Source organism: Passer domesticus, chromosome 3, assembly GCF_036417665.1.
Source record: "Passer domesticus isolate bPasDom1 chromosome 3, bPasDom1.hap1, whole genome shotgun sequence".
In the NCBI taxonomy this organism is placed as follows: Eukaryota; Metazoa; Chordata; class Aves; order Passeriformes; family Passeridae; genus Passer; species Passer domesticus.
This window is the reverse complement of record NC_087476.1, coordinates 106,046,202-106,118,290: the sequence shown is the minus strand read 5'-3', so window position 1 is coordinate 106,118,290 and position 72,089 is coordinate 106,046,202. Positions and strand designations below refer to the sequence as shown.

The window sequence follows — 72,089 nt, the reverse complement described above, 5'->3', positions numbered from 1 at the left end:
TTATTTTCTCTTCCACTCTCCAGGGAACTCATCGTGCTTATCTTTATAAAGCCATCATTGAAGCTTATTTGGACTGGGAGCCAGAACAATAGCAATGTCACCGTCAGCTGTGTGACTTTTCAAAGATTCTCACATTTTCTATCTTCTTCCTTTGCTAAAGAAAAAATGACCTTGCACCTTATTTCCTTGTCTTCATTAAAGAAGGTGCAAAATTGCATTTCTCTCTTAGCCATTCAGAGAAAACTCTTTGAAAATCACAGACTAAACTGGTGTTTATTACTATATGATCTTCACATTTAGATGTTTTCCCAGCAGGGATTCAAATGCATCTGCCACTTCAACGTCTCAACAAGATCCTGTGAAATATTGCCTTTCCGAAAGGAAAAGAAAGACTCCATAGTATACAGGGCCAACCAGTGAAAACATTTCATCTGCACTTTGTCCTAGGGATAGTAATTTAAGTCTAATCTGCAAGCAACAACTTCAGAGTGCTACAAGCACGTCCCATGTCCACTAGCAGCATTTTCAGGGGGGAGAATCGCAGGTCTCTCAACTTCTTAGCCAACTTCTAAAAGGCACTTGTCCCACAGAGGAAGGTTTCTCTCGCCCTCTCTCTTCTGATGAATTTTCATCACAGGTGAGACTTAGAAAAACCTGCAGCCTGTATTTATATTTCCATGACCAGCTTCCTTCTAGCAATTTACTCTCAGCTCCTCACAGGACAATTAAAATATCAGATGGGCAATTAACAACCCTCCACCTGCACACCCACCCACCCTCAGTGTGTTACACTGTCTAACAGCATAAGAGAACATAACTAATGACACTCACAGTCCAGAAAAACAGAGGGAGATAGAAAACATTATGAGTTACCATGGAAGAAAGCACTTATTCTTCTATTGAGGAAATGAGCCATAAGAGGCACAGTTAAGGCTTGGGGTTTTGTACAACTACATGCTATTTCACTCCATATTCATTTTAATTCAACTGAATCCTTTCTTTAAAATATTATTTTTAATTTTTGGTCTTTAGGAGTAATTATTAAAATAGGCTGCTTTTTGCCTTTTTTAATAGACTATACAGACATCCAAATGTTCCATCATTCTCTAAACTTAAATTTCTGAAGTAGTCATAACTCCTGACCCTGCATGGGAGAAAATGTGCTTGAAATCAGAGTTTTATACACAGAGTTTATAACAAATGAGTCTACATTTCCTACCACCTACTATTGATGATCCAACTCAATATGGGCAAAACAGTGAATACATTTTCTCACATGGACTCAAAACCAAAACTCTTTGAATATAGATATACTTGTTTGTGGGGTTTTTTTTTGTTTTGTTTTTTTTTTTCTTCTTTACACTGTGTTCCATTTGATTCCTACCTTAGGAGCATTTAGTCTTCAAAATTGTTTTATCGCTGCATTGTGACGTGATGTGATAGATCACACTCCAATTCACACTCCCAGTTGTTCAAACAATTCCCGGTTTGCAGAGTAGTGCCCCCAGTATCTGGGTATAGCAGTCCTGGACAGAGAGTTTCCTGATGAATAGCACATCTTCTTCTGAAGCACTTTTCAGCTCACCCATCACAGTCACTCAGGTCTGATAACCATTTCCATGCCAGGGAGGAGAAAAGGACTTAACTGGCTACTTGCCATTGCTGACAGACTGATTTGTGCAGAAGCTTCCCTGCAGCTCAGTATGGCTCTATCAGTCTCTTGAGCTGTTAGAGCCTGTTCTTTCCTCCCTCTTCCTCCTGTGTGCTCCTCCCTCCTGGCCCCCCACTTTCAAGCCTTCTTTATCTTACTCTGTGAGTCCTCTGCCAGCTCTGTCTGGCAGCTTCTTGCACTCTGCTAACACCACTTTATAGCCTTTGCTCTTTGGCTGGTCATCAGGAACTGTCCCCTCAGGGAACAAGGTTTCCTCAGAGATTCTGCCTCCAGCTCGAGCTTTGCTGCTCAGTTCTTCCCATCCTCTGGGCAACCCCTCCAAAGGACAGATGTCACACAGATCATTATGGGTAATTGGGAAATGAAGTTTAAATTGTCATCAATCACGTAAAAAATAAAGAAATTGGCTACATTTGAAAGAGTAAACATAAATTATCATTGTCTTTTTTAATGTCTACGAAAGCAATTCTCAAACTCATCTTGTGATTTCACCAGCCATTTGATGCATTATTATCCTTTGTGGGATTATGTGGATACAGTCATTTCTTTGGGTGATTATTTTTAGTATTTCTACATAGGCAATTTTGAAAGGCTCCATAAGAATATAGCTTTTAAGACAGCATTTCTTTAGGAATGATTAAGCATAATCATGCAACTATAATCATGCATTGCAGAGAAAAGTTGAATACAGAATTGATACAGTCTCAGTTGTGGTTGCTATGTAATTTTTCTTTTCATACTAATATTGAATTTTATGCATAAAAAAGTAACTGATTTTTAAAGATTGAGAGAGAAAACCTTAACTCAGAATTTCCTGTAGATTCAGTGTCTGTTTATTTTTGGAAACTGCATTACATATTTTGACAAGTATGTTATTAAATATTATTTTTCCCTGGAAATTAACTATTGTTATAATCAGATAATACATTTTAATAACAACTATCCTCTTTATTATATATATATATATTTGTATATCTGTATATCATATCAGATATATAACAGCCTGGGAGGAAAAAGTGATGGTGACAGTTCATATACTGAATTAAAAGTTTATAGAAGGGTATTTTCACACAGAGGTTTTTTGTCTGTGTGAGGACTTTGAACCTGGATATTCATGTTGGAAATTACATAAGAGCTAAGAATAATTGTTCTCTGCCTCACCACTTCCTCCAGCATACATCAAGCCTGCTGATTCTAACTGGAAGAGCTTTATTAAAACTAGTGTAGTTGCATCAGTTTCTTTGCCAGGGAACCTCATTCTGAAATTGTTGTCTGTGGAAAAAGTTATAGCAAACTTTTCAAGTTAATTTTTCTATTTTTCAATACATAACAATTATTTGTAACTTCTAATATTATCTAAGTGTTTAACATCTTACATTTCTTATTCTTGTTTCATCCAAGAATTTTCCCTTAAACTTTCATCGTATTAGTTGCACAAGTGTGTGTGGAAACATGCATGGAAACACACCTACAACAGAAATTTTATGCTGAGATTTCCACCAGCTAAAAAGCATTTGAGCTGATACTGAGTATGTGTGTTAAACACATATACAGCATATCAGGGCAAAATGAATTTTAAAAAAAGATTTTAGAGAATTTTATAAAGCTCTGGGTGGGGCTAGACCCACTATTCCTAAGGAAGAAGTCAGCCCTGCACACACCAAAGAGTTTTGCCTTTCTGTGAAAGTACTTCAGTTTCTGTGAAGTACCAGAGTCCCTGCAAACACTAGTACGAACTAGCGCTGTCATCCACATTTTGCACAGAAAGTAGAAAAGTGCTTGTTATTGCCTTGTTTGTTGTCTTCCGTGCATAAAAATAAAATAATTTGTTTTTAAAATTATGAATGTAAATCTTGACACTAACCCAGCAAGGACCCTAAACATGTTTACAACATAATTGCAGATCTTACAAATGCAAGCTGTGTTGATATTGCAACTCTCTACCTAACTTGTACACCTAGGGATAAATCATTTGCCAACTATGCAAGAGGAATTGATGAGTCCATTGACAGCCCAAACCTTTACTGAAGACAGCTCACCAGTTTGTAGTAGGACCCATCACAAAGTCACACAGGAGAAAGTCACCCTCTTTCCTCCTTTACTCTCCCCCTTACCCAGTGTAGACAGTACCAGTGGGACTGCCTTTGTCACTGGTTTTAGAGGACCTATGGCTATTTACCTCTTCACAACAAACAACTGGAAAGTTTTGCCTCTCTATTGCTACACCCTGGATATGGGACATCCCTGACAGCAGAGAAATGCCCATGTGACCCTCTCAGGTCTTGTCTTCACAGAGGAACAGAGCTGCGTCCAGGGACCATAATGTGATCATGGCAGACCTTGAGTTTGACTGCGGGTTTAGTCAGCCCTCTGCAGTGCATCAGAATATTAAAACCTCAAACAGAAGAGGTACCTTTGCATTTCTGCTTCCTTCTCAACCTTGTTGCAAGCCAAGAAGAATAATAACTGAGAAACAGCCTCACTGATGCCAGAAGTCCCTGCTACACGTACAAACATTAGTGAAGACTGACACAAAGAGGGACTTTTTAATTTAATGTTGCAGACATCAAATTGCATTTTCAAACTTGAGAATTGCCAACCTGACTTGAGGCTTGACAGTTCTTAATAGCCAGGTTACAAATTAATACTTTTTATCTAGTTGAGTGCATAGCATTTTGATAAATTGTTCATTTACCTGTCAGCTTTATCAGCTATGCCCTCTTTCCTTTCCAAATCTGAGGAAACTCTGTCCATAAGTTGAGTAATGGGAAAAGCTATTTAAAAATCCCAGAAACCCCAATGCTTTTCACATATTTTATTATAAGTGTTTCTGAGCCTCTGAGTAAAAATAACATTGTATGTATATATAGTTTCCTCACTCTTTATTTTTGTCTTATTTTCTCATGTTACAACCGTTAATTTTGTTCAACACCTTTATCTTATAAGTATCTTTCACTGCTATCCCTTGACTCTTGTGGGGTATTTTAGTCCATCTCATATGTTCTAGAAAACCACCCTTATTGTGCCATCAATAGCACAAATAAAGGAGGTTTTCAGTGACACATGAGAGTCTTTCCCAAATAATACCCTATCTTCTGGACAAAAAGCCTGGAATCATTAGCAGTTTGAGGTTAGAAGGGCATGATCCTTTCCTTTCCTCCTTTTTTTTCCCCTGCAGCTAATATTGCCTCATTTTCAGTCTACTATAAGGACCAGATCATTTTCTGTAGAACGACTGCAGAGAAATTAATTTCCTACCTTGTACTAGTGTGGTTCATTATTTCTGTACAATACTCTAAATGTAGCACTCCACACTTACTTTTAGTGACTTAATTGATTTTTTTCTTTCTCAGACCATTTCTCCAATTTGTCATGATAAACTTGAGCTTTCATCCTGTACTCCACTGTGTTGCAGCTTCTCCCAAGCTTGTATCATCCATCCCATGTTTAATAAATTCAATCCATTCCATTATCCATCTTATTAATGAGATTACTGAATAGGAAACACCTTGGTGCCACCAGCACAGGGAGCATAATTTCAAACTGACAGTGAGCCTTTAATAATTACTTCCTTTCAGTACCATCCTTGTGAAGGATGCGGTGCCTGGTGCAACGTGGAACCTGGAGAAACATCTGCCCTCCATGAGCTGCAGAGCTTCCTGCCTTCCAGGGAGGGTAAGCTGCAAGCTGAGGTTTATTTTCCATCAGCAATTTAATGTACCTACTCTAGCACTAAAGCCAGCTTTGCCCAGGAATGTGTAGACTCTTAGCTAACCATAGGCTTGTGTATATGTGCTCCTGGTACAAAAGTTCCATCTTTCAGACCCAAGCCCACATGCATTCCCTGAGCTGAACAAACACAGCAGGTGCTAAGTATCACTGGGTTTGCATTTCAGTTCATAAATTTGAGGGAGATCTTTTCTCTTCCTGATGTGCTGCTTCACAGTGTTTCTCAAGTGTGGCTCACAATGGAGTAAGACAGCAGTCACAAGTGAGATGACTCACACTCATGAGCTATTTTCATCCAGCTTATATTGCTTTACTCATAATGTTTCCCCTCTGCATTTGGAAGTCTTTTTTCAGAGAAAATGAGGTCTCCTTGTATGAATCCACTGCTGCCAACCCCAGCTGGTAGCATATCTTCCTGACCTTCTCTGACCTTGTCTTTTCCTCAGTTTCTCCACTGTGAACACAAAATTCACCTAAAAATGTGAAACATTCCACAATCACTTATAGATGCAAATTACCCCCTATTGATTCCTACTTGTCTGTTTATGGTGATTTTTCCCCTAATGTCCTGGAGAAGAAAATCTGCTTCTTTTCATCTTCAGACCACTATGGCATGTAATTATCCAGTGAAAACACCCAGTACCTATGTGTGACATTGGAGTCAACATTTCATATCTTTCTGCCTCTCTGACACATTTTCCTTGCCTTTCATCTACTTAGCAGCAATAGAAAATAATTTAGCAAGTGCAAGGCAATGGGTAATCCCTCCATTTTGGGGAAGTTGACGACTTGGTTGAAGAATTCAGCAGCAGCAACTCTGCCAGAGGCAAAAGGGGATTTTTCTTCCTCACCTCCTAAACATTTCTGAAATGACATCCTGTGTAGGTGTGTGTCCATGAAAGGTTCCACAAACCTGCCCAAGTCAGACATTTGTCTCCATTAAGTCATATGTGAAGATAAGGGCATTCCTGTAGTCAACAAGACGGCACATTGTATTTTAAAATGAAGGATTCACAGGGGTGGCAGCTCATTTGCATGCAGCAATGTGAATCTCACGGAGGAGGTGTTGTAAATCACCAAAGAGCTACTTGACAGTGCCACTCTGTGAGTCTGGTTCAGAATTATTAATTAGAGCAAGCTCAGGGTGGTTTGTTTGCATATCAGTTGAGCTAAGCCATGTTGGAATCCCTGTAAATAATAAAACAGGCTGATTAGGCCTAGTCATTAATTAAGTGTCTTCACTGTGAATAAACAGTGAAATCTTTCAGTTTGCCAGGGACCCCTATGACACTGTGATAAATATGCAGTCACAAAAGCTTCTATAACATGGTTTGACATCTTCATCTATTAAATTGCAGCCTTCTCCCCAGTGACAATGGGTTCAAATCCCACAATGGAAGATACATCTGCCTAATTTTGTTTGCTAAAATATATTACTTTGGAGATTTTGGGTAACCAGGGTTGAGAACCTGATACAAAAAAAAAGGAAGGGGTAAAAAGACTTGTTAATACTGTAAACTGCAGTGTCAAGCTATCTGTATGTGTGACTTTTGATTGATGTAACAATGCAGAAGATGATATAAAATCTTGTTTTATTGTTACATGGATGTATAAGTCAGCTGTTATTTATTTGACTAAAATGGTATACTTTTAAAATTTAATTAACTCCCCTCAGAAGTTGGGGTTTGAATTGGGTTTCTGTTGCTAGTGTCTATCACTTCTCAGTGTGGAGTAAGACCAAAACTGAAATCATTTTTACAAAGTATACTCTTTTAAACTACAGACAATGTTAAAGGCAATTAAATCTTATGACCCTAGGCATGAATTGACCAGGTAGGTGATCAGATAGTAGATTTTGTGTCATTATGCAGTACTGCACAATTGGTGAGGATCCATATTGTGGGGATCTTTCATTTTTGAAAGGTTTGAATATTGTCAATGTTTGCAGCCAGGACATTGGACTAAAAGACAGATGAATGTGCTGAGAAGACAGTTCCATTTTGCTGTTCCATTCCACATGCTGTAGGTACTGGCTGAACATAATCTCCTGGAAAACAAGACAATCTTTATTGGTTCAGCAGAAGGGCAGAGACCCACCCCATGCCTGGAGAAGCTGATGACCTTTTTCCAAAGCATTTCTCCTCTGCCGCATTCTCCATGCTGCACGTTGCACAAGAGGTCTAGGACAGCTTCATTTAAAGAAAGGGATGCAGACATCATTTTGGTATTCTGGACATGAGGAAGAACTTCACTGTGAGGGTGACTGAGCACTGGAACCTGTTGCCCAGAGATGTCGTGGAGTCTCCTTGTCTGGAGATACTCAAAAGCTCTCTGGACACAATCCTGGGTAGTGTGCTCTAGGGGATCCTGCTTGAGCAGGGAGGTTGGAATAGATGACCTCCAGTAGTCCCTTCCAAACCTGAACCATTCTGTGACTGTGATTTTCTGATACTCCTAATTCCCAATATAAAGGTGCTAAGATAATTACAATGCTGAGCATGAACATTTGAATAGGTGGGAGACAGATGACTCAGTAAGATCAATCTATTGATCTCAAGATTTTCTAAGTATTTAAGTGCCATGCAACAATTAAAGGTGTTTCTGAGTGTACAGTAAATGGCTTTATTCTGACAAGCTCTTTTGTTTATTTTATACATAATAGAGAATGAGAATGTCATTGAACTTGGAAGATCTTTTAGGAAACAAGTGTTCAGCAGCCTGTTTGATCCTGACAGCCTTGTGCAGTATTAAACAATCAGCCAGGTGGCAGGAGATCACTGAATTCACTGCTGTGCAAAGTGCTAACTTCCTGAATCCTCAGGTTTACTTGCACAGGATCAAAGCTTATAGACCTAAAAAGGAAATTAATAGTGATATGAAAAGTTTGGAACATCTAGATTAACTCCCACTAAGTACAGACAAAGGAACTGAATCCACAGTTGTTCCTTGAGGAGGATAGCCATGACCATGAAGTTTGATTACTTATTCAGAGTCTCTCAGGAGTGCACGGAATTACCGTCTGAAGTTGTCACCTTCATGCTCCAGAGGCACCCTAACAGGTAGCCATTGGCAGCATTCCTCAGTGTGCAGAGATTCCAGCACAGCAGCATGGGAAATGCTTGTGATAACGTGTGCCAAGAGACCTGGCCTGTGCAGATTTGTAGCAATATTCAGTATGCTGATGTCACCCAGCTGGCGCAAGGGAAGGGATTAGCCAATGTCTAGACACACTTGAGGCTTTCAGGGGAGCTGCTATTTGCAAATGAGTGTGGAAGAGACTGAAGCAACCTTGGTGGGACAAACAGAGGCATGGACAAGTCTAGCTATATCCACTGCTCACTGAGATGGAGCGCAACTGCTGTTCGTGAGGCAGATGGATTTAGCTAAATTTAGGCTTATGTTGAGAGTGAACTTCTTCCCCTGGGCATTGCCAAAAAAATCTCTCTTAGTTTCTGCGTGAGGAGTAGACACAGGTTTTCTCTTTTCTGTTAAGACTTCCCTATTACTATCAGCATCTCTTTTGTCTGGAGGTGTTGCTATAATCCTGCCTGATAACTCGCTGCAGATTCTACAGCTGTTTTTATCCCTGGTTTCCACAGAGGCATCCTGTGCCCCCAGTTGCTATTAAATGATCCCTTTGGGGTGGAGATCCTTTGCTATGAAAGCAGGAAATCCTGAAGGAGTAAGCATCCTTGAGTCTGGCATTTTTTTCTCCTTCAAGGCCTTTGGGACTTCAGGAATTATAAGTTAATAAACCTTTGGCTATGACACAAACTATGTCCTTTTTTCCTGGATTTTGCAGAACAAATAGTCTGAGAAGTGGAGAAGATGGAGTTTATGTTATTGTCTCCTTATCTTGCCAACATGCTAGTCAGGTGAGATGAGCAGTCCTTTTGTTTGTGGCTAGAAATACGTGTTTCACCCAGAGCAGACAGTGACCCCAAAAAACCTTTTGCAGAGCTGGAGAAATATGTGATTTAGAAAGCTTCTTCTTCCCCCGATAGCTCAGCTAAGGCACGTCTCATGAAAGCTGATGGAAATCCTCCTAGGTGCTTCAGTAGTGTGGAATCAGGCCTATTAATTATTATACTTCACACTTCCTGGGAATACATACCAATGATGCACAATCATCAAAAAATATGCTACAGATGGCTGTGAGAGTTCATGATAACTTTATTTTGGTTGATGGAACAAAATGGCATTACAGAGAAATTTCAAAGTGTCTTGCACAATATCACAGCAATTAGCATGGGATCACTTCAGCTTGATCCTCCTTCACATGAAATGAAGACCTTCCACCATGTCTCTGAATTTAATATTCCCACATTACTCATACACTAAAGATGTAGACTTTGATTTCATATACAGCCAGGGCTTCCAAGAAAACAAGGAAGTCCCATACCTTACAGCTTTCTCTAGAAAAGGAGAGCAGCAAGTCATATTTCACTTCATGCAATAGACCACACATTTGGCACTCTAACAAAAGGAAAAAAATCACTGCACTGCTGAAAACTCCAAAATAGTGCAGCATTTCCTTTGTTCTCTAGATCAGCCTCTTCTCCTCTTCCAAGCTTAGTCTTTTTTAACAGAAAAGATCTCTAGCTGTGAGAATAGATTTCCTAACACAAAAGACACACAGTTTTGCTGAATTTACATCCAAGTACACAGAGGGTAAAAATCACCTGGTGAGCCAGGTTTTAATCTCTCAAGTAACACCGAGAGTCCTATTGACTTTGGTGCTCTTTAAATCAAACTCTGGAAAAAGGTGTACCATTCCATAGTTGCCTCAACAGGGAATAATGTTTCTGAAGCTTAAAAACCATTTATAGACCTCAAACTGCTGTAGAACACTACACAATAACATACTAATCTCACTAATGCATGCCCATCTAGTGTGGCTGGCACATCCTTTTAAATGTGTTTTGTCAAAGGTTCGGTATGGCCTAGGTTGAAGCAACAGAGGCACTTCTGTCAGTGTGTCCCTGACAGCTCTGCAAAGTTTGGGATAATTTTACCACCTCACCAGAGGTGTAATCCAGTACTGGAGTATGTTCAGAAGAATAGAAGAACTTGGATTTCTTCCTGGAAAAAAAGTCTAGGAGAGGTTCAGACCTGTGTGTTGAGAGTGGATCTTAAACTGTGGGCCAGGTGGTTTCCTAAGTCCTTGCTCTTGAGCAAGTGGCATAAATAAGAATATGAGGCATGAGGGCAAAACACGAGCACAGGGCATTTTAAGATGGGGACAGCTTGGATTTCCATCATCTGTACTTTACAGTGTGTGTGCAATTTCCTCAAGCCATCAGTGGCCACAGAGGCAGGGGCCAGTCTGGAGTGAGGAACCAGCATCCCCATTCCAGTATCCCTTCAGACAGAAATCCTAACTCCATAAAGAAACCTAATCCAGAAAGCAGCACTATGGCCTCAATCCCAGGGCTCAACCTCACTGAAGGAAACATTGTGTTCTTCAGTTTGGAATTATTTTTGGGACAGTGTTGACTTCTCAGTTAACTCTCTTCAAAAAGATTTTAGCAAATAGAAACCAAAACATGTGCATTCAAAATCAAGATATTTACATCAGTATAATTTTTCTGAATGAGAGATATTAAAAAATAGAGTAGGTTTTAATTTCTAATTTTGACTTGGATAAGGAATATTTCTCAGAATTCGCACCAACTTGGAAATTTTCTATTCACTTTTATTTTGATAAATTACTACTTCTGTTTTGTTCTGTTTTTTTTAATCTCCATGAAGGTTTAATCCAGGCCCCTACATGCAGACTAAGTTTTCGTAAAGCTGTGTATGACTGCATCCGCAAGTGTGTGTGTGTGTATGAGTGACTCTGTCTGTACCAACTGGCCTCAGAAACATTAAGAAGGTGCTACTACATACAGAAAAATACAAAAAAAACTTTCTCTGAAGCCACAGAGAGGGGGAGAAGAAATCCAGTTTTTAGTACACTTGCAAAAATATTTATGCCATAGTATAAATATTATAAAACAGTCTAGTATATCTCTAACATTTTGTAAAAAAGCTCATTGAATTAAACAAAGCTTATTTCTGACTAGTTAGCAGTAAAATAAGATGCGCATTCTGGGTGCTAGAAAAGGAAATCAAGCACATTTGGAAAATCTAGGAGCAAGAAACAAGCCATTATGATTTTTTTCTAAGCTTACTCAAGTCTCTAAGAGCTGGTGATTTTACTGAAATATGTATATTAGATGATGGTCTTATAAAGGAATGGAAATTGTGATTTTATGAAAAAGAGGACCAGCCTGATGAACCGCAGAAGCAGGTGGGCTGACTCTGGTGTGATATACCAGATCAGTGCCAGCAGCATGTCATAATTTAAAATGATAATTTCCCCCAAACACTGGTCCTCTTTTCAATTGTGCCTAAATATGTGTTTACCTTGACATAGTTTACTGTTTGCATCTCATCTCAGAAGCACAATTTACGAACTATGATCAACAGTGAAAAGCTTTCCTGAGTACTGAGAAATGCAATTTTGGTATATAAACTGTAAGTTTATATAGAAGAAGATAAATATTTACCAGAAGATAAATATTTACCCTACATATGTTCAAGAAGTGTTGAGACCTCTTACTTATTCAGGATGTTAAACCAAACATATACAGATCTGCAGGTTGGTTGTGGTTTTGTCTTTGTGGTTTGGGAAGGTGAATGGAGACATGAATGCCACTGAGACAGCTTATTACAAAAATGTGCCCAACAGAGCCAAACTCCTTCTTTACTGGCCACATTGACAAGATTTCAGGCATGTGAAATTCTGTCAGAAGAATACCTTCCACAGCATCCCATTCTGATGGGGATTTCACCATCAAGCTTGCAAGCATTATCAAGGTTGGCACAAATATCCCAACCCATGTCAAGAGAGAAGCCAGGTCTGTCAGTGGATGTGGAAGAGCCAAATTCTGGAGCAGATGAGGATGTTACAAGAAAAGCACAGAAGAAGCTCTCTGAAGCAGCAGACCAAAGTTCTTATCATTCATGTAGGTGGACTTTAGGAATGTTGTGAATTTGATAATCTGCCTAACTACAGAGACTTAAGGTGCCCTTTCCAAAGTGTTGTCCTGAACTACAGGCACATTCCAGAGACTGTATTTTCTGCTGTGCTATGAAAGACAGGCTTACTAGAACTTCCCAGATGGAAATGCATCTTGTACAAAATGAATATGAGGTGAATGACTGTGGTTCAGTGGAGAATCATCCTTTTATAGTCATTAAATTCAAAGGCAGTAATTATGCTCCTACTGCTACTAAGCTACTTGGGATACACCAGACTGATTCTAAGGAGAGGCACTATTCCATGGCTAAGGTGAAAACTGGTATCTGTGACTATAACATAGGTATTTTTTTAAAGGTAGTTTGGAGCATATGTGCATGACTTTACCAGAATGAAAATCACTGTCTATCTGAAGAACTGCTATGTTTATCAACCTTCTGGGCTGACAATTACTCATGTATTTTCATAATTTCCCTAGACGAATCTACTAGCTAAGGATGAGAATACTTTTTACTTTTCTTCTGAAATGGCTACTGGGTCTCCTGGAGCTGATATCCAGGTCATTCTGTTTTTCTCCCAGAGGCCCTTGCTGAGGCTGAGTTGACATCCTGGTTATGTATCAAATGAAATAATTAGCCCATGTACAGTTCTGGTCAACAGTTTGATGTATTGAAAGCAACCTTGGAATGCTTTTATTTCCTGACACAATAATGCCATATGATGGTAGAGAGAGGTTTATCTTTATAATGCAAAATCTTACTGGACTTTCCACAAATATTACAATAAATAAAAATTACAGGCAAGTTAAAATTAAATCCTAGCATTACCACAAAAATCACTCAGCATTAATGGTTTGTGTGAAAGCAGAAGACTGTTTCTAGGGTTTGGACATGATCCTGCAAGATGCTGTGGACAACTTCCAAGACACTAGACTCCTCCTGTCCACATTGAGGAAGATCAACACCTTGCACAATGGCATCTGTACATAGTAAACACTAACATAGCCAGCAACAGTAGAGCTTACAAACACAAGTGTTTTGAAAGGTAACAAAGCACAGCCATGAATCAGAAGCCATTTCTGTCACTGGTTTCTGAAAACCGAACAAGGGATTGAATGAGCTCCAAGTAGAAACTCTACGGTCAAAAAAAAAAACCAAAACAAACAAACAAAACAAAACAAAAAAAAAAAAACCCCAAACCAAAACAAAACAAAAAAAAACCCAAAAAAACTGCTTTCATTTTTGAGTTGGGTAGATTTGCTGTCCTGCTTGCATAAGACAAACCCTAAGGTAAGGGTGGAGAGGAGAGAAAGAGGATTCATGAGGGACTGTAAGTTAGAAAATCATCAGAGAAGTTGTGATCATATTTAGAAGACTGTCAAAAACTGCACAAGCTTCCCTGAGTACGCAACTTTGCACTTTATTTAATTTTACTAAATGCTTATCTTTCAATGAAGGGAGAGACTTAGTGACACAATTTATTTTCAAATTAATGGCAAATAAAGACTTTCTACTTTCTACTTCAGTGTAGTGAATTTGATTAAAGAACTCTAACCTCTTACTCATAAAAATCACTGCGACTGAGAAGTCAAAAAAGGAAAGGGATTTCTAAGAAGGGGCACAATTCTAAATATCATGCCATGGAAAAATTTTAAATAACTTAGACAGTCATCCAAAATGTTGTTTGTGCACTGTGTGAAGCAGATATACTTGTTTTACTGACTATTTTATGTCACTGTAATCAGCAATAAAACATAAAATTATGGCTCAGGAGCTGGAGAAAAAAAAAAGGTTTTCTATAATTTTTATCACCCTGATTTACATATTTACATAAATATTTGGAGTTTCTGCACAGAAAAGGTAGAAGTGGACTGGTAAAGCAAAAAAGAGTAGTGCTATTGATATATCTTGACTATCACACCTGTCTAACCTGCTATTAAGATCTGACCCATTCATCAACATTAGAAAAACAAATACATGAGAGGTTTCCACGGTAAGGCCCAAATGAAGCAAACTTCCTCCAAGATTTAATTTGAATTTAATGCCTTCCCCAGGAAGTAAACAAAATATCACAAAAAAAAAAAATTATGATTTAGAATAAATCAAAAAACGTATGATATGCCAAAGGACGGTTTAATCTTAACAGGCTCCTGCCTACATTTTTTGTGACATGTTGTAGAAAAGCTGAGCTCATCATGCTACCTTTTCAGTAACATCATGATGTAGAATTTTAACTGGAACAATCAATTTTGATTGCTGCTCCCCACTGCTTCATACTTGAGGGGGAAATGTGTTTTGGTGGTGCAAAGTACTTTTAACTGTTTCCTTCTGCTTTGCAGAGTGATCTGTATCTCTTCTCTTCTTGCATGCCAAAAAGGAGTTCATCCTGCTTTTATTGGTTCAGGTGTAAATCTGTACTTCACCAGAACAATCGAAAAAGTAGAATTTGGCCTGTCTTGGGAAGACAAATACATTTCTCTTCTAATGCCAGCGTTAGATATTCTTACTAGCTTGTCTTAATACTAGACTCTGATGCTATCTCTAAAGTGGAAAGAAAATGGGTTTTTTCTTTCCTCTGTGCACTATGCCACATTAATTTCCACAGTGCAATATTTTTCTTTCTTTTTTTTCTTTTTTTGTACTATGGAGGAGCATAATTCAAACCTACTCAGATTTCTGACTTTGCTGTAAATTAATCTTGCCAGTGCATGTCTGGCACTTGGAACTAAGCTATATCTTCCACTTCTTTGGTAGTTTGAATGACATCAAAATGCTAGTCATGCTGTGCACCGCTGTTTTATCTAGTTTATGATGATATAAAGAAGACCAGAAGAAAAGGTAAAATACTAAAAAGACACTCTGTGGTATTTTCGTAGCTTGTTGCTATCCTCCGCCAACTCAAAAATCCATCTAAAAGAGCTCTTAACTGTCATGGACTCTGAGGATGGGTGACAAGAAAATCTATTTGCCTTGGCTGAAATGACAGCCTAAAACTCTAGCCCTTTTAAAATATGAGCACTCTTATGGATATAATAGAACTGATTTTCCTCTCAGTTACCTGAGTATAAATCAGGATCACCTCCTTGAAATTGTACCAGCTTAAAGCAGAGTCAGAACTATATTCCATATGTTGATCTGGTGAAAAATATGTCTTCAGTAGTTACAGTTCCAAGTATTAAATATTGTAGGTTAGATAGAGAACAGAAAAAAGCTCCTGCAAAATCCAGTTTATCTTACTTTCAGGACTCTTGATCCATATGATCTTCAAAAATATACCCACTTCAGACTCAAAACAGTGCTAGTGGGGTCATGCCAGAAAACTGCTTTCGGTTTTAGTGTATTTTGAAGGCAAAACCTGGCTTGCACCTCTCTGCTAGCCCAAAGCAACATGGCAACTCAGGGAGCTTGTACCAGCACAGGAAAACCCTTTGTGAGCACACTAATGCTAACTCCAAAACACCCCCAACACGGACCTTGGAGAGACTGTGATAGACAGAGGAAAAGTCTGTGTGTTCCTGTGCCCCAGGGAAACTCAGGAGCCACCAAATCTTCCCTTCAGGAAGCCCAGGCTACCATCAGCATTTTTGCCTTAACAGTGTTTCTACAGTGAAGATGAAAAAGAGTTTCCAGGACACCAGCATAAGTAAACAAGGACTGGGAAAATTAAAGGATTGCTTAAAATTACCTTTGCACAGATGTAATATCTGAATTCTGCTGAGCATTTCTTTGTACTAATTTGGGACCTGTTCCAGGGAGGGTATTTTCAAGAATTTAATTGCAGCCCATTTAGTTTCAAGGCATTCACAATAAGTAAGAGGAAATATATGTTGTTAACAAAAAATCCAAAACATTTGTTGTGGGGCTGTGAGAAGAGAAAAGATAAAGATGTTAATGTCAACATTGGCATTTTTCTTTTTTTTAATGCTTCTCAATAAAGTTTTTCCTATGGTGAACTTTTTAGAGGAAAAGCAGATTTGCTGCTGAAGAATGAATTAAAATTGCCATTTATTTGTGCTCCCCTTTTCTACAGATACTAATAACTGTGAATGATGAGTCAAATGTCAGGCGTGATGCTTGGAGCTATGGCTCTGCATTAATCTTCAGCTTGGAAATTTTTTTCCCCTTCTTCCTTCAAATCTGTTTAATCTGAAGGGTTATCCCCCTCAGCTGCTCAAGTGCGAGATTGGTTACCCAGTTTCAACTTCTCTGTAATCCCTCTATTTAAAGGTGAGATAATCAGCTTTTGTCTGGTTGACTTGGATCTAAGACAATCTCCGGCCTAAAGACAAAGAAGAGCCTACATGAAGAGAATGCAGAGTCTCTGCTTGCCTGCAGAGAGAGGAGGTGGCCTTTTAAGCCCTTTCCAACATCGAAAATTCTCATGCCCTGCAAACCCCAGCAGTATTAACTTAGAGCACTACCCACAGACAAACGTTCCTGTTAGGAAGTGAATATTATTTGGATAGCAGGCTCAAGAACGTGCCAGAATATTTGGCATGGGTGATCATCCCAAGAGGGAGAGAATAAACTCTTTGTTCTTCAAGTGATGGCACACAGTGCTGCTTGGGAAGCTACCTCCCAATTTCTGTTGATTGTCACTTTCCTTTGATAATTGTGTACATAGTGGAAGAAAGACAGACCAACCTTCTTTCCTTTTTTTTTTTTCCTTCTTTCCTTTTGTCTCTCTACATCTCCCCCGCCACGCCTCTTCCTCCTGAATTTAAAGCTATGAAAAATCACTGGACAGAAAAGTGGCGAGAACAAAGTGGTTCATGCACACAGAGGTTGTGGAGCCATCCAGGCTACCCTACCAGCGTGTATCAAAATGTCTGAACAGTGGCTTGGAATTTCCCCGGGAAAATGTATTCCTATATCACTTCTGTTTGGATCTCCTGTCAGAAGAGGCCCACAGAATTGTGCAACAGATACAGAGTTTGAGCTTTTCCCCACTACTGAGTTCCTTCAGGAGCTACATTTCAGCCACAGGAGGGAAAAAAATAAAGGATATTGGAAAAAATCCCCACAAGGTGACGAGTGTCTTCAGAGACTGACTAAATGAACAGTTTTGCTATCTACAAACACGTTTCACTCTGCAGTTCTATTTCATGCTTTTGATATTTCAGGGTTTGAGGTCTATCTGGGAGTAAACAAACACTGCTGCATCAGAATTTCAGCAAGACAGCAATCCCCATTTTACGACTATGTTAGGGAAAGAGCCTAAAGGAAGAATGTTTCTGTCCAGTGTATTTCTCTAGGAAACTGATGGCATAAATGCTTAGGGAACAAATAACTTTGTTCAAGCCCCTGGAGTAGGGTTCCAGGTTCTGGCTGGGTCCAGTAGAAGCCACCATTCAATAAATACCCTTGCTCTTCACAACATGAAATAGGTCCATAACTCTGTATCTGTGAGAGGCTAAAGGAAAATGCATCTGGAATTGCCAGATAACTGATAAGTATTGCTAAACAGATGCTAATGAACTCACTGAACAAGGCAACATAGGTCGGATCTGATCCTGTGTGCAAACCTCTAGAGGCTCACCTGTAAGTGGACAGACAGTACTAGGAAGAAATTCAATAGACTTTCTGAAAAAGAGAGGCAGAAGAACAGGTACAATGTTTCCCCACCCTGACATAGGGACCTGCTGCAGATCAGATGTGGGAGCACAGAGCTGCTAGGGAGGCATATAAAAATGAGATTGCTTCCAAAGGGTGGGTCAGAGGGATGTGCCACACCCCCATCCATTGCAGTCTTATGATTTCACTATTACAGATTCAAACTTGGCATATGCAAAAGTTAAAGTTCCCATGGCAACAGTTACTTCTACCACAATTCATGCCTTGTATACTTATCATACACATTTAGCGTCAAAGAGGAATATATTACATGACACATTTATCAACGTAAAATAGAAAAGAAAATACTTCAGCTGTGGAATGTAGCCAAGTTAAAGATTGCTATAGAAACCTTGATTTTTGCACTACCTGACCTTTTCAATTTTAGCTGTAAAACTTTATGGTTACATTAAGAAAGATTTGTACTTATTATCTGTTCACCTCATCCCACAAATGGTAAGAGCATTGTCCGAGCAGAAGAAATGTTCTGTTCCCTTGATAAAAACTCAGTGCTTATTCTCACTTTCCACTGGTCAGCTGAGCATCATTTGTAGTCTTGCAGGGACAGAAATTAACAAATATACTAAGGGAAAAAGAATGCTGAAAAATTCAGCCATGTGATATCAGTTCAGGCAGCTGTTTGCTTTAGTCATTTTGTAGTTCCCTAATCTCTCAGAAAGATAAGCAGAATTGAAGTGATATGGTTTTAGTATCCTAGTCTTGCAGAAATTGTATGTGAAGGGAAGGTGTTGGCCTTTCACCATACATATAGGAATGGACTTAACAGCTCAACCCAAAATTCAGCTCTTCCACCATCATGTTATGAAGAGTAATTGATAGCAGGTATCTGTGGAAGACTATACAAACAAGAAAAAGATAGAAAGAGACTTCACAGAAGTTTCTTTCAGCCTAAAGCAAATTTGGGAACATCATGAAACAGATTTAGTTTGGGGATTTTTTTAATCTCTTCCTACTCTAAACCTGTCAACTGATTAATTTATTTTATGCAAAATGCATCAAAAATAATAATGGGCTGAATTTAGCCCTGAAAGAAAGAAGTGGGTATCGTTCTACCCATTTGAATGGAAGTACTTCAGAGACAATATTGTGCTATTTGACCTAATTTTTTCCTGGTATCCTTGCAAATGCAAGCAATTTCTCTGAATCAGTACAAAAAGAGGATAAGTAAAAGAAGAATCTGTTGGATGTTCCAGGCTTTCTGTCTCCATGCACTCGTGTCCTTGTTGACAGCTGCTCACCATCGCTGTATACCACTGTCAGATCAGATTGGCATTGCCTTGCACATTAAATCCACATTTCAATGGTGTAACCTGTCATTGCACTGTTCATGTGAATTGATGTGAACTGATTTGTTCTAACCAGAGCTTGGAGCAATTTGATGGCAGGGCCTGTTATTCCACAAAACATGAGGCAGTGCTAAACAGCACAAGCAGACAATCTAATTAAATTCCTCAATTCCACTAACTTCGCTGTCATGGTAAGAGTGGGGAAAGTAGATTTTTACAGCTCTTTTGACAGTGCTGTGCTGTGGTTTCTTCAGAGTTTTGTTAATTTAATGTCTGTGATTATTACTTTCCCATATGGGAGTTTTCCCCAGTGGATAACACAACACATATATGCAGTACCTGCCACATACCTGCCATACACCCTACAGCCTGCCCTGCTGCCCAAGATGTGCTGTACACATGAAGATATGGGAATGTATATGTATGCAAGCTATACCAAACCATACAAAGGTTTATTTACCTGTTCTATACTCATGGCTTCACTGAAAGTGAGATATAGGCATTTCTTAGACAAGAGACTTGCTGCTAGGCTGTAATGTTACTTGGAAATAAAAATTACACAACCACACTAACTACCAAGCCCCAAAACAGCCGTTATACAAGCAAAAGGCCTAGAAATATAACCCTGAGTATCATCAATGCCGTTTGTGAATAGATTCGTAGTTCAGAGTTACGATCATTGTATGCAACAGTTATAGTGCAGTTTATTTGAAAGATAAGTTTTGAAACAGCATCTCATTTAATGGGACCATAACATCTCTAAAGGAGAAACACTCCAGTTATTTAATATCAAAAAAAGAACATAGATGTGTACTTGCCAGTACAAAGGTTGTTTTTGCCCTAAGGTTCTCATGGGTTAAGAATTCAGAGTGTCTGAAAAGGCTCACTAATTAAAGCAGAAAAAAGAATTTTTACTCGTGGCTACTTAGTTTTGACAATCAATTATCTCCACATACCTCCAGTAAAAAATCACCTGGATTTCTCAGATAGCCAAATTTAACATATAAAGAGCTTCAATTCATACAAGAGAGTAATAAAACTGCTTAAGTGTAACAATTTGTGAAAATCTGATGTTTCAATTATAAAAAAGTTGTCTCATGCTGTAGTATCATATTTCTGACATCTTGGTCTATAGATTGGCAAATCGTTTCTTTACTCCCATCCTCAGTCAACAAGTATCTTTGCTGGTGGTGGGTCAATATTAGCATTTAATTTGCTTGACATACACAAGAGGAATATCTGCCAGCTCTGTCAAGTTTGAGGCATACACACCATATTCCCTGATGCCTGCCATTACTGCAGTTTCCAACCTAAGAAAGAAAGAAGGAATTTCTTCCTTTCTCTTCAAGCCTGCTCACGAACCCACAAAATCTCAATAACACAAGCCTGGCAATGGTCTCCTGGTCATAAAGGCCTATGCACCAACCTGTTCAGTCTATACTCAAATTAAACTGTATTCCTGATCAAAGAAAGGAGTTGAAAGCTGGAAAGTTGGAACATAGCTTGGGTTCATCCCCATTCCTGTATCAAATTTAATTCAGAACAGGATGGGTCCCAGCAGCGACCCTGTGGGATTCAACTGGGTCCCATTTCTCCACTTTACAAACATGGCAGTTTATCCTTAATCTTTGTTGTTTTTATTTTAGTCATGTATGAAACCATGTGAGGGGACCTCCTTTTTATCCCATGACTGTTTAATTCCTTTAAGGATCTTTGGTGATGTGAATCACTTTGTGAAAACCCAGGTCCACTGTATATCAGCAAGCCCTTCGTCTGATTCTCATTAACTCCCCCAAAGGATGATAATGGATTTGTGAGGCATGTTTGCTCTCTACAAAATGATGTGTTTACCAATTCTATTTTCTATGATCGCTACCAATTTGTCTGGTACAGAAATCAATTTTACTGGTCAGTAGTTTTTCTGTTCTGCTCCTTAAATGTTTTTTTCATTTTAATAGCATCACATTTGCGACTTTCTATTTTTCTCCTTTCAAGAGTGATTTCAGAAATTAGTAGTTTAGCAGTCTCATATTTTAGCTTCTTTAGAATGCTTGGTTTAATGCTACCTGGTCCTTGAGATTTGCTACTGCTCATTTTATTGAATTGCTCTTAAAATCTCCTCTGTTGACTGTTCGATTTCTGAGTGCTCTTCAGACTTGAACCTGTAAAGAATGGCTCAGGTGTGGAAACCTTCATGACCTCTTCTGAAGAGAACACTGATGCAAATAATTCATTTAGCTTTCTCACCACAGCGCTGCTTCCTGGAGTATCCTATTTGCACCTTAATCATCTCTCAGCCCATTGACTTTCCAAAAGGCTTCCTGTTTCTGAGAAACTTCTTATTAGTCACTTTTATGCCTGTAGGAAGTTGCTCTTCAAAATCTTTTTTTGGCTTGCCTCATTAGAGTTCTATGTTCAACAGGATGAGTTTAACTTGTCTTTTATTTTCCTTGTTTGGACAGGATTTCCACTTTTAAATGGAGGAGTATTTTACTTCTAATAGCCTTCTCTATTCTGTTGTTTTAACATGCTGCCTTTTAAGCATTTAATTATTTTCCCCAGCCCTTTTTACTATTTCTCTTCACTTTCACGTTATTCTCCATTTTCACAGCTTTAACATGATCATCATTAACTTTTTTTCATGTTTTTGGTACTGCTCAGATGATGTAAATACTTAAAGATTGGCACAGCACCCATTCCCTGACCTGAGAATTCTTTCTTTTTTTTCCTGCTTTTGGGCTTAGTTGCTAACTCTGTTTTGGGTTAGTTGCTCCAACAACTAGCTATTTATTGACTCTTGGATGTTTGTACCTCAAACTCCAGGGACATTTCTACTGCTGGAAGTGGATTAAAATTTGAAATTTTATGTGTTGGAATTTTTCTTGGAAATAAAAATTGCTATAATGTGTCTTTGACAAGCCAGTTGCAAAAAAAAAAAAAAAATTAAAAAATTTTAAAAAGTAAAAATATTTTATGTCGCTGTAAATCAGAACTTGTAAATCAGAATCTAAATAACTAGGACAAGACAAAAGGACGGTGGTGATTACCCAATATGTGGAAAATTGATAGCCCTCATATCCTTAATCATCTACAATTACCTATGATGAGCAACAAATGAAGTAGACTGAATCTTGAAGGTAAGTCAGTCACTCTTAATAAGCCAATGCACTTAATGAATTCCCCTGTTTATCTCCTAGGTCCAGAAAGGCTGTGAGGTTCATAATGAGCTCTGCAGCAGCAAAGTGCTTTATCACCTGAACTGGCCAAATTTCATCTGGCTTAGCTCATCTCCTGTTGCTTGGGGATAATGTCTGCAAATTGGTGCCCTGCCAGCAGGAAGGAGGTGGCCAGCACTGCTTCTGCCCAGAGGTCCTTGCACTTAGTGCAGAGGCTGGGACAGAAGCCACACAGCCTCTCTGCCCCAGCATGTGGCTGGCCACATCTGCCTCCACCATGCTGACTTCCCTCCTCATCCTGGGCTGGGAGGCTGAGCTTTGGATGCATCTCCATATTTGTCAGAGCAACAAATTCAGATGCAGGTAAATGCAAACATGCTCAAGGGCAGCTGCTCATCTCGAACCATCATAGCCAGACAAGTTCCCAACCCATAGAACTCCTGCCAGAAGCAGCTGGGGAAGGAAGTTTTCAAAAAATACTTGGGGACTGCTTCTCATTGTGCTGCCTTCAAAGGCCACCTTGAACTCTGCAAGTATCACATTAGCAGTATTCCCATTCACTTAGCCACCAAGGTGCCCTTAAAGGACCAGGTCTGACTTTCTGTAGCTCTGTCTGGTTCCAGAGAAAAGTGCTGCACTTTTCCAGAGTTGAGAGATCTGATTTCACAGATTTTTAAGACAAGAAGAAAACAGAATGCTCATCTGTCTTTGATGAAATACTATCCCTCTTAGCACCAGGCTCAGATATGACCCTGACATTGAAGCTTATTATGTTGAGTTTATTCAGCTTATTATTTATTTTCATATCTGCTTCTCTATCAATGAGAGAAATTCTCAAGTCAAAATTATTTTTTCATTTCATATTGCCTTACCAATATGTTTGGTTTGGGGTGACAGGAAAGGTAACTCGGATTCTTGTATTTATAAATATACATAGAGGTGAGAGGATTAAGCATTTAAGAGTATTGTTCGAAAGAAAATTTAGATCCCCTTTGCAAACACCATCATGGTGATAGAAAATCATTATTTTCCCTGTAATAATCTACTTTAAAACCATCCTTTTACATTACTTCCAGCTATCAGAATCAGCCAGCAAAGTATAGCCTGAATTCTGATAAAGAACAATTGCAGTAAATGGAGAAACAAGCATAAATTATATTACCAGTGAGCCCATGAAAGAATTGCAGAGATAAGGGAAGATGAGCTTTATGAATCATTTATTTTACCTTACATTCTACTGGTAATAAAATTAAAACTATTAATTATAAATAATCATGTTTATAAAGAACAAGCAATTTTTATGCCTTGTCCTTCCATCCTCATAGAAAGTTCCCATCAGCCAGGAGCAGCAGTTGACTTCATACAATTTCATCCACTGGACATATGACTAAAGTCAATTCCTAAATGACATACGACATTCAATTCTTAAAGTTCAGCCGTGTGTATCAGGAAAATCCCACCCTCTCTGCAAGCAGTCTCATTTGAGGCTATTGAACTGACTTCACAAACAAGGATCTGCACAATCACATTGTCAGTGGGTGAGCCACTGAGCAAGCTAGCATGGACAGCAGGAAAGCCACTGCACTCCCCAGAGCACAAGAGAGGCTGCAGTTCCTGCACTTGCATCCATGCTTCCATGGTTTGCTCTTCCCACTGACAGAAAACATCTGTCATCAGTGGTCTCCACTGCACAAATCTTGTGCAAGCATTTAGAAAAGGGAGGGTTGGTGCATCTCTGTTTCCATAGGCATGTTCATGGAGCCAAGAGCCATGATGTCAGCAGGCACAGATGTACTGGAACTGAGGAAACCAGCTTGGACAGTGGCAGCAGCACACTGTGACACTGGGAGTTCAGGATATATTGGACAGATCTGCCTAGAAATGGCAAATACATTCAAAGGTAGCTGTTATGCACTAAGGACCACATGCAGAGCATCCTTCTAGTGGCACCCCGAGGGCAGAGGTGTCTCTGCCCTTGCTGCAATGACACCTCTGATTTCAGTGTGGGTGGCTTCTGCTGCTAGACACATCAGTGTGTTGAGACTGTTTTGTGCTGCTCTGGGGACATGATGTAAAAGTAAATAAACATTTACCAGTCAGTTTAAATAGGTAGTATGGCCACAAATTATGTGAGTCAAATAAAATAACTTGTGTTTGAATGACTGACCTTTAATTTCTATAACTCAGAGATCATCTATTTGCTACAATGTTCAAATATCAGTTGCTGTTTATTTAAAGTTTGCAAAGTTTATTATCATCTCTGAATTTTAACCCCATGATACAAGGCTGATGAGTGGGAGCTTTAGAGTGATTTCTTTTTTCTGTTTTTCTTTCCAATTTTCCCAGGAGTCTGGTGTCTAAGAAGTGTTTTATGAAAGAAGAGCAAATTTCACCATTAAAATAATATAAAATATTAACATTAAATAAAAACATTTATAAGCTGTTTCATGGAACTTGTGGAAATTACTTATTTAAGCCACTGTGACTCTCAGCGACTAAAACTGCAGCTATTTTGCAGACCTGACATTCCTGCTGAGTAACAATTTACATCAACAAATTAATTTTATTTCAGAGTTGTTAACAAGCTTCTATTTTAATTTATGTGTTCATTTAAAAACTACTAAATAAAAGAGCATTCCTGAATAAATTCTAATCTTACTTTTGGGGATAAGTTGTCATTCAATAAATATTTATCATAAAAATACCACAAAAACTCCCACATTGTTTAAGGAAATAAAACCCAGACACTAGACTGATTATAGGCAGGCTATTGACAGCCATAACTAGGAGTGCTTTTGCATTTGTGTCACCTGCATCAGCAAAAGTGCTTTCAGTTATACCAGGTGGGCTGCTTTTGATTAGGTAGAGGCCCAGGTCTTTGCCCAGTGGAGCCTTTGAGCAGGATTGCAATGCCAGTGGTATTGACTTAATTCTAAAGTCAGTCACTTCATCCCCTTGGGAACTCCAGTAAAGCTCCCCCACAATGTAATGCTCTGTTCTCCTCCATACATTATAAACAGTTATTCAAGAGGTAGCACATCTTATTTTTCACGCCTTTTAGCTTTCCTAGATTTAGGTATTCACAGTATGAATGGACAAGCTTCTGCCAAGCTCAGGAGCCCAATAAGCACTATAAATATGAAGAACAGAGAAATACCAGAAATCTGCAGGTTTGGCTGCTGTGATTCACATGCACTTCCACACCTCAAAAGCAGAAGCATCTAAAAGGTGGGAGAGTAGATCTTCAGGGGAAAAAGAATATAAGTCTTGGTTTAGCTCTCCCTGTGAATACAAATTTCATCTGCATGCATATAAACAGTAGAAAATACTTTATTTTGAGAGCTAGTTTAACAACTGGAAGGATGCTCCTTCAAAGACTGAGCCATTACAAGGAGATACATGACCTTAAAATTTAGACAATTTAGAAAAAGTATCTTTCCATTTCATGAACAGCTGGTTGAATGCAGAGAAACATAGTAATTTTTCTTGGAGATGGATTTATAACTACTAATATTTTTATGCTAGCAATATCTTCAAGCAAATGTGATGTGTTTTATGATGTATCTTTGTTTTATATACACACTTCATTCTTGTTATTCCCTGAAAATGAAAATAAGAACCACAGCAAATAAGAACAAAAAATATGGAGTATAAAAACATTGGATTTATCTGAAATTCTAGCAATAATATGTCAGAAGATTAAAATTTAAAAAAAAAGTCTTAAAATGTAAACCTCTATTCAGCAAAGACACTGACTGAACATAATAAACTATGTGAAAGCAGAACACTGAATTTGCATCCAGTCATTAACTGCTGTACTTACATCTTTTGGGCAAATATAAAGCTCTCAAATACCACAAAAAATGGAAATGTGATGGCCTCACCATATAAAATAAAACCCCAGTGTAAGATAAAACATATTTCAATGACTGCAATTAATTGCAAAATAGAATAAATCACTCAAAAAATAATTTATCTGCTTTAAATATCATAAAAAACCCCATTAACATACCAACAGGAAGCTGGCAGCTTGACAACTTTATGACACTAAACAGGACTGCAATGGTGTGATTCTCACTTCATTTAAGACAATGACAAAGCTTTCATTAATTTCAGCTAGTGAGAACTGACGTGTCAATAATTTTTCATTTAATAAATTGTATTTTTCTTCTGCAATGCAAAAGAAATCAAAAACTCTAAAAAGTCTGAATATACTGACATTTGGGCTAGTTTACATATGCTTTACATACTTAAAGAAATGAGCAGAATAATTTATTATATCAGGCTGGCATTGTCAAATAACTCTTGCACTGCAGAATCCCCTTATGTTCATCTTTTCCTCTGATCAAGAAAGAGCATTAAAACCCTTCATGTTCTTCTTGGGTGGCTTGAGCCTGTAAAGCTAATATAAAAAGAGATATGACTTAGGAGAAGCCATTTTGTATTGTTAGTTTATCAAGTCCTATCTTTACAATGAGTGAAAAGCAATCTAAAATCGGGGCAGTGCCCATTTCTCATGCTCACATAATTTTTGTTTTGAAAATGTTGTGCAAACAAAATGTTGTGCACAACAAAAGTAGGATTTATGCTGAGAGCAACATCCAAATGAAGGAGAAGAAGTGGGCACCCCATGTCTGAACTGTTGGTGCTTTGTAGGTAGATAGTGGGGCAACCTCGTGCTCTGCACTTCAGCGACAGCGTTGGAAAGCCCAGGGCCACCTCCCATGGTGGGAGAGAACAAACAGCTCCATTCCTACTGGAGAACAGAGCCACAGCCAGCCTGAAAGACCAAAAGGCAGGGAGTGGTTAGTGGCTCTAAAACACAAGGAGTCCCACCTCTTGCCCAAAACCCTCTGCCCATTCACTGTGAGCTGGCACATTGGAATGAAGGCAGAGAGATTCCATTTTACTGCGCTGCCTCCAGAAAGAGGGGCTGGCTCACCGTGGGCTTCCTAGGGCTCCTCCTGCCACTCTGTGCATGGAGATGCTCACTGAAAAAAAGCAGACACAGCCTGCTTTTCCCTTCCCTCTCCTGCTTACCGCCATTTCCAAAACACACCATCACTGGCTCCTTGCCTAGTCCTGCACCATCCCCCTGTTCCAACTCAACCTCTTTGCAGCAGAGAGGGCTAGCAAGGATCTCCTGGGGGACAGCCAGTGAACAGAAGGGGAGGAGGAGATGCTATTTGGTGTATAGGAGTGAGGGAAGGGGCGCTTCATGAATTATTATTGTCTCCTGAAGTGAGTTTAATTTAGCCCCTAGGACCATAAGCTGCTTTTGAGCTACTGCTAGGCAGTGCTCTCTGCTTGTACGTGTCAAACACATGGCCCCTTCCCCACAAGGGCCCCAGGCAGAGGTTTGTGAGACAGTTGGAGCGAGCTAGTGTTGAGGAGCTGTGGTATGCCAGCAGATGGGCTGGGATGAACATCTTATGTCAGAGATTGCTCTCCAGAGGCTATTTCCAGCCTCTTCAGGCCTTTTGTGTTGCTGGAGGGCAATGGAGCAACAACATAACACAGAATTAGGCCTGCTGGTTCTGAATGAGGAAGGTGTTTCCAAGCATTTGTGAAGCAAGTGCAAGTCAGCTATCTCAGCATTGGAATGGTAATTGTCTTGCAATTTGACTAATTACCATGTGTGGCAATATAGGTGCGCTGTGACAGCATTTTTTAATGCATCCATTAGTGTGCAGCTCTGCCACGCAGCAACAAGGCTTCATCTGTTTCACAAACTTCTTAGAGTTTGTGAATAAAGTTAAGCACATCCCTCAGCTCCTTGCTGACTCAGGGAGAGATTAGTTACAGCATTAACTCAGCTCCACCAAGGTGCACCTTTATTCCTCGGAGAAAAATTGCAGGGCTGCCTCTTGCTTTTATGTATTGCAGTCCCTATATGTAGAAAGACTTCAATGTATCTTTCCTCTTCACTAAAACGATAATAAAATAAAGTGTAACTGTATTAAGTGGCAACAATGAGAAAAATACACATCTGGATGCTCAGAGATATGTAGACACCAAATTCCCATTGAAACTGTCTAGCTAAAAACCACTCCTTCACCCGGATAGTTTCTGCACAGTTTTTGCTTACATCAGTATACCACCACTGCAAGAAAATTTCACCCATGCTCAGCAGCTCATTAGAACTGTCTAAGCCTGTCAGACTTGACTGACTCGGCTGAAAAATGTTTAGGTATTTAAGCGCTCCCATTTTTCCGCGTTCTTAAACCTTTTCCCCGCTCGAGACAGCAGCCTTCCAGCAGAGCCAAGCCCTGCGCTTTCCCAGCCTCGCCCCAGCTAGGAAACGCTCGCTTCCTGAGGGGGAAGATCCCGCCCGGCTTCCAGCGGGCGTTTCCCGCCCGGGCGGGCCGGGCGCGCTCCCGCCGGGGGCCGCCAGGGGGCGCGGGCGGGCGCGGGGCCGCGGGGACGCGCCCGCTCCGTCAGGGGCCTCGGGCCGGCTGAGGGGCCCCGCTCGGCGCTGCTTCTGCAGCTAGTTACGCACTGGCAGACAGTTTCTGGCATTTATCGGTGCCCTGTGACACCGAAATTATCATAAGGTCAGGGAATTCATTGAACCCGAGCAGCATTTAAGCGCTGTTAGACTCATTTGTGGCTATTCAGACCAAACAAGTTTTTCAGAGGGAGGCTATTGGCTGCAGGTAAAAAATGAATGCAAAGAGCACAAAAAGAAAGCTAGGCTGTTTTAATAAGCTGTCTTGCTGCTGTAGCAGGGATGGGCAGGAGATAATTCCAAACAAGCAGCTTGCTGTGCCAGCTAAAGGAGTCCCTGGGAAGCTGATAGGAGATAATCAACAAGGAGACACCCGTGCTTTTTTTTTTTTTTTTTTTTAATTTTTTTTGCTGGCTTTCCTCTCTTTTCACCTACTGTGTGTATCTTACTGATCTCGGAGCACTAGGCTGCGACAGCGACCTTTTTAATTTCGGTATCTGGAGGGAAGCATGACACCGAGTTGTTAATAACCTCACCTGTCTGTGCTAACACAACCACAGCCTCTTTCACTATCCCAGCAGCAGCAGGAAATCAGCAAGGAAAAAAAAAAAAAACCCAACAGACTCATGTAGAGCCGAGAAACATAAATCAGCTACTCCTGGAAGGTGATGTTGAAGCCCGGGATGTAAGAGGATCCTCTCTAGGTTGCGGGAGGAGTGACCCGGTGCTGGGAGACAGCCAGGATTACCCCTTCTGCCCTGCCGCCGGGGCACAGCCGGGAGGCGGAGGAGGGACTCGCTCCAAGGGAACAGGCAGTGGAGGATGAGATCCCTTTCCTCTCAGTCAAGGGACATGCACAGCTGTCAGTGCGAAGGTGGAGATAGGTAAATGACAGACTGGGTTCGCTCTCTTCCCAGAGCAACAGCAGCTGAGTCAAAACAAGCACAGCCAGAAACATGAAACCCTGAAACCCCGCCCCCACACACTCGCTCACATATATACACACATCATAATTCATGCTACATCAAAGCAGTGATTACCACAGCTTCCTGGCTGTCTACTTCTGTTTATTTATGGTGCATTACACATTTTAATGCTATTCTCATACAGTGGCTCAGCTGCCACTGTTCTGCATTTGGGTGGGGAAAAAAAACAAACCAACAAATGGCTGTAACATACAGTATGTTGTCCCCTGGGAACAAAGGATAAACAAATGCTCAGCATCTTCCAGGGAGAAGTGATTCGGAGTTATTAATAGCATGACTCCCCCTCCCCATTTCAGTCTTGCTCATGGCTACACACTTCAGCAAGGAACGGGAGGAGTGACAGTCGGGAGGGGAGAAGGGCTGGAGATGTTTCTGAAGTGACCTGTTAAGCCCAGCTGGCTCCAGGAGAGTCCTTACATCATCCTCCATCTCTGTAATCATGTCTAGCTCTGGGCTGCTGCAAAGTAGTGGATGGAAGGGGGAGGGCAAAGGTTTGACATCGGCCTGAGGAGAACCACCAAACTCATGTCTTGCTTGAAGCTTGGTTCGAGCTAATGGTAAGAGATCACCTACTAAAAACACTGCCTGCCACAAGGTCGCAGCTCATTCCCTCTTCTCCCCATCCTCATAAGGTAAGAACATGGGGACTTGACTTTATTAATTTATTTAAGGAAATGACAGTCAGCTCGGACTAAGTTGAATGTACAAGATTTATTTCTCCTTGCTGTCAACCTTACTATCATTTCCCCTTGAAGCCTGAGTTCTCATTACCATTACTCTCCTTGCAAAATGCAAGTCATTTTGTTTATGCCATGGGAAAAATATATAATCTCTTTAAGTGCATTGACAGTATCAACATAAAACAAATAATACTGAACAGGCAGCAAAAACAGAAGCCATTGTGCTAACAGTCCCTGCTGTGAGAGACACACAGACCGCTGCTGTGCACCTCCTGCTGTACCCTAGTGTGTAGGAGTGACACTTCTAAAAGGCTCTTTTTACATCCCTTAATAATCCAGCCATCCTTGTGAGCTCACTGCGGGCACCATGCTATCAGCAGAGCATTTGCTGTAATAAACTGCTCTTTTATACACCCAGTGATAGTGTCCATGAAACATGCTGCAAATACATCCAGGATCCCAAAGCCCTCACTGCATAGGGTAAGGCAAGTGAAGCTGTGCCCTTAGTGCCAATTTACCTTGGCCCTTAACTACGAAAAAGAAAGAAATGCTATCTTTCCCATACTCTGTTCACAAACGTTTTTCTAAAGGGGACCTCAGCTCAGAACAAAGGGTCTGACAGTTCCTGAGGGGTCTCTGTCCAGCAAAAATAACACAAATAAAAAACTGTTCTTGATGGAAGAAAGCTGCAGGCAGTGCTGCATGGAGTCACACCTCAACCAGACAGCCAAGGCTGAAGGGCCCCATGCCTTATTATGAACTTCTTGTCACCCAGTCCTTCCTGCCACCCTGTTTGCAGAAATTGTTGCAACAAGAAAGGATAGCCTGAAAGGGCTAAACCTTCCATCATTTTTTTAAGCTACTACAGTATGTTCCTAATTTCACAGAGTTGCTGAACTTCATTAGTCTGTAAGTATCTATATGGCTACTTTCATACATATATATACAGAAACACACACAATGGCAAGGACAGATTACATTACAAATTTTGACCTCATGCAGAGATATAAAAGGAACCTCTACTCATGCTGGTAAGACTCTAGATTTACAGGGTAAGGAGTGACAAAGTGTGACAAAGTGTCTGGAGTGACAAAGTGTCTGGATGGGATAACCTACACAGAGTTAAGTTTCCTAGACGTGTCCCCTGCTCTATCTATACACTTCTGCCTTTCCAAGTCCCCTTCCTCCAAAGATATGAAAGATAAGAAAAGTCCTCATGCAGAATTTTGTGTGACAACACTAAGCAGGGGAACTACAACAGAGCTCAAATGCCAGGGGGCCTGAAGGGAAAGTCACTGTGGGGACTGGGGAGGAGGACACTGATGGCCACCTCTTGCCCAGTTTGGACTATACCTGAAGAGGGGATGTAAAATAGATGGTGACCCCTGTGTGGAACAACCCCCAGAAGAGGCACTTGAGCACATCTGAGCCTCCCAAATGCCCTCAAGGGGGGCTCTGGAGTGTGGGCAGAACAGGGTTTGCACTGGTCCTTGCCAGGACTGAGTTTCGTGGGCCAGTTAATCCCAGACGGCATGTGCTAGCTGAGGTGGGATGGTAACACAATCCACATGGAGGGAGTTCATACAGGGAAAAAATGTTGCTGCTCTGCCATAGCATTTGCAATGGGTATTTTTAGCCCCCAGGCTCATTGCACATGGGCAGCAGCCACAGCACTGAGGAGCCTGTGGCAAGAGCTCCAAGGAAGCTGGGGCGACCAGGTCAGTAACGCAGGCCTTCAGCAACAAAATTAAAGTTCTTAGGGCTGTGCTTCACTTGAAGAAGGCAAGAGCTGAAATATTTGGTGGCCACAGGTAGTGCCTCTGGGATCAGAAATTTAGTTGTAGTCTAATTTTTTTTAATGTTCAATTTACTATCTGCAGCTATAGCTCTCACATCAACAAAAGATGTGGGGCTGGGCAAGCTGTTGTGTTTTTTCAGATGACCCACTCCCACTCACCACAGAAATTGGAAGCATCTTAGGCAGCTCTTTTGCTATGTTGCCATGTCCTGCTGATGCTGCTGCAAATCAAAAAATGTTTCTTTCTTTCCTCAGCTTAAAGCTGAGGTGTATAAGAGATGATTTTATTTTTTTTTTGTTCTGTTGAAAAGTCAGGAAAATGCCATTCTGATTACAGTGAATTATTTTGAGTTTCTTGATGGGGTAATTCAGACTAAACTATTCAACCCAAAATTAAATGTATGCTTCATTCTCCAGGTGTTTAGTTCTCTTGTTTAACTTTGTTTCCTTCTCATTTAGGTCACTTTTGAAATGAAAAATGCCATTTTGACACAAAAGGTCCAAAAGTTTCATTTGGTAAATGTCAAAACAAAGCAATTTCATGGGCTATTTTTTTTAAGCACTATTCCATTAAAGACTGCTGAAACAAGAAGTTTCAAACTTTTTAAGATTGTTCCTTGTCATGACATTTTTTGGGGGTTTTTTTGACAGGAACTCCATTTCAGGGGAATTACGTTTCCTAAGTACATTTCTAATCCTAAATAGATTGTAAAACAAAAGGAAAGTAGAAGAACAAAATTAGAACATCAGCCCACTTTCACTCAGCTATGCTATGGTCTTTTCTTGCCACATGAAAGGACCCCCTGAGAGCAAGCAATAGGGATTAGCTGTCCTTGACAGATACTGTTCTTTTTTGAAGAGAGGCGAGTTCTCAAGAAGAAGTGAACATGCAAGGGCTGAATTGGTGAGGCTGGTCATATTACTTTGTAGGATGATCCTGAAATCAGCAGGAAAGTGCTGCATCGAGAAATGTTTCTGTCCTTTATCCCCATGACCAATTGCACAGGCTTTGCAGGCTGCCAATAGCTGTGTAGGCAATGGCACTCCTGTCACAGGGAAGGTGTCTCCATTTTCACAGAGATTTGTTTGCTGTATCAAGACCCTGCAGCACGATACCAGCTACCTCTCAAATCCAGACTTGCAGCACTTTACCTTAAGGAGTGAAGTAATCTGGAGTCCTGACATGACAATCCATATTCTGTACTCTGTACATAAAATGTTTTGTTGTTTAGAGCCAGAGAAAATAGGTGTGTGTACATGATCCTGTAGCTAAGGCCTTTTAGTGATTTCCAGTGAGGAAAATTTATGATTAAAGATAATCATAAATGGCTGCCTGCTATTGGGTCCTCTCTCCTTCCTGTCCCATTCTGTCCCCCCCGACACACATCCCAGCAGTGATTAAATCAATGGGAATTAATCACACCTCATGAAAGAGAAGTGAGCCTGTAGTTTCCCCTTTCTGTCTGACAGAATGATACAATCAACTTCAGAAATCATTTGTTATTTCACTTATGACAAGCTTTTGGCCAAGTAAGCCACTGTTACATGCAAGCAAATCAGAAATTATTCCCTCGACTTCATCTTTCAGCTTCAAAGGTGCAGGATATGCATTCCCTGAATGTGGCATATCACAAACTAATCCCGGGAAAAGTCACAGCGATTTCATCTTAGACCATTATGGATTTCTTGCTGGCCTGAAAACCTGAGTAAGGACCTGTGTTTTTCACAATTCAGGAAATTTCACAGCTTCAAGGAAAGGGATAAAAATGAAAATCCAGAGTGGCAAGAAGACGCTTGCAAATTCTTTAGCAATACAAAAATTACCACCGATCAAAAAAAAAAATCTCCAATCCACCCTCCCTCTATCCACGGTGTCCCTTCATGAGGCGCTTATTCTTCATTTCAAGAAAATCTTTTTGGGGAAGCAGGATAGGCTCCGGGCAGCCGTAGTTCCGCCGCTCCTCCCTCTGTGCCCTTTCGGACGCACTTGTCACCAGCCGGGACACTGAAGGCACACGGGCATCGCCGCAGGGCGAGTGTTTGGCTTTGCATTTACTCCCTAAAGCACTCCTGCAGCAGTCATCTCATCCATGCATCTCATTATGGGGTGATTAATTAATGAATGAATTACGGCACGGTGCTGCTAGCTACCGCTCTGCGTCGAGTGGGGTGAGCAAGCAGCTTGGGGGGCTCCCGAGGGATGCAGGGGAGATGCTCCAATTCAGCCAGCATGCAGCTCTCCCTCTTACAGCTACCCCGACTGCAGCAATGTCCTGCAGCCTGAAAACTTCTCTAGAACTTACTGGCAAGAAGATGAGGAGAGAGAAAAAAAGAAAAAGAAAAAGAAAAAAAAAGAAAAAGAAAAAGAAAAAGAAAAAGAAAAAGAAAAAGAAAAAGAAAAAGAAAAAGAAAAAGAAAAAGAAAAAGAAAAAGAAAAAGAAAAAGAAAAACCCCAAAAGCAAATGCAAAAACTGATAACAAAGATGAGTTTATTTGGAATCCAATAAATAAGTGTAAGTGAAAAAATAAAACCTTTATTTAAGAAAATTAATAAAGATTTTATTAATGGAAAAGACTGGAGTCCGTTCTTCCCCTGATGACTATCAAACAAAATTAACTACGCTATTCTTCTCCCTTTAATGTGGTTGGTAGGGGTTACTTTAAAGGTTAATTTTTTGCCCCTTTACAAATGGATTTCAGATGGTTTACACAGAATAATCACAACTGGTATTTTACCATGTGATAGGCTCCTCACAGAAGCTGCCCAGAGAAATGTCCTTCCTCTCCTCCAAGGGACAGAAGGAAGTGTGAATCATCTGTCTACAAATCATTAGTGCTCAGACTACCCAGTCAGAGTCACATTCTGCTGCCAATGTACTGCATAGTCTTAAGTAAGTCATTTATTATTGAAAAATTTGTATAAAATTGCCCCTGGGATGTGGGTGTCTCCTCTAAATCAGGTGTGGATGCAATGAGTTACCTTCAAAACTTTCTTTAATAGAAGAGAAGTAGTCAAATGCTAATCCAAAAGATGCGTAGGGAGGGAGAGCAGGGGAGAGAGACTATAGGAGGGTAGAGAGGTGCAAAGGGAAGGCTCATCTTGTCCTTCTCTCTCATAGAATCATGGCACAGTTTAGCTTGTATGGGGCTTGGAGGTCTCCAGTCCAAACCCCACTCAACCGTGGGTAAGTTTAAACTTAAAGCAGGTTGCTGAGGCCTGTCCAGTTGAGTTTTGGCTGTCCCAGAATGGAAAGTGCGCAGCCTTGGTGAGCACTTGCTTCAGTGCTGAACCACTCTCATATTGCTCTTTTTCCCCCCAGACTCAGTCAGTATTTCTTACTGTGGCTTGATGCAAATGCAGCTATCACCTTTCTCTGAAACAACAGCAGTCACACAGCAAGGCAGCAAAGCTCCATGCTCCAATACTGTCTTTCCTGAACCACCTCCCTAAATAACATAAGCCCTGGGAAGCCCAGTGTGCTGAAGCATCATGTTTATCCAGGACTGGATGGTTATGTGTGACAGGGAAGTCTGGTCCTTCAGAGGGGCCGGGGATGCAGAATAATCCTCTCAGATCAGTTCCAAGAGAGCACCCAAAGGCTTATCTCCAACAAGGAACCTGAGGCAGGCAGACCCTACCCCGCAGTGCCACCTGCTTCCTCAGCCCTTTTGAGAATCCACTGGGCTCCTCGGCTGAAAGTCTCTTGGGAAAAAAACAGCATGACTTCATTCTCAAGAGGCTTGAACATTCTGCCTGGCTGTGGCCTTTACCAGCCTCAACTCTTTATAAAAAGTTACTGTTTACATACTGCAGTTAATTCCCTTTGCTCAGTTTCACAGCAAATACAGCTTCTTGAATACTTGTTATACCAACTCTGTGGATGCTGGATTTGCACGTAAGGGAAAAACACATGGATGGATGGTAGGTAAATTAAAAATGAGAGCTACTCAGCAGCTGCTCGGGACATATGTAGGCATTTCTGTGTGGTGTCTGTTTTTGCTGGCAAAACAGGAAACTGTAAACATACTAAAGGTTAAGAAAATGCACATGGACAGGGCATGATATTTTGAAGAGTAGCTTGACCTAAACCTGTGATTAAACAAAAAGGAAGCAGCACTTGAAAACCAAGTAAAGCATCACTAAGATATTCAGGGACTTGGAGGGAGAAATCTGCTTTCACTTTTCTGGGCATTTTGCCTGTCAAATTATGAGCTTATTTGTGGTGCTAAATGCTTTGCTTGTGTCTCAGAAAAGTACAGGAACTGCTGGCGCTTTTTTTTTCCAGTGGAAGAGAGAAGTCGTTAATGATCCCAAAGGTTAAGGAATTGGCACAGTCAGAAGCCAGCACTCCTTTATTTATTCGTCAGCTGGGCTCTGTGTGGGCTCCCAGCATGCAGAATTCCCCACTTGACTGCTCGCCTTCCCCAGAGGCTTCTCTGTGTTTGCCTGTGCGCGCACACCGGCGTCACCCTGCGTATAAAGGAAGATTAGTTTGCAGTCAGAAATACTCGGCCAAAACTGTAATATGGTTCAGCCACAAGCAGGTGTTCCAAACCAAACATGTTTATTTGTTTGTTTGTTTGAGGTAAACCAAACCCTGAATTGCACTATATGGCTTCAGAGATGTTCAGTTTAAGCACAGGCTCTATGTTTATATGCCTGTATCAGCTAGATCTGTATAGAGGTGGTGTGGTCAGTGCCACAGACCACCCAACCCATGTTCCCCAATATGCCAGCAACAAATCCCAAGGGAGAGGCTCAGGAGTGAGAGATGACTGCCCACAGTTGTCCCTACAGAGGACCTTGGGTCTCAGGGTCAGAGTTTATAGCACAAGAGATTCAGCTTCAAACAAGGCTGTATGAAACTCAAAACTGAAGACATCCCTATTTAGCATTTTACTTCTGTGAAGCCACAGGATGCCCCAGGACACTTGGAAAACCTCTTTCCAGATCATGAGGACCAGCCCTGATCCTCCTTAAAAATCAAAGAGGAGTCCACTCCCTCTCTTCTTGTGTTACCCCTCTTTTGGCATGTGCAATGCCTGGAGCAGGTGGGAAGGCTCAGAAGCACAGCTACTTCTCCCCTTCTGCCCTGTTTTTAACCTGCTGCTTCTGTTGAAGGGGCTCTCTCTGAAGTGTGAATCTCTACTGTGTGTGCAGTAACCCTGTGGAGGAGCTTAACCTCCATCCTTCCATGCAAAATGGAGAAGACCTGCTGGACCAGGTCAACCACTGGTCTCCACTTTTCAGAGATTTTGTTAGAGGAGAGGTGAGTGCATCAGCTTAGAAAATTCTATCTATTGAGAGCAGAAGGTATTACCTGCTTAGGCAATTGCTTAGGCAATTAGGTGTAATGATTTTTCCTCTGCAGTGGTAACCAGAGAAATCAAGAATCAACTCTGCCTTATTTTCCATTCAAACTTCTCTCCAAGGAAGCACATGAGGGGAAAAATGGAGGAAATTATAGTAAACTTCATCCTAAGCATTGTAAGCCTTGCCCCTATACTTGTCTTGCCCCTTTCCATTTCTGTTTAATTTAAAATATTCATCCTTCAAATAAAAAATAAAAAAGGGGATATGGAGCAAACTCATTAAAAATACAGGTGAAATTTCAGTGCTTGTTTGTGGAACCAAATATAGAAAATGAAAAGGTGTCTGGCAGAGAAAGAAATGCATTTATTGAGGTCTTGTGCTGTAGCAGTGCACGAAGGCCTTTAATGAGAGCATGTCCCAGTATGCTAAGTAGTCCTTATCTACAGGGGAAGTTACATTCTGTGACACCTTCTGAAATCTAAAGACACAGGGACAAAGCACAGTAGGTTCTCTTTTACCAGCAGGAAAAGTAATGCACCAAGAAGAGATCAGACCTCATACCTCAAAGCTGAGAGTGGAACAACTTTAAAAATCTTGCTTAGTCTGGCTTACCCCCATGCTGCAGAGCTAGGAGCCCAGTGCCCATTACATGCCAGCACCTAATTAGATGCCAGCTCGCACATCCTCTTGCATATATCACCCGTACACTATATACCGGGACACGGAGTTTGCTCTCTGAAAAGCCTCTAGCATTCAGTTTGTGCTAGATAAGTGATAATAGCATTAATGGACTAAAATATTAACATAAAAGACTAACTGTTGTAATTTCTTCTTTGTATGATTCCAGCTAACAGCATCTTCTTTTCTCACAGGGAGACTGCTTTGAAAGGATCAAGAGCAGTTCTGCAAAAGTGGGAGGAAAGGACATTTATATAACAATAAGCCTTTCCCCTCTTAATTTTTTCAGTTGGCTGCACAGTCTTCTCCCATCTTTTGCTGACATCTCTTAATAAAAACATTAAAAGAGTAAGCATAGGCAGTTCCATTTCCAGTGATAGGGTGGGTATAAGGCCAATGAGAAACTTCATTTCATAAAACCTCTCTGCTGCAATCTGCCCTACCTCAGCGTTTATCAGCTTCTCTGCTTTATTGTCTAGTTAAAATGGAAATAGCCTCCCTTCAGCTCTTAGTTATCAAGCCATGTGGATGACAATGTCAACTGACACTGGTTTTCATAAGCTAAAAAAGCTGCCCTGGGGCAAGCAGCAGTGAGACCAATTAGATTTAGTGATTAATATTTCCTGCTTCAGAAATGATAAAGACACACATGCAGTTGAAATTAAACTTCACTGGTGAAGATGAATTGAGAAAATAGCTGGACAAACATCAGGTTTCTGAATGAAGGACCAGTGGCTCAATTCTTAAGTGGTATTTTCCATCAAGTTTTCTGGTTGTGTCATACAGAGCATTAAAAACTAGAAAACAGAGTTGCCAAATCTATTCCCTGAGCCATTGAAAAAAACCCAAGAAAACAAGAGGCAGGTCTGCTCTTAGTGCTTGCACAGTAATTGTTTGCATCACTTCCCGCCAAAAATTCTTCCTCTCTCCTTTCAGCTTGGATGTGTTCTTTAGGATTCCTGCCGCGTTCCCAGTGTGGCTCTGAGAAATATTGCACTCTCTTATCCTGTATTTTTATTCCTGTCACCCACCAGCAGCTTTCATTTCGCTTTGCTTGCCTGGCCACCTGAAGGAAATGCTCACAGTCTTTGAAACGAGGCTCACAGTGTTTGACTGTGAAGGTGTTACATCAGTGCTAAACCAGTGCACCATCAAAATAGAGCAATCCAGCTAATGAACAGGCAAGCTCCACATGCTGGGTTCATGCTGGTGACTTTGGTATGCTAATGCTGGATATAACAGAGACTTTCACCAGCTTTACTGTCTCTTGTGCAGTTTTATTTTAGAATATTTACTCCCTAAAGATGTATAAAGAGGAAAGGCCTTTCCTCCTGCCTCAACTTTCCTTGTAAGAGGGGTTCTAGCTAAGAACTGTCACAGAGTGAAACATTCCTTTATTCGTGTATAAAACTCTCTTATAGTTTTCCTGACACTTGCTTTTCCTTGGTCCTTGTATAAGTGAGGAGGAATGTTGTGGCTCTCAGTGTCAAGTACTATTGACACTAAGTCAAGGGTGCCCTGCCATTTCTGGCTCAGAGTCCATTTCTTTTAAGCCAGATGTAGAAAAGCCTGAGGAACCATTGAAGTCTGATGGAACAACAGTGCCAGAAAAGTTAGTCTGTTCATACAGCTCAGCTTCTGGGGCTCCATGCTGTCCCCAAGCCACAGATGGGTGGAGAGCTACTGGATCTTGTCACGCAGGAGCGTCATGGCAAGTCAAAGCAGCAAAGTCAAAGCAGCAACCACTCTTCTCCCAGGACAGAGGCTGTCAGAAGAGCAGAGCTCTGAGTGAGCTGTTAGCTGTTTGTTCTCCACAGAGTTTTGGATTCCAAGGTAACTCTGAGCAGTTCTACAGGGCTGTAGAACATCATTACCAGGAGCTAAGATGGTCCTTCACAGGATGCTGCCACTTTCTGAGTCAGAACTGTCTAATACAACAGAAAGCCAGGTCCAGCAGGAGCAGCCTGGAAACAAAGAAGCCTTTGAAGTGGGAGCGAGCAAGAGCAAGTGAGACACAGTCCAGGTGGCAGAAGAGGATAAAGAATCCTGCAAAATAATGAAAACTCTGAGAGTGAGAGAAAGGTCTGTCAGAACAGAAGGAAAGAGAGACCAGGCTCAGAAATAGGAAAAAAACAAGTCACTAAAAGCAGGTGACAAAGTGTGAGGAGGCAAAAGGGGCTGAGTAGGGCACTGAAAGAGACTGATTTATGGAACTTGAAAGCACAAGTAAAACATGAAAGCCCAGAGACATTCCATCCCAGGTAACTCCACAGCTGAAGTTTTGAGGTTTTATGACACAGGGTGTAAAGTATTTGACCTGGTTATCAAGAAATGTTTTTAAAAATTCTCAGTCACTATCTTTTTCCAGAAGTCATCCCTATCAGTTTGAAATACAGGAGTGCTGTATATTTTTCAGGGTTTGTTTTGGCTTTTTCCTGGTATTCTATAACACCCAAATTTCATTGTGTTTCTTCAATACTGCACTTTTTGGTGGGCAGATAGCCCGGGAAGTGAGAGAATGAAATCATATTGCATCTAGTTGAGTTATGTAACTGCTTGAAGTATTTACATTGCTCTGAAAGGGGGGAGATGATTAGAGAGGGATTGCATCATACAGACACATCTGACAAATTAATATATTAAGGGACAAATTTTAAGTCTAGATCATAGGTCGCGACTTTCAAGAGTGCTTGGTATGCATGTGGACATGTAAAAAAATGAGCAGATTTTTTCATGCTTCAAAACTTATCTCCAGAATGAGATGAAATGTTCATTTGTGAATAGTAAAGGTTTATGGTGAATCCTGAAGGTCACTGTAAATTAGAAAGCTGGACTCCTTTTCTCTCCATCATGTGCTCTCAGTCCCTCTAATTTATACTCCCTCCCTGCAAAGGATTAGCAAATAGATTAATTTTATTTAAATGGGTTGTCAAAATGCAACACAGTTAGCTTCAGGTCACATGTTTCATCTCAAGAGCAGAAGCAGTCCATGCTGAGAGAAAGCTACACTACCAGTAGATCAGAGCTTTCAGTCAGGACTATGGGGATAGCTTTGATGACTTTACAGTTAGTTCAGTATTAATAAAAGTCTCTGTAAAACATCTCTCCTGCATTCCCACTCTCCCCTCTGCCTGCTACCTGTGGGCTCTGTCAATTCTGATATCTGACTGCTCTCACACTTCATCTGGATTAGGGGAAAAGAGAGTTTTTTGGGAGGGATGCATGTATGCACGCCTATGTGCATGCACACACAGCTCATGGCCCCTGAGCCTCCACCCACCAAAAGCAGCTTTTCATTCTCAGCAAGACAAACCCACAGAGGAGCTCAGAAGTCATTGCTGTTAGACAGTAAAAGGGCCAGTTCAAATCTGTCACTCCATCAGAGCATGGTCTTCCCCCCTGGTAAAGGTCACTTGGAGAAAAGATATGAAAGTGATTCAATACTTGAACTTAACCAAAAAGCCAAGCAACTTATTTACTATGCAGTGACCCTGCAGTGACCTCATCCACAACAGTTGCAGCTCCCACTGGCATCAGCTGGTGTCATGAGTACAGATGAAGACAAAATATTGCTGTGGTAGGAGAATACATCAGGAACATTTCTGTGGCGGTTTAGTTTTACAAAACCTGTACACATCTTTCAATCACTTTTTATAAACATTAATAAAGTATTGTGTGGGACCTTGAAATGTGTGCTTTTATTTCCATCCTGGCGTTTCTAATGCTATTTCTCAAGGCATAGCAAGTCAGGCCCAGACACTAAAGACATGGAAGAGTTGTTCAAGCTGTGCTGTCTTTTACCTTGAACAGGAATGGCCACAGTGATGCTCTGAAATAAATTCCACTCTGTGGGACCATTTGCTTAAAAGTGAGGAATAAGCAATTTTTCTTTTCCTTTTCAAAACACTGGAGGCCAAAGGGACAATTTAGAGCTCCTCTTACACTTGATTTTTTCAGTTATTAAGAAAGCATCTAGTTCAGAAGGTAAAGAAAAAAACTGATGATCCACATCTCTCAAAGACACACTGTCGTTATCAGCATTGCAGAACCACTGCATGAATCACTGTTTTGTGTCACTGCTTATACACAGCTGTGCTGTCACTGTGAAGAATTTTTCTGCACATCGACATCCAAATCTGGATTAAAAGGGAAACCCAAACAAATTCATCTATTTCCTTCATGATTCACTCACTTGTCACCATCATGCCTGCAGTGCAGGGATAGAGAAGAAAGAGAGAAAAAATAAAGCCAACAACCCCAAATTATGGAAAGCTGAGGTTGTTTCACAGCTAGAAAACAATCATGACATCTTGCTGGACTCTGGGGTTTGTAAAGCGAATTTTTAAAAATTATGATCCCTGGTTTTGCCCAAACAAAGTTTATATTTCCAGTATAAAATGACCAAACTGCCTGCCTGATGTAAAAAGCTATTTTCCTTCTTTTCCCTCCTTTCCCTCCCACCCCACATCATTTGACAGCACTTGCCTCCGGTGCCTCAACAGTAGCTATGACTGTGTCTTAATGAAAAAAGATGTATAAAATATTACCATAACCTCAGAGGCATGAGTAAAGCCCTTATTAGAATTCAGGACCTACAGCTGGAAGGGGGGCTCGGGCCGGCAGATAAAGTTAACTATTGTTAGCTCACAAGTGGCTCAGACTTCCTGGCAACTGCAGTGAATTACTCAGCCCTTTATGCAGGGTTTCAGAAACAGTTCACTGTTTCACAACAAAAAAGGCATTCAGGCCGGGAAAGATGGTCTCCCAGGGCTCTAGAAAGCTAGCTTTAAGCCAGTGAATGGACACTGGAGCCTCCTAAGTGAATGACCACTGTGGGAAAGGGTGGTGATGTCAGCCTGAATGCATTTCCAATGGTTTTGTCCCACTTTTCATTGCTTTTGCACTCTCCCTCACTCTTTTTCTCTGCCTCAAGCTGTCCCCTTCCTGTTCTTTTCAGGCCATTATATTAAAACTTTAGAGCTCACATGCACACGGAGGGGAGGACCCGCTGCAGCATTGCTGCCATGGCAATGCTTCTCCGCACTTTTGTTTCACATTAAAAAAAAAAAAATATTGGGGAGTATGGGCAGTGGGAGTAGCTGAAAAGGAGAAGAAAAAGGGAGAGGTGGAGGGACAGGAGAAGGGTGAGTGTCAGCATCGGGCAGCTCAGAGCTGGGGCTATGAGACTGGGGTGAGGGGAGAAAACTGGGAGCACAAGGAGGGGAATGGATGAAAGTAGCAGGGATTTGGGGTCCTTTGAAAAACAAATTTGTAATCCTTCACACTGCACATGTTTGAAAGGATCGGCACTTTTGAAGGCCTAGAGAAGAATTGGAATAATGTTCTTAGCTAAGCCCTCGGAAAGAACAGAGACGTGCTTTGGAAAACATACCCAATTACATAAGTTTATCAAAAGCTTTGAAAGGCTCCTCTGTCTATGACCAAAAGGGGAGAAAAATAGTGGAGAAGAGAAAGAGGGAGAAGGCTCCTAAGTGCATTTACCCATGGTAGCGGGAGAGCAGCAGCTAAGCTGACATACTTCAAACCGATGTGGCCCACCATCCCAGACCTCCCCGTTGTCAACAGCATGCAAGATTCCAGCAGCAAGCCCTGGAAAGTGCCTTTGCAAAAACCAGATGGACTTGTAAGTAACAAGGGAATAGGGAGCGAGGCACTCGATATGCACTCGCTCCTTGTAAATAAAACCACGAGTCCCCTGGCCAGCAAACCCACCTGGTTTGCTTCCTGCTTTCCATGAAATACTTGCTATTCATACGGATAAATGTATGCAGGCTTGGCTAAGCCTGTCCTGAGGCAAAATTATAGGATAACAGCATTGCGCAGAGATTGAGCATTAAGCTTAGCCCACACTAAGTTCTCAGTGTGCCAGGGCTTTTTGCTTTTAATGTGTCTAAGAATGCAGCTGTACGTGCTGCACACACAAGTGTGTGTTAGCAGCAATCCCCTCGTGGAGGCTTTCCTTCCCTCTGCCTGAGCTGCTACCCTGTTGCACCGAGATTATTTTGCTGATGCATAATTGGCACAAATTCCCAATCCTCCTGCAATAATAGTAGCAGAGACCAAGACAGTTTGATTTCCCATAAACAGGTGAGAAGAGACTTCCGGCTTTGCCTAAGCTGTCTTTTTATCGGTCCTTTCTGTTACCCACCCTCAGCCAGGCAACATTCCTGTGCAGACAGAGGTAAAAGCACAGCACAGGCAATGTGCTGCAGTTTTACCATAGGGTAAATTCACTAAGATCAGCCTTGTACCCGCCATGAGGCTCACTTCAATAAGTTTTCATCTGGTAAAACTTACGAACCTTGTCTACACTGTGTTTTCTTTGTGTAATAATTCTTGTGTATGGTAAAAGACACAGCTTTTTATGCTTAAAAAGGAAAGCTCTGTGGCTTTCTCATACTAAACACAGGCTCCCTGTCTCAAGTCAGGATTCAGCAGGGAGGTACTTTCACCACATTAGCTGTCGTGTGGATAAAACCAAGTCAAACCTTTATGCCATAGCTTAACAGGGTGAACACAAACCCTACCTTTTTCAAAACTACCAACACGTGCAGAACCACCTGCAGTTAGTCTCAAAATATGAAACTCCCTTTATGACAAGATCAGGAGAATCTGCACACCAGAGCTCCTGAGGTTCTTCTGGAAGTTCCTGTCATGAAGATGATCCACTAGGAATATTTCTAACCAATCCTATGAGATAAAGTGAGGGACATTTATTGCCCTGAGCCAGTATTTCCTCCTCCTTCTTTTGCTTAAAAAGACTCCAATACCATATCTCGTTCTGCTTCCATTTAGCAGGGGACCTTGAGTCTCAGATCTTGTCCATGTGGTAAAACCCAAAGACCAAGGAAAGCTTAGGAGGCTGTGATTTCCTGGGTGGTTTAGGCCAGTCTGTGGTTAAACCCCTGCCAAAAGGGCACTCAGCCCTGCACACAGTTGTGCCTTTGCTTGTGGAGGGTAAGCTTGTGATTCCTGATGGCAAGACAGTCTCTGGTGAACCTCCCCTGATTATGAAATCCTCCCTTTCCTTCCTGGGCAGGTGCAGGCTGGTGGGAATAACATAAATACGAACATTTCAGTTCATTATAAACCAACTCACTGGCTTCAATAAACTTGCACAGTGCAACAGGAAGGTTCTTTTATACAGATCTCAGCCAAAATTAAAACCAGCAGGACTTATAATTGATACAGTTGTTTCAGTATCATCAATCAGGTGGACATGCCCACTGAGAACTTATGTGGTCTCTGTGTCTCCACAGCTGCAGGGACTTAGGTGGTATTTCTTTGACCCTGGTGCCATTTACCTAAATTGTTAATCCACTAAAGATAAATAGGTGTTAAGAAAAGCATCACTGGAATTTTGAACTGCCTGCCTGAGGTGTTTTCTCTCCTCAGCTTCCCTCCACTTGAATCTTCTGACTTTTCCATTTCATTACTTTGCTTCTGGACTACAACAGGTTTCAATGAACAATTTAAAAAAGATTTGTCAATGTAAAGAGTTGAAAAATTAAATTACTTTTTAGGGCTATTTTATATACTAAGGAAGAAAAAAAAATTAGAAAAACCTAAAGGGCATAGCTATTTTTCTTGGTCATCTCTAATTTCCTACTTTGGCTCTAAGTATAACAGGCCAGGTGCTTCCAGGCCCTCTGGAGCCCCTAAAATCCTGGTCCAAGGCCCTCCTCTGCCAGCCAGTCCTGGCTGAGGTGAGCCAAGCCCACACAGGAAGCAATGCTCTTTCTCGGGTAGAAACACCTCTGAGGTGAAGCCATCCAGGACAGATCACCTAGAAAAACACTGTTTCTACAAACCCCTGCAGAAAAAATATTTTGCTCTGTTTAGAAGGCCTTTCTCTGTTCAAACAGCCTTGGGTTCTCCACATAACTGCTGTGATGGTGATGATATTCCCACATAACAATTCCCTACCATGGCACTTGGGAAAACCTCTACTCTCTGAGGTGTCATCTGCCACAGATGCACTACTCTGCCTCAAAGGCTCCAGAGATATTAATTCCCTTTTGGAGGTAAATGTGTGACTAAGTAGAGGTTAATGCTTTTTAAATTTGAGTTACAACAAATTTTTTCACAGAACTTTACTGCTATATAAAGTTTTTAATTTTATATTTTTACTTTTCAGTCTCAGTTTTAGATTAAAAAAACACATGGAACTGTATCAAAAGCCTGCAGGACAGAAGGTCTCATCTGCTACCAGCTCTGTTTGAAGGTTGTCTGTAAGTTGGACTGTCTTGTCTGACACCAGGCTTTTGGTAAGCAACCAGCGTGACCGTTTTCTTTCACTTATCACAGAAAAGTTCATACCATTATGGAGTTCCAGTCATTTAAGACATTGGTCTAAGAAAGACAGAATGTCTCAGCTGAATTTTAAACAGCTCAATGAAATAGCCCCAAAGTTTGAGTTGGATAAAAGTCATAGGAAATAAACAGTTATAAAGGCAGAAGGCCAAAACAAGATTTAAAAGGCTTTTGAACTCTATCCAGACAACGTCAGGGGAAATTAAATGATTTTCTGAGAATTAGATCCTGGCAGGTATATTTTAAAGTAGTATCTCCTGAAACCTTCCTTCTATGCTTCAATCTCTCACAGCCTTGCTGTGAATATGGTTAATGAGGTTTTGAAAATACAATCTTTAGGATTATAATCTACTATCTTTCCTTCTGGCACATTCCTGTCCTCTTGTATCTAAGTCCTTCGCAGACACTGTTTATTCTGTCTTCCTCCCTTCCTTTATGCTCTGGGAGTTGAGGAAGCAGGCTTTCCTAATTTTCCACCAGGAGCTATTAAAACCTCCTTCTGGCAAAGATTAAGTCTCTGTCTGTTGTCTGCAGCTACCTTCACTTACAGAAGCCTTTTCTCCGTCTCCCCTTCCTGGTTTTGGCTGTGGTGGAAAAGTTTGACTCCCCTCTAAGTCTTTCCTCCTTCCCTTTCTCATTCTTTGTTCTCTACACCACACTCTAGCTGATACTTCTTTTCACCTCAACTTTTCTTGCCATCTCTTATCTCTCCAATTCCCCGCCATCAGCCTTCCTCTAATCTTAACTCTGGATTCTCCTGGTTCTTTACATCTCAATCTTTCATCTGAGACGTCAGCCACAGTATCAGTGAGCTTTCTTGATCTTCAGCTTCATGTGTTGTTCCCTCTTGTTTTTAACACATTTGTAGCTCCTTCATAACTCCTCTTGCCCATGGAAAGGACCATCCACTTTACTTCCTCTTAGCCAGCTCTCAGCCAAGCACTGATGCTTCCCCTGCTCTTACAGCCCATCTACCTGCCACAGATGCTTCACTTCATGACACAAACTCTTATAAGACCTTTCTGCAGCTTACTCCTCAGCAGCTTAGTCTCCTCCTACTCCTTTTTCATAGTAAGTCTTAGGGAAACAAAAAAAAAAAAAAAAGAAAAAATAATCTTGGCTCTGCTCCTCCACTCCCTGCTTTCTCATTACCCTCTTCTTTTCCTCTTCAGCTTTATTGAATATGCTTCTTGCAGTAAACATCAGAAGTCCTTTCCTCCACTTCCACTGTAGACTCTGTCCAATACCTCTATAGCAGAAAAGGACCTTAGTAATTGTCAAATATTTCACCCTTCTGGCTCACTCAGATGACTTCAACATACCTCAAATCCTATTCTCCCTTGGCTTTTATATCTCTTATCTCCTCAGTCTTCCACTTTTTTCTCTAGAAACTTCTTTTTTTATAAACTTCAAATCTCTGATACTATTCCTCAGATCACCTTCTTTCCTGCTTCTTCCAAGTGTACTTGGGTAATCCCAGCTACATCAATTTTTACGGTATTTTATGTTGTTTCTCAAAACAATCTGAGACGAAGATTTTTACTGTTATCGCCATTGGTGCTGCTTGTTGGTGCTTTAATGTAAATTAAACTCTTCCAACAATCCAAATTCAGATTGATTTTCTGTGGTAATGCAAGAATTGTATCATTGAACTAAACCAGAAGTAGTGTTTCTCTTGATTTCTCATTCTTCTTCTAATCACTGTCCACACAGACAATACTCTGCATGCACAGAGTCTTTTATTAATTCCAGAATCTATGTTTATGGCTCTTTTCTTTCTATTGGTCTATTTTTCTACCCTGTATATGTCTTGGTCTCCGGAAATACCTCATTCCTTCTACAAATATCTCATTACCAAGTTAAGGTCTTGCTCCTCCTTGATCTTTCCATGGCACCAGGAGTACTTCTGAAATGCTTGGCAGTTAATAGCTGATCATTGATTTAAGTGGGAAGTGAGAAACCTGAATATTTTATCGGATCTGGGCCATGGTCCCCCCTTAGGGAGCTTTTATCCACATAAACTCAGAGTATCTGTGTAGAATGCAAAGGTATGTCTCTGCTTGAGAGATCTACAATACAAGTACTGACAGACAACGTCCAGTTCCATGTTATATGAAGAGACAAGGAGAAGTCAAGTCAATTCTGTTCTCTCAAGAGTTTTACTTCATCTTGGGAGTAGAGCAAACACCAGACTTCCTGACTTGCCCCAGGGTGACACAGAGCAATGCAGTCCCTCTGGTTCTGGAAAACCCCTAACCAGCTGGCACTGTCACTCCACGGAACAGTCTCCCATGGCTCCTACTTTGGAGCCTACCTGTGCATACCTGTGCCCAGAACAGGGTATGCAGAATAAAGCAGCCAAGGACCTATTCCTCAGGCACACTGGAACTGGGTGTTATGATTTCATATTAGAAACCTATTAGAAACCTTAAATTCATCTGAAAACACAGCATCACCAGCATTACAAAATACTATTTGCATGCTGGATGAGAGGCTGGGAGATGATGACATTTCACTCTGCAGTTGCTGAGAGTGCCCTGACTACCATGTTGTAGCCTAGCTTTGACTGGGTGGGTGTGAAAGCACTGCCCATCACTGCTCAAAACCAAATTGTGTCACTGTGCAAAAAGTAATTGAAGGGAAGGAGGGGAGTGGTTCATGGTTTGTTTTTCTCCTATGGGTAGTACTAAATTGAGGAATCCTGACCTGAGATAGGAACAATTTACTGGAAACAGCAACGAGGTAAGAAAATTAACAGTAACAACAACCTACTAGTCACAGAAATGTATAAAGAGAGGGTGATTTACATACAAAATGCTCAACAAACCTGGGATGATGGGAAAAAAAATGGTGGACAGACCCTTTGCCCACCATGCTGTCTCTTGACCATAAAGGAATGCCCGTTTTTTCCTGAAAGCAAAAGGATCCCTTTCCCCTCAGCTCCTGGCAATGACATAAGATGATATGGAATAATATTAGAATCTTGGCCACACCCACACAGCTCCAGGCTCTGCCTCCACATAACCACGAAAAATTAACCTTGGCCAAAACCAGACACTCTTTTGTTTAATCTTTTCTGTCTGACTCTTATTCTGTTGGTTTTATCACTGCCTTATTGTACAATAAAAGCATTTTATATTTTGATTGGTAACAACATTCAACATTATTTATTTGTTATATTTATTTGGGGTTTTTTTATGAAAGCTGTAAAAAGTTTAAACATTAAAGAAAATCAGGCCATGTTTCACTGCTGAGAGTGGATTTTTGCAATGGTAAATGCATTAGAAGCATCTAGAGAAAGCAACTCTAGGTATTGGAGTTTCATTATTTGTATGTAATTTGGTGATGATCTGTAAACACCAAGAGCTGAGGTTTCAAATATGTGTGGCTTCAGTTACACATTTCAGGATTTAGGTGACTTTCTCAGTTATCTGAGAGTATCTCAGAGTATCAGAATTGTAAATGAAACCAGTTAGACCTTTTGATAGTGATCACTTCTGAAACCATTGCATCATTTAGACTTCAAATGTCATGTCGCACTCTTAATTTAAAAAAAAAAATAATAAAACCAACAAAACTTACTCCTGTGACAGAACCATATTAATTTTCAGAGAACCTTCCTAGGGAAAGATTCAGAGGTCATAAACATGGTTCCAGAAGGGATGGATGAGATCCCAAATTCCCTTTACATTATTCCATCCTTATATTTAAAAAATGCAGATCTTTTTCCTCATCTCAGAAAGTGGGGTTACCCATCTCTTTCTCTCCATGTCCTTTGGACTCCTGCAAAAATCAAAGAAAAGGAACAGGAGAAGCAGAGACTGGAAAGAATCTATCCTGAGAGGGGGACAGAAGGGTAGGAGGTAAGACCGGGCAGCTGTGACTTGTTTACTCTCTGGCATATTAATCAGCTGCAAACTCAAAAAGACACATAGAAATGAAACATCCTGAGAAAAACACTATCAATAGATTACCTCAGAAAGTAAATTTAGAACTGTTTTCAATCAGCAGGACCATGAACTATCAGATATATGGGATCTTCTTGGGTACTGCAGAGAAAGCAAAGCATCCACATTCTGCACAGCAATGCACACTACCAACCACATTTGACTGACAAACCCTCTCAGTAGAGTGAGAATATCATGTCACTTACATGCTCATAGCAACCTTTTCAAACAGAGCAATATAAATAATTGTGGTGATGAATAGATGGATAGACAGATGAATACCTCGTGTCCTTTAGAATTAATTACAAATTTGGATAAAGAAGGAATTGCCTGTACATGTGAGTTCATAGACAGCCTGTGGGGTGGAGAAAACTTTTCCTTGTTGCTTGCTGAAACCCCCCACCAAACCAATTAACCAAATAAACAGAAAACCCCCACTTTTTAATTATTCCTTAAGGAACACATAAAACCAGCTTCTGATTAGAGGCAAGCCAAATGCAGTTAAGCAAGGTGTATAATATGAAGAAAAAAAATGTACTTCTCTTTATACTAACATAATTATCATTGCCTATTAACCAGGACAGCAATATATTCAGGAAAAAACAAGGCAGAATCTTTTATACAACAAACAACAACTTGTGAAAATGAGCCACAGGTGAGACAGAAGAAAACAAAATCCAAACTGTGATTATAATATTTAATACTCAAATTTACATCTTACAATGTTGGAAAAACCATTACAGTTATTGGTGTGAAAAGTCCAAGGAAGACAATGACAGCAAAATAACACGTGATCCTCGTGAGTCCCATGCTGAGGTTTGAAATTTAGTGCTTCAGAGCACACACTTTCTTGAGACCCAAGGAATCTATGCACTGGAAATGGAGTTTTATGTGATGAAAGACAAGTGGACCACAAGTAGTAGTTTATGAAGAAGTGCAAGGAGCAGAAATGCATTTTGTGGACATCTGATGAAAGCCTCCACTTTAAATCCTTCAGACTCAATGGGGCAGAGAAAGTCCCTTGGCTGGTGAGAGCAAAGAACTGGTGCTGCTGAGGGAGTGAAGTAGCCATTCATCACCGTGGCACGGGAGAAGTTGTTTGAAGGATGAGAAAAGCCCTCCCAAGCACCCCAAGCCCTGGCAGTAATTAATGTGAGGCATTTGACCCACTGTTAGCTTCTAACAGAGGCACAGTTGTACAGCCAAACATTCACAGTCTTAGTCATGTTTAAACAGCTTCCAGTAAAGATGACACAGGTCTGTTAGAGGAATTTGCACATTCCCTTGGGAATTGATGGGTTTCTTTTGAGTCTTTATCCTCAACCTTGGCTACCAACTTCATCTTTACAGTTCTTATCCCTTATTTCCCCTGAGAATCTAATAAATGGAATATTGTCACCAGAGATATGATTTTTGCTACTAAAGGAAATACGGCTTAGTGAGGGTTGACTGGCTTATGCTGCGAATTTCCTAAATGGTTGATTTGAATATGTATATTTAAAAAGTTGGCCATGTACCTTAGTTTGGGGTAGAAAGGAAACACTGTTCTCCAATTTTTTCCTGTAAAAAAAAAAGAAATTAATGTCATACAAAATTTATCACCAATCCCAAAGAGCTGATGTATCACATTCTCTTTCCTTTAGCAATTCTTTGTGTAACCCTTTGTATATGATCCAGGGATGCTGGGAGAATAAAATTGTTCTTCGTCACACAGGAACCAATCCTGTTAAGTCAGGCATTCTCTTTGGCTCTGAGGCTGCATGATGCCACTGAAATCAACAGAGTTATCATCATTTGCAGCAATGGCAGGCAGTGACAGGTCCTTCTCTTCCTTGGCATTCTGCAGCTCTGGCTCAAAACTATAAATAAAGTGCCTTATCCTATGGGCAGTGACCTAGCACTGCTGCTGGAACCAGCGAGCAGTGGTACCAGCTGGAGCCCAGACAGGCTGGAAAGAGGTAACTCAAGGACAACCCCTACCCCTTCCCCTCCTTCTCTCTCTCTCACACACACAGACCAGAAAAATGTGACAAAGGCATTGTTGTCAATCTGTTGATTGGATCATTTGAATTTTCAAGTGTGGAACCACTAAAATGAACTATTTAAAATCAAAAAGGATCCATAAGACTCTTACAATTTTATTTTTTTTAACTACTGCTCTATCATCACCAAATAACTTCACAGTATTTGGTTGAGATCAGTGGAATTATGGCAGCATGAAATGTAAGTTATCTGGTGGTGAATCAACTCTTTCAGGAATAAAGGTCAAAACCAGGGGTGTAGGAGACACCACAAATTGGACTTAAGAGGAGTGGACCAGAGACAGAAGTGTACACAGTCCTTGTCATTTTCTAGGTGAAGGCACGGTGATAACTGTGGTAGCAGTTTGTTCTTCTCCACTTCATACTCTGGTATTTCATAACAAAATGAAACTAATTGAATTAGTCACTAACTATGTTCCCAGGATTTTTTGGAAGTTATGTTTACAACCTTTACCTGACATCAGAGACCTTTTAAGGTGCTTTAAACAAGATTTCAAGTAGGTAGACTGATTTTGCTCCTTCCCCTTCTCAGGCTTCAGCACTCTTATTTTGGCAGCATCATTTTATTTTCTAGTAGAATTCAAGCAAATGCTGCTTACAAAATCATTCTGGAAATTGGCACATCTTGTGTATATTTTGAGAAACTGAGCTTACTCTGTATCATCTACTCGATCCTATATGTTTTGGCTAGTCTTTATTGGTCACCTGAATTGTGCCCTGGGCATGCACAAGCAGACAGAGTCACATTTTTCCTGCAATACTGCATTGCATTCAGAATAATATTGTGTCCAGTTCCCCAAAGACATCTTTATGATGTTTTAATTAAATCCTGACCCTGCAGCCGTGAGGTGTTGATGAGGAGTTCTGTTATGCAACAGAAGAGTTATGACTGTGGCACTGTGGGAGCAGCACCACCAGTACATCAGCTGTCCTTTGGCAGCCAAATGCAGGTTCAAGGGGAAAAAATTGTGGAAAAGCTATCAGATAAGAACTCCACTTTTTAAATGACCAGCCCATGCAATCATGGTGAGTGGGCTTCTCCTAAGTGTTCTCCTGAGAGTGGGGGCTTATATAACTTAACCATTGTCAACCCAGCCTCTTCCCCAAGCAGAGTCAGTTTTCTGCTCCTACAGTTTCCATCATATGAGCTGAGCATTACCACTGAACATCTCAAGAGTCAGGAAAAATTGAAGGCTTATATCTATTCCCTAGCTCAATGCTTAACCAAAGCCCTCTGTATCCCTGCTCCCACTCTTTCTCTACAACCATGGAGTACACAACACTGAAGGCAGAGATCATGCAGACAGAACTTTAAACCAGACAGCTTGTATACCCCTAAAGGGTGAAGGTGATGTAGCATCGATCTGTGTGAGCTACTTCAGCACCTCCAGCCTAAAGTGCAATCCATGCCTTGCTGCATTCTGCTGCAGCTGCACTGAGCATCCCTCAAGCCTGGCATTGCAATGCTAGTTTATCTGTGCTACCTATTGTAGTAAGGTAAAAGTACCACATACTACTGGATGTGGTATGCTCTTGTAGGGACATGGTTTAGGCATGGACTTCGTAGTGTTGTGTTTATGTTTGGGCTCCATGTTCTTTAGACTCTTTTCCAACATAAATGACTCTATCTTATGATTCTATATTGCACAGAAGCCACTGAGGCAAAAACCAGTCTTCACATTTCTCTGCATGCCCCTTATCACCACCATCAAAACCCCATTGCTCACTGTGTCTTGTGTTGCTGAAGCATCCTCAGGGACTTTTATCTGCCCTGGAAGTTGTGGGATTAGGATGCAATGGCAAACAGATCCCAGCTAGAGACTGATGAAAGATCTGAGTTCAGCAACAAGATCTTCAGAACAAGCAAAAAAGGTGCTGAAGGTGAAGGTCCCATGAGCTGGGATTTTACAAAAGACCCTGAGCAATTTATTAATGCTAAATTTCATTGTATCCTATGAGAAAAGCACCAGGAGAGAAAGAACTTGGTAAAATGTCAAGCATGAGTAGAGACCTGATAAAGACTCCCTCTATAAAATTAATTTGGAATAACTTTGGGTTTCATTTCAGTGCAGAGAGGAGATTAGGGTCAGGGGTTTTTTATCTTCTTCTAAAGTGATGCTGTTATTCCTTCTTTCATTTCTATAATAAACTTCTATGGATTGCAATCAAATAATCACCTGCAGGATTCAGTTTTATTGCCTAAATCAAATGCATCATCTTTACTCCAATTTCGGAGAGCATTACAGCCATGTGTAGTAGTCCAGACCCTCTTAAAAAAAGGCAGTAATTTAATTTAACAGCAAGGCTTTTTTCCATCAAAAGGATAGATAAATTTCCATTATCAAGGTTAGTCCTAATAACAGTATATGGCACAAAAAATTCTATAAATACTAAAGCCTATGCTGAGCTTTGGAACTTGCTATCTCCCATTGGATGTATGTACCTCAAACAAAGAATCCAGTAGTAACTCTGGAAGAGGAACTGGAACATTATCACACCTCAGGCATAGTCCTTTCCCATCACCTTAGTGAGTTCCAATTTTATATTCTTTGTACCTAAAAGGGTTTACCCTCACAGGTCCCACTTCTGAGGAAAGATACTTAACCATCTTGTCTAATATTAAGTTTATGAGCAGGCCTATGTTATGGAGGCCACCAGAATGTCACTTAGGTATGAAGTGTCTTTTGAGGTGAAGTCTTGAACTCCACCATTGACACTGACATAGCCAGCATATGTAACCTCCTCATGAACAGAGAAAGTAGGGAAAAATGAATGAGGTTTAATTTTTATCCCCGTTGGAAAGTTTTCTCCCTTGATTTTCCATCACACATATCAAGACAGTTTTGAAGGAAGAAACACAAATAGTGTTTTGTATTATCATGTCAGATAAAAGCCCTTAAGAGGTAGTTTGAAGAGTTGAGACAGGTGTGCAGTTCCCTTGCTTTTGGCTCTCAGGCTCAAATCAAGTTCGCAGTGGTCAAAGTTTGTGCCCTTGTGAGGTGCTCTAAGTGAAGGTCCTAACTACCTCTAGGTCCAGCTGGGAGGCCCTACAGGGCCAGCTTTTGCATGTGAGAAAAGTATACTGTAATATCTGGGCCATTCACTTAAGAGTTGGATTTGATGAACCTTGGGGTCCCTTCCAACTCAGAACATTCTGTGATCCTAATTGATTCTGTGATCCTAATTGATTCTGTGATCTGTGCATTGATCAAGTGGCTTCTCCACTCTGGCAGACAGATTTAAGAGTTTCCTGCGAGTGTCAACAAAGGCTCCACATGTGTTTGGCAGCACCCAGACTAAATTCCTGAAATCTTCCATCCCTGTTCTGTTTGACTTTGTGTGGGACACGTTCTCTGTCTTGTTTAAGGCTCCAAACATAGTGCCGTGTGTTTAGACCATAGTCATTCACTCAGTGCACACACCTTATATCATAACAGCCTATTGCACTGGGAATGGAAGAAGTCTGATCCAATAACCTTGTTCCCGTTTTGTAGGAGAAGGACCTTAATACTTCCATACAGTGAAATCTAAAATGCTCACAGAGCCCTGAGGACAAAGCATCAGATGTCATCAAGAGGAACACAGGCTGCCATGCACAATTTCAATATCTAGCATTTATTCAATTTCTTTTTCTTTCTTTTCTTGTGCCTTGTGGGCACACTTTTTTTTTCTTTCTGTTAATAAACTGTGGTTTTTTTCACTTTCACCCCCTGGTATCCATTTCTCTCATTGGTAAAAGAAAAGGGAATTATTGAAGCCATTTCTGCTTAGAGGAAATGCTCATTCCAGGGCACTTTCTCCTGAAACTTGTCTCAAAACCAAGACACATGCTTTATGTGTACCCTGGCTTTACTAGATCTGCCAGTACTATCTCTGGCACCACTGTAGAAATTGCCTCTGCAAACAGAAAGCCCATGTTATATTGGCCATCCTGAGCTGGTAACTTTGAAGGTTTGTCCATGTTTCTGGACAGGGGGAAGTAACTTGCTTATATATCATTCAGTTCAAACCTTCATGAGACTGTTTTTTTTATACTGCTTCTGTTCAGAATGAATTTGGTGCTTTGAAACTTGGGCATTAATTTTTTCCTAATAAGATATCATCATAAAACATGCAATTTAGTGCTTCGTTTCTTCCAATTTCCATATAGGAATCCGACTCTGCTAAATTTGAGCTTCAATCCCCCTGGCCCTTCTTGTAACTCGTGCTGTAGACTATGAAGGGTTACCGACCCATAGCAAATAAATTAATAAGCTTGCATAATTATATTTGGGTCATTTTATTTCAGACCGTGAAATCAAAATCTCTGTTCACATTAGTGCAGGAATTGCTCTAACTAGCCATTGGGGCTCCCTTGATATACCATCTGCAAATGCAGCAGACTGGCACCTGCTGGACCAAAGAATCCATGCTCATAGATTGCATGCATGGTTTTTTTTTTCCATTACCTTTTCTGGGCATCAACTTTGAATCCTATTTCTGTCCATTTCCTGTCTCAAAAGAGAGATTCTGCTTTACAGCATGATCTTTGTCTTTTGTAGTCAACAGTTGCTGAAAAGTCTCACATTGCTACCAGGTAGGTCAGATTACTTGTCCTCCAGCTGTCTTGGGGTTCAGTGCAGAATGTATTGGCACAGCCACCAGAGAGGACTCTTAGAAAGCCTGGGAAGTAAGGCTGTGCTTCTCATGGGAAAATGTGTCATAGCACTGTGGCTTATCCCATTTCTCTTGGTCTCCTATGCATCCTCTGCTAAAAGGACACAGTCTTTATGACAGCTTGAGTCTTTGGAGGTTCTTACTTGGCTCCTCTTGGCTCCATTTCACCTCATGGTCACTTTAAATTGGAGGCCTGATAAAGTCCTGCATCTTGGATTGCTGCTGTTCCTGGCAATCTGACTGAGCTTGAAAAATAGTTCTAACTTCTATACCTTGTAGTGTGATCTCACATGATGAGGTTGGTAAGGGTAACATCTAAGTTACTGTGATCACCACTATAGACACCTTGGGATCCATCATGGAGACAAGTCCATTACACACAGCATGGAGTCATGAAGAGGGATCTTCCTGCTTCTGCTGGAAGGGCCAAAACAGAACCAGAACCGTCATTCCATATATTTCACCACTGCAGAGGCTCACAGAACACTATTTCTGCCCATAACAAACAACAACATGGACAGCCTGTCAAGTGACTGACCACCTGGCATCTCTTGAAAAAACAGCTGCACAGAGATGTCTTGTGAGGTGGGCCAGCTGCCATCCACAGCTGGATGTGAATTGCCCACACACACCATGGTAAAGAGGAGCATGAGAGGATTTTAGTTGAGAAAATAGAACTGGAATGTGCTCCAGAATTGGAGATTAGTTCACTGCGTTACTTATGATATATTAGTCAAATAACAGTAGAGACGAGCATCTAGAGCTGCACGGATTTCACAAAGTTAGCAATGCTACTGGTAAATATCTGCGAGTAACAGGGCAACTTTTAGACTCTGAGTTAGTTCATGGTGGCTATAACGTGTGACAGACATGACCCAGCTCTGCATAATAAGTCTTAAAAACGGCGGCTTCTGGATGGTAACAGGATGCACTGAAGGAAAGATCATGTTATATGTACCCTGTGCTGATATACTTTTCCTAAGCATCTGCTGGGTAGCCCTGTCAGCCTTGTATACTGAGCTAGATGGCCCTCTAATCTAGGAAGAGAGTTCTCATGTCCTTCTAAAGGAGGATCTATGGGGAGATAGGTTATGGTAGCAGAAAAATGACGTCTTTCTCAGCTCCCAGAAATGCCTCAATTCTCCCCTCAGTAAGCTTGTTGAAGTTCCCACCCACTGCAGTACAACTTGTATTTGAATAGCTGAGGGTAGAACTTCTGGAATTCACATTTCTATAAGTTTAATATAACCTGAGAAGAGTTTACCTGTCTGGAATTTTGGATGCAGCTGTTTCATATGAGGGTGATTTTTAGCAGATGCAGCCATTTTATACTTACAAAGTTAGCAATGATTTTGGCACAGGATGTTTTTGTGTGCAAGAAAGCCACTGAAAGAAAGTATTAATCAGAAATGAAAGTAAATCTAAGCAGAAATGAAAGCAGTCGCCAGCTTCTAGCACTGCATTCCAAAACTTTAATTGTGTAGCCATCAGCCTTTTAAACTTAAACCATAGGGTGTTTGGCAAGAGAAAAAGCAGAAATAACAACAAAAGAAAACCCCACCGCACTTTTTGTCACATTAAGGGACACACAAAAAGATGATTTTGTAATTTCAGTGATGACTGCCTTTGAAAATCCTTTTCATTTGTGTCCAGCCCTTTTCCAAGTACTGCACATGGGGGATGCCAGGTCCATTGCAGACGTGGTGGACCAGCCAACAGGGGGCAGCCAGAGGACAGGAATGAGCATCAGAGACCGACACCCCTTCATTGGAGAGCCCAGAAAAGCAACAGTCAATCACCCTACCAGCAGACCTAGCTGGTCTCCAGACTGATTCATTAGACAGACACCTCCCTCTCTGTCTCATCATTTCGTTATGACACAGGAAGATGTCAGCCTTTCATGGGACAAAAGGACATTCTCAGGAATGCAAAGGACTGAAATATCATCTCATACCCTGGCATGCTTCCAGGACACCAAGGATGTGCGGTCTCCTTAATCACAAGTCCTTTTTTGGTCCTGCTGCATTTTAAGAGACTAGTCTGACTCAAAGACGATATCAAATTCGCCTAAAGTAGCCTGGAGGATTTGCATTTGAAAGCCATCCAGTCCAAGCTTTACCAAACTAGCTTTTCTGAAATTAAAAACAGAAAGAAGAGTCTTGCTTGACAGTGCTTTTTTTTTTTTTTTTTTTTTTTGATTCTCAGCTTTGCCCTTGGGAGACAACACTGCTTTCTGCCTCCATTATAATGTTTTTAGAAGGTATGCTCCTTTTATTTGGGCGAAGTCATTAAGCAGACCACCAAAAGGACAGACACAAGTTATTTTGGAAGACTGCTTTCACTCTCAGGATGTAGTCATACAAGTGTACCTCTGCTTCATAGCACTGTTCCCACACCAAAAGCCAGTGATTGGAGGATCGAATTAAACTGGGCAGCTTGGCATTGTAACTGGGTTGGTCACTGGGTCTTAAAGGAGTTTATTGCTGTGGCGTAAGTTTGCCAGAGCATAAAATTAGAGACCTTATAAGTAAGGATTTCTCACAGGATCCTATACCTATGGTGGACTCTGGAGCCAAACATAACCAGCTCTGACTTTCATCTCACACGTGGGATAGCTATAAATAAATGAGAGATTACTCTCCTCCCTGTGAAACAAGAGAAATGAGGAATGTTACCCGATGAAATCACTACAGCCTAATCTTTTCAAAATGCTGCTACTGAACTCACATTACTGTCATTTATTCTTGGCTGCCTCGACTTTCTAGAGCCCTTTTTCAATTATTTCCTGCTCTTGAATTTTAAACTCAAGTCTTCTACCTCTGTTTATGAGGTACAGTGAAGTTTTTCTCACATCCACAGGTCCTCCCTTCTTTAACAGTTGCATCCACCCTCATTGTTCCTTTCAAGGCACTTTATCTATTCACCCATTCTTGTCTACTTCTCTTTTATCAACCCCAATTTCCATGTAATTTTATATTCTTAAGCAAAAAGATCTTTCCATTTATTTTTTTCTTAGGCTGAGTGTCAAAAGCTCACTCCTACCCCATAACACTCTCCACTGCTGCACATTTCTTGTCATCTTCTAGCTCCAATATTTGCTAGCAGACATGACAAAGACTGGGAGCCACAGGCACATTCAGGAACACAGTAACTGGAAAATAACAACTTAAGATAGTGGCATTTCAACATGGATGTCACTTCAGTTCTGTCCCCATCATTAATTCTAAAGGAGACTTTCATCTCTATGTTATTGTATTTTCAAGCTCTATAAAGGAAGTTTCTCCCAGTTCTTAAGCAATTCACAGCACATATCCTAGTCAGAAAGCAATCGTGTATTTTTTTTTTTAGAGCTGGTGGATAAATCATATTTGCTGGGTGGTTTCTTATATTCATTGTTCAAATTGCTACATGCTAGCTGGGCCATGGAGAAATGTCAGCTTCTCAGAAACTTTCTTTATAAGCAAGTCCCATTGCCTGCCTAAAAATTGTTGAATCAGTTAGGAAAAGCTTTTGTTCCACTTCCTTTCTTTCTTTCTCTAAGGGACCCAGCTGGCCCTCTCCTGAGCTCCCTCAAACACCTTGAATTTGTGAATGGCTACAAAGAGGCATTCTCACTAGTTTCTAGAGGCATTTGTTAGCAACATTGAGTAAGAACAAGATACTCAAGGTCTGCCAACACATGTGAAAGACTGAGATGGCTCAAGCCCCACATAAGCAAAATACATGTTTCTTTACACATTACTGCTCCAAGTCAGCCCCAGTTTATTGTCCATCAAAACCAAAGACTGTCTACCCAACTCACTGGGACCCAGATAACATATTTCAGAAATTCTCCTGAGAAAGAGCAGGGGCATTAGCAAAGCAGCACATGAATTTAAGCAGGCTTGATCCTCTTTAGTGTATGCTCTGAGCCTGGGGCCCACTAAGAACCTGCTGATCACTTAATCTGCCTATCTGGAGGATCTGTATATATATGAGATAATCCTGGTAATCAAGAGTGTAGATAATAGCATTATTATTTTATTCCCATAAACATTTTAAAATAAATGTTTTCTTCTCCAGTGCAATCTGATAGGTAAAATTCACGCACTCAGAAAAAGAAAACAGACCTGCCAGAAAACTGTGGAAATGTAATAGGAATAAAAGCAAGGATAAAGTATCTCAGAAGGCAAAACACACTAAGTAAAAACATTTTGACTGGATACCTGTTTTCCAATCTTTAGGTGTAATCAGAAATTACTGATAAACAACATAAAACTCCCATGAGAGGTGTCAGAAAGCTTAGCCATATTTACAAACTGTAGTTGTGTACCCAGAAACCTTGGACCATGACAGGCAGGAGCGGGAGGCAAAAGGAGACTGAGGTGTAGCTAAGAGAAAGGCTGACAACTCTCTCTATCCAAGGGTTGGGGAGCTGGGAATATTGGGGCAGTGGGGGACAGGAGAGAAAGCCCCTTGCCAAGAAGGGCAGTCCACGCCTGGCATGCTGGTGAGTGATCACAGCAGTTGCAGTCCTATTCTGGTGCCCCCCTTAGAAATGCAGTATCTGCCCAAGCCCTAGTTAGCCCATTATGTCACCATTAAAGCCAAAGAAAAATGTTGACAACTCAAAGACAGGACTGAAGGATGAAGTGTTACCTCTATAGCTCAGTTGGTGAGAGTGGAAAGTCCAGTCCTCTCTTAGGGCTGTAACTACAGCAGAGCAGGAGCAAATCCTGTTAATGGGGTTTCTCCTAGCCTTTGCATGTCTGAAGAAATGGACTCTTGATCTTTCCTGGTAGAATTTCCTTCTGATCAGATTTTCGTTCTGATGGTCCAATTCCTAAGGGAATTGTAGCAAGGACCAGAGGTCACTGCTATGACAAAGCATAGGTTTGGGAGCAGCAGTTATTGACAAGCTTCTGTTCAGTGAGCACCAGAATAATCCCTAAATCATCAAGGGAAACTCAGGTCACCTTCCATTCCACACATCTCTAACTGTGGTTTATTAATAGACTGAATACATTTGCTATTTCTACATATGGTTAGTCTGTTCTATTGAATTTATTTTGGGTTTGTTTTTTTGGGGTTTTTGGGGTTTTTTTGGAGGGGGTTACTGTAAAATGAACTATACTTATTTTGTATCACTCTCTCTGAGAAAAATCTCTGCAGTCTTACCAGTTTCCCAAACTTCTGCAGCCTTCACTCAACGTGGTGTAGGATGGGGCTTGGAAGGGAAGAACTTTCTCTACAGCCAGGCACTCCTGTTTCTCATTGGTTTTAAATTGCAAATTTATAATGAGGGATACACCTAGGAAGGGATGAGATTTATTTGAAATTTAACAGTGGAATCTGGCTTCTCAGAGTTCTAGCCATTAGACTACAGCAAAACATTTTGTGATAAACCACAGCACTACAGTATGAAATTGGACTTGAAAAATCATCTACATCATATACCATCTGCAGAGCAGGAATTACTCACCAGGAGCTCTTGAGCAACAACAAAATAAATTTATACATTTCTGCCAGAAGGATTGTGCCAAAAAGAACATACTAACCAATATTTTTTGCTATGCAGTACTTAGAAAATTCTTATTATCACTGTAGACCCCCAAGTGACTCAGTTTGTCTATCTTCTGGGAAAGTATTCAGGATACCAACATGATTCCTTATTTTTATTTTATTCATGGCAAAGTTGTTGGGGTTTTTTGGGGGTTTTTTTTGGTTGTTTTTTTTTTTTTTTTTTACTTTATGGTTTTGGTTTGATCCACAACAAAGACAAGCGGCTCTTTGCAAAATCTGGATTGATTTTGCTTTTCAAATTCTCATGACATTCAGTGAAAGCTTAATCCAGCACTATTGAAGTCAGTGAAAGTTTTGCCAATGGCTTCAACTGGGAATAAGAATTTAATTACGCACTAGTGGGAACTGTCAGCATTTGATTCTAGTACTTGCAAATGCAGAATATGAGCCTAAACAGATTACAGTTGGTCCCCAAATGGCAGTACCGTGGACTAAACCCAACTCTTGTTTGGTTTTTTTGGGTTTTTGGTTTTGTTTTTTTTTTTTTTTGGAAAGAGGAATCTGCTTCTAGAATCCAAACCCCAGAAGACTTGCCTTCTGTTTCGAAGTATTTCCTTGATCTGCAGGAAATTAATACCCATCCTTCTCCTTTTTCTGTAGGAGAATTTTTTTGTGAATAAATTTTTCACTGATTCACAGAATATTCTGAGTTGGAAGGAACCCACTAGAATCTCAAGCCCAAATCTTCACGAAATGACCTACACAGGGATTGAACCCACAGACCTGGTGTTATTAGAGCCATGCTCTGATGAATGGAGCTAAGTCCAAGCCACTGACTTGCAGGATGAAATAAAAAGTTATCATTGCTCTTCTGTCTGATTGCTCCAGGTTGGCTTCCCAAGCCTGCAGTCCCTTCCTCCCCAGCACCAAAGGAGGATTGCTCTTATGCATGTTCTTCCTTCCCTGGGGAACCTCCACAAGCACTATTCAGATATGTTAGGTCTTCTTTGATATTTATTTCATTAGGAGATCAAGTCTTCTTTAAATGTCAAGAGATTGGAGTTGGTTTTTTTGTTGTTGTTGTTTTTTCAAGACAGGATGTTTACATTCCTGGCTTTCACCTAGTTTTCCAGGTTATCAAGATTTCTGTCAGGTAGGATATTACTTTTTTTCTACTCTCCACACAATTATCTGAAGTGCTTTGTGTTTTCCCACACAAGGCCCACTTCTGATCTCCTCCAAATAGGTTTTAATCTGCCTGCTTTAATGGAGTTACTTCTGATTTAGTTCACTTTGGCAAGGAATCACTCCATGATCCTCTACAGAGCTGTATTGGCCACCAACTTTCTAATTGTGCTATGCAATGCTTTTATTTTCATTACGGGGCCTCCTAGCCAAAGCCCCACCATAAGTCAGTCTTCACATCACAGCCTGAAGGAGGACAAAGAAACGGAGAATGAGGATCACAGGAAGAGGATGCAGCTGGGTCTCTTTCCCTCCACTCCATTTTCCTGTCGTCTGTGCAAGAATAAGAAGACAAAGTAGTTTTTCCCCAAACCCATTTCTGCTGATGCTTACACTAAGTTGAGACATTTTAATCTGTCCTGTCCACAATAACTCTGCTCATCCCATCTGGGTCTTTCACAGAAAGAAAAATCTCACCTGCTCTAGAGGTATCTGCTGGTTTGTTAGAGAAGAATCAAATCTAGTAAAGAGATTAAAGGGGCAGTTCCAGAGACAGATGAGATATGTGGAATGGTTTCTCCTGGATGCATCAATCTTGCATCTAGTTACAGTAAATCAGTGCCACAATGAGCTCAATCCATTTCATGAACACATGGGCTAAGGGTTCATTTTTAAAGCTGAGAGCAGTTTATTCCCAGAAGTTAACACCCTGCAAAAGGAGATGAAGCAGATGAAACATACCAAGCTGGAAGTCAAATGTCTGTGTATGTGTTCAGTTTTAAAGAATTTTTCAATATTTGCATTTTGTAAGCCTTAAGTTAGAATAGATATTGTGGCTAAATAAATTAAAAATTAAACATAGACACCCTATTACTAAAATCTGTATGGTTAATATCTGAGACAACCACGGAGGCTTCTTCTTTCTGTTTGTTGATTTACAGGATATATGGTTAGTTTTACAATCCAGCCTCTAAAACAATGGACACATTTTACTAGTAGCATAAAATGCTCCTGATATTAGTATCATAAAATATTTTACTTGCAAATAATCTTATAAAAGTTTTCCAAAAGCAAAGAGCAAAATGTGGCACATACATAACCATTCCTAGTTCAATCCCCCACCCAAACAATGATTACATCTTAGAGAGATATTTGACAAAATAACAGTGAATGTTTTTGAGAGGAAGAATAACAGGATAAACTGTCTGAAAATCTATTCAGATAATGTAGCAAATGAAATATTCCAGAGTTTTCCTTAAAAACATCTTGTCTAAGAAGTGTTGCTGAAACTTCTTAATGAGAAATTACTAGTGAAGGAGTTCTATCTACAAGGCAGCTGAGATAAAGTCCATGAAGAGATATATTCAGAGCCCTCCTCTGAGGCAGGGCAATTCATTTTGAACCCAATTTCTGCTTTTGAGTAGGCTGAGGCAGGTCAGTATTTTGTCCATAGCCTCTCAATAACTGACTCCACATTCACAAACAGATTCATTGACAATATCCAAGTGAAAACTCAGGTTATCTTTCCCACTCTAACAAAAAAAAAAAAACAAAAAAAAAACCTATATGTATCTTTTAGTGCAGTGAAGACTTGGAATCAGTATTATCCATTATTGACTTTGAAGCTAACTAATGGCTTTGCACAATATTAGCATTACTAGTATGAATATAGCTAATGGATATTAACACAATGTGAAAAAGTGGTCATTAAAACACTGTAAAATGCATTTGGTTAATAATTAGCATATTTGAAAGCTTAACTTCTTAACTAATGCATTTATTTCACATATTTATAATTGCAAAATCATATGTACTCATTTTTATAAATTATAGTTTCAAAAGAAATGTGCTCAGTGTAATTCTAATATACGGTTTTTTGCTTCCTTTCTTTCTCTTTTGCACGTTATAGAAAGAGCAAAGGAAGAAGATTTCAGCAGCAACTCAGTTATGGCAACAAAAAACATTCCCCAGACAAAACACAAAATGCCACATGGAAATGCAGTGGTCCTGAGTAGACACCAAAACGCCTGGTCCTCTGTGTCCCAAGTGTTCTCTCTTGGAGCAGCCAAGATTTACTGATACATTCAGGATCTGCTGGATGAGCATCATGCATCAATGAGCTTCATCAAAAGTTTAGCTTCCACACAAAAGTTTTTACTTCAACTACAAAAAAAAAAAAAAAAGCTTCCATTCCCAAACCCTATCATGGTAGAAATTGAATTTCCTGATGCAGGGAATCTGCAAGAAAGTGGTTGAATTTATCATATCCTAGAGAGGAAAAACTCAAACAAATAACAGCCTGAATAGCTCTCAATATAAATAACAACAAAAATCTGGATGAGGTAAGCATAAAAAAACAAAATGGAAAGAGTGTGGAGGAGAGTAAGGAGAGTAAGGAGATGACATTCCCTTAGCAAAACCTCCACTAGAGAAAAAGGAAAATATTTCAACAAATATCTTCTATTGTATGTATATCATGAGCACAGAGACCCCCTAAGTTGGAGGTTTTCCCTTCTTTTTCACAACATCCTTTAAGCAACCCTTCAGGCTTCTGTGAAAAAAAATCTCCTCAATCCCTTACTGAGTTAATTTGAAATTCTAAAACTAATGAAGCTTTTGTCTCCCTCTTAACCTAAGAGCTATTGTTACCTCTAAAAATAAAAAAGATAATCTGTTAAAGAGCTAAAAATACTGAGCTCTGAGAGCCTTTTCAGACATGCACAGAAAATGATTGACACCCTTGCACCTTTAGTCTTCACAAAGAAAATGGTGGGGCAGGAGCTCCTATGCCCACCTCACAGCAACTCTTTCATCAGCTGTCTGCCAGTTGTCCTCCCACAGCTCAAATAAATCCAGCACAGCCTGGGCAGAAGGTTAGTGCTCAGAAAGTGGTATTCATGAAGAATCTAAAACAATCACCCAAAGGTGCTTGGGCAACACTGTTTTAGGAAAGAGCTATGTAACTTTTTTTTAGTAAGAAAAGCAGGAAGCGCTTTCAGATAGGAATGCCAAGAACTGCAGCTATGTGCCACCTGCCCAAATCCCCATGGCTGCAGGACTAACAAAAGCTCTCCTGGGACACAGCAGGACAAGGGGTGCAGTCTGGGTGAGTCACTGCATGCTTTGAATTGAATGGGAGAGTTAAAACAATTAGACCTAGTTACCAGTAACACAAAAAGCTCTCCTGTTTATCATAAAGAAGTCTTGTCACAGTGAAGTCTAGTCACAGCGCAGTGAGCAAAACTGTTCATATTCCAAAGCTAACTGGTCAGAACAGACAAACTTTTGCCTCACTTGCCTAACTTCAAAGTTGTCTTGCGTGTCCACAGCGAGTTGTTGGCAGAGGCAGGACTACAGGTCTGAGCCAAGAGATGAGGAGCTGACCCATGACAGACACGGCCAGCTCCAGCTGGCTCCACCAGACCCATGCAGGACGCAGACAAGTTCATCAGATGGTGCCTCTGTGACAAGGTAACACAGAGACAGAGAGAGGAGAACTAAAGGAATGAGAAACAGCAGCGGGAACATCAAGGTCAGAGTAGGAGCAGGTACACCTGAAGGAGCTGCAGCCCATGGAGAGCCCAGGGTGCAATAGTTATTTCCTTAGGGACTGCAGACTGGAAGGAGAATCCGCATGAAAGCACAGGAAAAGTGTGAGAGGATAAGAGCAGGAGAGAGAAATCACCAAACCTCTAACAACCATAAGTGCCCCCCCAGCACCACTTGGGGACCATCTACAGGAGTCTGGAGAGGAGAAGGGAGGGGAGAGAAGAGAAGGGGATGGGAGGATACATCTTTGTATTTCTTTGTGTCTTACTGACAGATTCTATTCTAATTGGGAATAAATTAAATTAACTTTCTCCAAGTCTGTATTGCTACAACAGTAACTGGTGAGCAATTTCCCTGTCTTTGTGTTGACCAATGAGCTTTCTTATCCTATGCCACATGCCCCATGGAGAGGGGTTATGAGTAAGCAGCTGGATGGAAATTTGGGTGTTTGCCAAAGCTAACCCATCACAAAAGTGAACCCATCACAATGTGCCAAAATCTCTGCAGCACATGGACTTTCTCAGCCTGGAGTCTCGGCAAGAGGATGTACTTGGTTTCAATCAAAGGAAATACAGGGAAAGGTAAAGCTATTTCACATAGTTCATCCACAAAAATAATAATAAATACATAAATAAAAAGATTATTCCCAAGGGGAAATACCAGTTTCAGCTTTTGCTGATCATTTGGAGGAAGGGGAGACATCTGAATGATCCTGGAATCCCCAGTCCTACTGTCCTTTCTCTTAGAAATAAAAATGAGAGTGGAGGACAATTGAAGATTCTCCAGCAATAACACTATATAGAAGTTCTTTTTAATTCTAAAAATACCCTGTTTAGTTCAAGTTGTTCTTTCAAACAAAAGATGCAAACCTGCTTCCAAGTCCTGATTTAATTTTAACTGAGCATCCAAGGAAATAGAAAGTTTTCCTGGCTCTAACTACCATGGGACATTTTGGGCATTTTGGTCACTTGTTTCAGCAGATGTGTAATCCTAAACCCTCTTTCTATGGCCAGCTGCACTTAGCCATTTTTAGTCTACAATCTTTTAAATGTGAATCAGTCTTTTTCCTGGGTTCTGAATTCTTATTATGACGTTTTCCATAACTTGCAGTACACAGAGGAATGTCCTACAATTTCTTCAACCTCTTTGACAATAAAAAGGCTGCAATGGGGAGGACAGCAAAAGAAGAAAGATTTCTTCCCCTGAACACTCATTTTGGGGAGTGAGGAGAGGCTGAAAGGACATTTCTACTGTCCAGCAGATTGCTTGTGCTGTGGAACTATTTCAAACATATAGAATTCCCCAAGCCTGCACCAGGTGCCATGAATTAATGTCTAACTCATTTGTACTCTAGAATGTTTCCATCCATTTAGGCTATCAAGGGATTTGCTGTGCTTCCCGTGTGTCATTATAAAGTCCTTTAAAATATTTCAATTCTGCTTTAAACTTAAACTCCTCAAAGAACTTTAACTGTGCAGTATAAATTTATGAAGACCATATGGATGATGTCAAGCTCATGATAAAAGTCAGAGATAATCTAGAAAAAAAAATTACACTACAAATTAATCTTCAATGTTCATGTCTGTTTCCACTAGAAGAAATATCTCTAGCAGTGCCTCCAGGACATATCTTCTAACAGAAGTCAGCCAACCTTCCTCGTGTGTCTGTGAATATTCTGAAGTCAATGGTCACTTACACAAAATCCTGCATTAAAGCCTTTTCAACATGATCCTGTCAAGTTCTACAAGATGCACAGGGTTTGGTCAAAGACCAAACTGTCTTTGAAAAGCTGTGTTATTTCTGCAGGTCATGTTCTAACTGAAGGAGCTCTGCCTTTTTGACCAACGCTGACTTAATGGCAAATCCTGTCTGAGGCTGGGCACCAGAGCTGTGCCTTTTTGCAACAGAAATTAAGATCAAGTTTTATTGTTCTCAGTTGACAGAAACTGTGTAGCACTCATGCAGGAGTTGTAACACACCAGCTGTGTCCTCCTGTTTAAAACATACTTTGGGTAGCTGTACTCCAGCTAGTCATGCTCTTTACCATCTCAAACCAACAATATAATCTCTACACTTGGGAGCACTGTTGTGGATTGACAAAAGAATTGTTCTGGCTGCCTAACATACACGAAAGAGAACATTTACAAATGCTTTAAAAGTGCAATATATTGGTCAGTGTTTAATTATTTCCAAATCTAGTATCAGCAATATTTCTAGTTCTATTGTGCTAGCAAAATTTTAATAAAGATTAAATCACTCACTCAAGTTTCACTTTACTAACATTGTAACCTGGGAAAAACCTAATGTTGGCATGATTCTTGTATCCTCAATCTGATGATTATTTAGGGAAAAAAACTTCAGTTCCATAGAATGGAAATGCATTTCCCCAAACTTGTTACTTCTCTCCCAAATCAAATATTTGTTTTCATTCTCATGCATGAATCATGCAAATCCCTTGTCTTCCTGATTCATTCCCTGTGGACTTCTCTCCATTAAAGGAAGGTTAAATGAGGTGGACAGGACATATATAGTATCTCTGAAGTAGCAGAGCAGGAGTCTTTCCTCAGTTGTGTCATTACTGAAATTTCCATAAGCCAGTCCTCTAATACCAGGTCTGTTGAACATGAATTAACATGTGTCCTGCAGTGTCACCCTTCACAGCTGTCCTGAGTCTTCTAGGACATTCTTTGCTGGACTTGAGGTCCTCTTTAGGACCTGAATTTGTAGGCTCACATCTGAGGAATGTTATTCTTTCTCCTTCTCTCTCCAACTTATGATTTTTAAAGCCATCCATTTCACTTTGCATTTGACATGAAGGCAAGGAAGTACATTTTTAAAATCACCTATTGGGAAAGTAATAAAAGCCTTGAGCCATTAAATCCTTACACATTTTTCCTTAGCCCTTGCCAAGTTATGTGCAATAAAACAATTTGACTGTCCTTGACCACACTTGATTGTTGACTATCAGAGTAGCATAAGATATCCCTCAGACAGTCTGATTACATTATACAGTGAGATTATATTAAATGAGTACTACTATTTTGGCTGGGAAAAAGGCTGACCATGGAGATAGTGAAGCCTTTGATTGTGAGATATTTCCTTCCTCCATCCTATTTAAGAGTAAGATCTTCTGCAAATTCTTAATAAGATCTTCTGACAGCTCACATTTATTGTTTTCTTTAGCCTACATTTGTGTGTAGCTTATGTGAGCAAACCTGCCCCAGAGTGACCCATGCTCAAAACGAACTCCATTTAAAAATCATGCTGCTGGCTCTGTGAAACAGAGTCATTTCAATAGGCTTGCTCAGTGACAAAAATCCATTTCATGTCTTCACTGGCCCAAGTCATTTTCATTTAATCACTCAACAGAGTGCAAAGGGCTTATATGATTCATTCTGAGGAAAGGAACGTATACTTATGCCCTGCTTTATTTTTATTTTTTAGATGCTTTTACAAAAATAAGACAACCCAGCTATAACAAAAATATCTTTCATTTGACATTCATCATTCACATTCATTTGTCATTAAGTTAGTGACATTGAGAATCTCTGGCTCACAAAATAAAGTCACCTTAAAATCCATCTGCAGGAAAATTGTATCCCTGCTGTAATGTTTACATGTGTGTTCAACTATGTGACCCAAACCATAGAAGACACAGACAAACTTCTGATTTTTAAAGACAGAAAAACAAAATTATCCTCTCATGCTGATGAAAAACTCAGTGAAGATTTTTGTGTTTTAATGGTTTTTTTGAGCTACAACCTTCGGGGAATCTGGGAATCTTCATTCGTAGCCAGCAAAAGAAAAATAGCAGTAATGCTGAAAATGCACACAGAAATTTGCAACGGCTGAGCCCGACTCACCTTAGAGTTTTCTGGAGATATCCTCTGATAAAGGCCATCATAAGGGCATTATGACAAAGAGTTTATGGGGGCAAAAAGTAGCTCTCCCCCCACCCCTGCCACATACACCTTCCTCGTGTCATACTCACAGACATCTAAAAGGGCCAAGACATTCTGGAAAGCAGGCAGGGTCTGCTGAAGAGACAGTTCCAAGGTAGAAACAATGTACTGAGAATATAAATTCAGTATATCCCTCTACAGAAACTTCCCATTAAACCTTGAAGCCATTGCTCCTGAAAAGGTGTGACAGGACAACCATCTCTTTACTTCCCAGAAAATGTCCCAGGTAATCCACTGGTTTCATTTGGATAAGAAAACTTATTTTACAGCTTCCCCATATTGACAATGTGATCTGACCTACTGGAATGACTGAAAATTTTCCTGTTAATCCCAGTGTGCACCAAAGTGCCTCTTCATTGACATATTCCTGTTAATAAATCTCACAAGTTCAGGGTTATTGTCATTTTAACAAGGAAAAAGTCAAAGGGAGGTCAAAAGACCTACTGTCAAGGTATAGGATATAGAGAGTGTCCTTGCCAGAGTGGGAT

The 72,089-nt window shown here is 40.6% G+C and overlaps 3 long non-coding RNA genes across 5 annotated transcripts; 1 reads left to right on the top strand and 2 right to left on the bottom strand.

The window, feature by feature from the left end:
* Positions 1-5,735: 5,735 nt before the first annotated feature.
* LOC135298221 (uncharacterized) lies at positions 5,736-6,893 on the bottom strand. The gene is made up of 3 exons (XR_010360233.1): positions 6,839-6,893; positions 6,253-6,589; positions 5,736-5,874 (listed from the first exon to the last, which is right to left on the bottom strand). It is a non-coding gene; the product is annotated as an uncharacterized LOC135298221 (long non-coding RNA).
* A 29,941-nt stretch (positions 6,894-36,834) lies between these two features.
* LOC135297386 (uncharacterized) lies at positions 36,835-53,590 on the bottom strand. Of its 2 annotated transcripts, none has more exons than XR_010359396.1 (5): positions 53,402-53,590; positions 52,223-52,265; positions 38,564-38,649; positions 37,754-37,853; positions 36,835-36,903 (listed from the first exon to the last, which is right to left on the bottom strand). It is a non-coding gene; the product is annotated as an uncharacterized LOC135297386 (long non-coding RNA). The 2 variants fall into 2 exon arrangements; XR_010359397.1 differs by having other exon boundaries at positions 53,453-53,560.
* On the top strand, positions 43,531-70,151 carry LOC135297385 (uncharacterized). Of its 2 annotated transcripts, none has more exons than XR_010359395.1 (3): positions 43,531-43,568; positions 46,583-46,712; positions 66,000-70,151. It is a non-coding gene; the product is annotated as an uncharacterized LOC135297385 (long non-coding RNA). The 2 variants fall into 2 exon arrangements; XR_010359394.1 differs by lacking the exon at positions 43,531-43,568 and adding an exon at positions 43,675-44,068.
* The last annotated feature ends 1,938 nt before the right edge of the window (positions 70,152-72,089 follow it).